Source organism: Sminthopsis crassicaudata, chromosome 2, assembly GCF_048593235.1.
Source record: "Sminthopsis crassicaudata isolate SCR6 chromosome 2, ASM4859323v1, whole genome shotgun sequence".
Lineage (NCBI taxonomy): Eukaryota > Metazoa > Chordata > Mammalia > Dasyuromorphia > Dasyuridae > Sminthopsis > Sminthopsis crassicaudata.
The window spans coordinates 25,627,863-25,699,491 of NC_133618.1; the positions used below are offsets into that span (position 1 = coordinate 25,627,863).

A 71,629-nucleotide genomic window follows, 5' to 3' on the forward strand; every position below is an offset into this window, starting at 1 on the left:
CCCCGACACGTGAAGGCCGCGCCCTCCTCCTCCTCCTCCCGGTCCCCCAGCATCCAAGTGCAGCGCTGGGCCCGGAGCCGGCCCCCGCACATCTGCAGCGGCCGCTGGGGGGGCCCATCCCCCACCGGGCCGGAGCCACGTGGGCCTGCCCCACGCCGGGACAGCGGGTCCCGGGCCGGGGGGGAGGTTCACCCCCTGCTCCCCCTACCCCCGGAGCCCGCGGAGGTTCGAGGCGTCTGGTCATCCCCTCCAAAGCCCCTTCCGCCCTGACTTGTTAGTGCCCATTTCTCCCTCCTCGGCGGGAGGAAACTCCGGCTGGAGCCGGAGCCCGCGGGCTGTACGTGGGGGCTTTGCTCCCCCGGAGGTCCCGGGCCCCCCAGGCTGGGGGGGGGCTCAGGGGCTTGGTCCAGGTGGGCCCGAGGAGGCCGGGCGGGCGTCCCCGGGGAGCTGGGGGGGCCGCATCAGGCCATTTTACAGAGAGGGAAACTGAGGCTGGGGAAGGAGAGCTCTCGCCTGACGGAGCGGCGGGCAGGGCCCCGGCTCCGGAACGGGCGCCCTGGCCCAGGTCTCCCTCACTCGCACCCCCCGGATCCCGGGTCGCGCGGCGGGGGGGGGGGGGGGGGCGGGTGCCGGCCCCACGGCTTGGGCTGCGCCCCTCAGGATGAGTGACAGGACTTCTGTTCCGGCCCCGCCGCGTGCCCAGGGCCAGGCTGGGGTGGGGGGAGAAGGTAGAGGAGACGGCGGAGTGTTTGCCCTCGGGGTAACAAGACAGCGGTTCGGGAACCGGCGGGCTCCAAAGGACTAACGAAGGGTCTCGGTCCGGGGCGGCTCCCGACGGAGCGCGGGCTGGTTGTCAGGGAGACTCCCCGGCCTCCGATCGGCCTCGGCTTCCTTGTTTGGGAAAGCGCTGGAGGAAATGGCAGAGACCCCCGGTCACAGGGCCGGACCAGGGGGCAGAGGAGGGAGGGAGCCGCGGACACCGTTTGGAGGTCTCGCCCGCAGCGGGGGGCAGGGAGGGCCTGGGCCTGGGCAGCCTCTCCCCTCCGCCAGCCTCGGAGGCCTCCCGACTCCCGCAGGCCCCGCGCCTCCACCTCCCCGGGAGCTTCTGTGATCCCGGTCTGGCCGGGGGCGTCCCTCGGGCCCCTCCTGGTTTCGGGCCGCAGAGGGGCCGGGACAGTGGGGGCTGGGGGCAGGAGGTGGGCCCGAGGGCCGGCCCCAGTCATGCTCGGAGTGGGAGGCAAGGATGGGGCTTCTCCAAGCTTAGCGGATCACGGGGGAATGGGGGGGGTCCTGGGACCCCGGGGGAGAGACCGCAGCATCCGTGGGCTCTGGGGAGGGTGTCTCTCCCCCCCCCTCCCCGTGGTCTGAGGGAGAAGAGAACAAACTGTTGTCCAACAACAAGGGCACAATTTGTGTTTTTCTCCCCGGGTTATTTTTACCTTCTTTCTAAATCCGATTTTTCTTGTGCAGCAAGAGAGCCGTCCGAACATGTGCACATATGCTGTATTTAACACGTACTGGACTACCTGCCATCTGGGGGGGGGAGGGGGGGGAGGAGATTGGAACAGAAGGTTCTCGAGGGTCAGTGATGGAGAATTAAGCAGGCGGAGGCTTTGTCAATAAAAAGCTATAATGAAAAAACAAAAGCAAAATCGGGGTCAGCAGAACAGGAAAGCTTGAGAAGCAGGAGGGGGAAAGTGAGAGCAGCGCTGGCCTCCAGGCCACAGGAGCCCGTTCTAATGGCGCTCTCTACATGAAGGCCAGAAAGGCTCTTGCTCGCCTGTGCCTCAGTTTCCTCCTCTGAAATCCAGGAAGTTGCACTGAGAGGCCCTTCCAGCTCCAGATCGATGCTCTCGGGCCCTGGTGCTCAGACACTTGTTAGCCCAAGGGGCTTGGGCACATTTTGCGCGCCCCGTACAACTGTCCTGGGCTGGGGAGAGGGGAATCAGCAGGAAAAGCCGTCCTGCCTCGGTTTCCCCATCTGTAACACGCGGGGTGGGCTTGGGGGCCCACCAGCCCTGAGTCTCCATGAGCTCTGGCCCAGTCCCCGGCTCGGATGTGGGGATGGATGGCTGGACTCCAGCAGAAAATGAGGTCAGAGCCCATTTTGAAAGAACAAAAGGCCTGCCTGCTCAGCTGCTGCCTAACGTGTCTCTTTAAAGGCTGCTTGGGCTCCCACGAGCCCCGGCCACACGTGGCCCCAGCCCTGCCAGGGCCCCCCCCCCCAGGGCTCCGGGCCCACCAACGTGCCAGGCTCCGCCCTCCTGGCCCCGGCTCAGGCTCTCCCCACCCAGGGTGCCTCCCTTCCACCTCCCCAACCACTTCCTCCCTGCCTCCGTCTGTGGAAAAGCATTTCAAACGGGCAGGCGGGAACTTTGAACTGCGGGCAGCCCTCGGGGGCCCTGACAGCTTTCTGGGAAGGGTTTCCAGTTTGACTTTGGGGAAACCATGCGGCCTTTCTAGGGGAGGCTGGGGCAGTGGGGGCTGGAGGACGCCCCATTTTCCACCAACCCTTCTGATTCCTGGTCTCCCTTACTTTTGCCCAGGTGACCCCCCCAGGAGGGGCAGCCCCTGTCCTTGTTAGGGCACTGTGGGAGCCAGCAGGATGTGGATTCAGACCCCATCTCAGGAACTCACGGGCTGGGTGACGCTGGGCATTTACCCCGTTTTCCTCAGGTTCCTCTGCTGTAAAATGCACAGGAGAAGGAAGTGGCCAAATTCAGTGTCTTTACCAAGAAAAGTCACAGAATCAGACAGGAGTAAAAAACGACCCAAATATCCCTCCTGTCTTTAAATCTGCTCCTGCTTTACTATCCAGTACATTATTTCACTCTGCCTCAGTTTGCTCAATGAAAAGGACTGAACTTGCTGGAGTCCAAGGTCTCTCTGCTTTTAAGTCAAGGGACTGAGGCTGTGGGATTAGCCCCCTCACTGACACATAGAAACCAAGACCCGGAAGTTAAATGGTCGCCGGCCATCCCTGAAGGAGGGTCAGGAGTCCAGGCAGGCCCGGGGTCACAGCTCAGAGGGGCCTGAGCTCCATGGTGACCTTAGAACCCCTGAGTTTTAAACGAGAAGGGAGCTTAGAACTCAGTCTGGCCAAGTCAGTCCTGTTCCCCTGTTTTCTCCCCTTTCTTCCTCTCCTTTCTCTTCCCCTTTTTCCTGCTCCTCCTTCTCCCTGGGTCTCTCCTTCTCCCTGGGTCTCTCCTTCTCCCTGGGTCTCTCCTCCCTGCCCCAGCCCCTCCCTTGCTTCATTTCCTGCTTTCCTTTCCCTTTTCCTCCTCCCTCTCCACTTTTCAGACAGTGCAGAGTCGGGAGCCCCGGGCCCAGGTCCTTGAACCCTAGGTCAGACCGGGCCCCAACCTTATGGAGAGCTATGGGATGGAGGCAGGGGCCGACGGTCGCTCCCCACCGAGTTCCCTTTCTCATGGGCTTCCTTCCAGAGAACGCTGACAGATTGTTTTCCATCTCCCAGACAAGTCTCGACAGACTAACTGAGGCCACTGGCATTCTGGGTCTCCACCCATGGGAGCCCAACCTGGGGCCGTGAGGGGGTGAGGACGAAAGAACAAACACTTCATTCAGTGAACGATAGAAACTGCCGGCCCCGCCCAGGGAGCCTCGACTTCCCGCATTTTGCAGCATCTGTGGGGTCTTCTTGCGTGGCGGTCCATCCCCACAACTGGACCTTTCTCCTGGCTGTCCCGCATCTGGAAGCCTCTCCCCATCACTCCCAGCTGCCTTCAAGTCCCAGCTCAGGTCTTCCTTTCACGTTTCCCCCCACTAGAGCCTTCCCTCTGAGAGTCCATCAACATCACCCCGACTTTTGTCCCGCCAACCTTGCCCACGCTTTGGTGACTGGAGGAGAGTGTGAGCCGGGGGGCTCTGTACCCCCCTGCCTCCCCTCAGTCCGGTTCACCTACAAATCAAGATGATGTCCTATGAGATCCCTTCCAGAAAGAAGGACCACCCTAACTTAGGGCGCACATACCCCCCCCACACACATGTGGGATGCTCGTTGTGTATATTGTGCATACATCATCTCCCTCCATTAGAATATGAGCCTTATGGAGGCAGGACCCTTGATTTTGCCTTTCTGTGATTTTTGAACAATTCCTGCACATTCATCGATCGGTTGACTGAAATTCTAGGGAAGGGGAATGATGTTAACATTCTGTTACAGAATGGGACACTGAGGCAGGGGTCTGGATGTAAGTCTCAGCCCTGCACATTTCCAGGCAAGTTGTAGTGAATTCTGGGCCTCCATTTACCCCCCTCTGTGAAATGGGAAGAAATAATCACTTTTCCTTCCTGTGGGTTCGAGAAACCCTTGGAATTTTTGGTTACTAAGGAGTGACTTTGGGCTTTGAATTTATTTAAATATGGATTCAAATTCCAGGAAATGGTAGAAATGGGGGAGACAGAACTGACTGGCTGCTGCTTTTCCTGAGAGAGCCGGGGCCAGAACCAGAGAATTATACATTCCTCGAGGGCGGCCATTCTTTCCATTTTGTCTTTGTATGTGCTGGTATGTCATTGAATGAATGAATGAATGAATGAGGCAGAAAATAACCAAATGCTTAATTCTGGGCTCCTGGCAAGTGTTGTGAGGGAAGTGACTGGATAACATCATTCTACTAAGCCTGAATGAAAGAGCCCTGGGCTGCTCATTAGAATAATTATAACATCTATTAATAATTATATGTAATAATATAATAATTATAATGAATAAAGGTTTTCGGAAGCCTCTATGCCTATAAGCATGCTTGGTTCTCCCAACAACTTTATTTGGTAGGTTCTACAGATATTGCAGTCTCTTATTTAATAAACAGGGAACTGGGGCCAGAGTGGAGGAAGAGGAGGAAGAGAAGGAGGAAAAAGAGGAAGAGGAGGAAGAAGAAGAAAAGGAGGAAGAGGAGGAGGGTTACCTAGCCGTCCATTCGTCCCCTCCTAGGCCAGACTTCTCTGTCTGAGGTCAGAGTGTGGACACACTGCCTCACTTTACAGCTGGGTCTGGGAACTCATTGCAGAGGCTTTTCCTCTGGTTGCCTCACTCTGGAGAGCCCTGCCCCCAGCCTGAGCTGACTTCCCGAAGAAATGTGCCAGTGGAGCAGGGCACGGTGCCAAGGAAGGCGGAATCTCTGCCGGCCTGCTTGGCGGGTTATTTAAAACTCCATTTATTCCTTGCCTGTTCTAATTCTGGGCTTGGCACTGCCCCTGACTAGAGCCCTGTTTGCTGAGGGCGGGTGTCTCAATCAAAAAACTTTCTCCTCCCCAGGAGATGATTCAGGCCTGGGAACCCAGCAGAGGCAGATGGAGGTGGAGCCGCCCTCGGCTCGCTGGAGGCGCCAGGGACTCCACTCTCCGGAGGCCTTCCCGCTGGTCCCCTCCCCTCCCTGCCCATCCCCACCAGCCAGGCCTGGTGCCATGGGCTGGCTTCCCTAAATCCTGGAAGCTCAGGCCTGGCAAGGATCCTAGAGCCCGTGCTGCCCAACCCCCAGTGACCAGGAGTCCCCACCAGGCACCCAACAAGGGGTCGGCCTGAAGAGACCTGGGGAGGTGATCTCTGGAGCCAGCTTGTCCAAAGCGCTCAATTGTTAGGGCGTCTTCCCTTAAACCAGCTGACTCTCTACAACTGCCATCCATTAATGTTAGTTCTTGACTGGTCTTAAAAAAAAGTTTTTTAGGTCTGATTCTTTTTGTGCAGCAAAATAACTGTACGGACATGTATACATATATTGTATTTAACATATACTTTAACATATTTAACATGTATTGCTCAACCTGCCATCTGGGGAAGGGGATAGGGGGAAGAAGGGGAAAAGTTGGAACAGAAGGTTTTGCAAGGGTCAATGCTGAAAAATTACCCATGAGTATATCTTGTAAATAAAAACCTATATAAAAAAATTTACAAAAAAAAAAGAAAAAGTTTTATTGACGCTCTGGAGTCGGAGAGGATGAAATCACTGTTACTTCTCATATAGAGCCCTCCCTTCTAAGAAGAAACAAACAGAAACTCTAGCCTTGTGTATCAAGGTAATACAGTGCTCCAGCTTACAAGTCAGGGAGATACAAATTCAAAACCTCCGTTAATCATTCACTTTTTTTGTGTGATCCAGAACAAAATCATCCATCCTTTCTCAATCTCAGTAACCTATCCATCCCTACATGCATGTATACAGAAAGATGGATCTGATAAAATGGGAAAACTAAGAGCACCTATTTCATAAGGTGGTGAGAATCCAATAAGATAACATATAAAGCTCTTTGCAAAGCTTCAAGTGTTAACATATGCGAGCTATGAGGATGTGATGATGGTATGTGACAACGTATGCAACATTCTGCATCTGGAGTCCACCACTTCTCTATAAAGAATATCATTAAGCATCTCTGGTGTGCCGGGCACTGTGCTAAGTGCTTTACAGATAAGATCTCATTTGATATTCACAACTATCCAATATTTTTCTAGCTGCTCCCCACAGAAGTCCTCAGAGTAGCAATAAATCTAATTCTTCCCCCAAAACACTTCAGCCCTTCAAGACCGAGAAGACAACCATCGTGCTCTCTCAATTTTTTTTCTTCTAAACAAAACCTCTTGTTTCCTTTTCTGTGTATCATGCTTTGAAGACTCTTCACTATCAAAGTTAATAAATTTATCAAAGTTACCTTCCCCAGAACCTCAGTTTTCTCATTTGGAAAAAAGGGAATAATAAAGTCCTGGCCTGTAAGGGATGTTTATCCTGGATGGGTTGGGTAATGCAGATGGGGATTTGTAAGCTTTACAGTAAAATAGAAAAGTCCACTAGAATTTATTATCATACCACTCCCTCAACTATAACCTTTAAGCACTCCCAATTGCCTGTAGGTTAAAGTCTAGATTCTTAACCCCAGATAATATATTTAAAGGCCTCCAAAAGATAGTTTTTACCTGTCCTTCCAATCTCATCTCCTAGTCCTCTTCTCCACATTTTTCTCCACAGTCTTCCACATTTTCATTACCCACCCCCTGAGCAGGAATCTTCTTGACTTCCTCTCCTATGCAAATTCTATCCATCCTTCAAGATCTAGTTCTTTTATTCCCTCAAAATAGTATTTTATTTTTCCAAATATATTTAAAGATAGTTTTCAACATTCATTTTTGTAAGACTGTGTTCCAAATTTTTCTCCTTCTCTCCTTTACCTCTTCCTCTCTAAGACAACAAGCAATCTGATATAGGTTAAATATATGCAACCTTTTAAAATATATTTCCATAGTTGTCATAGTGTGCAAAAAACAATCAGAACAAAAAGGGAAAAACCATGAAAAAGAAAAAACAAACAAGCAAACAAACAAAAGGTGCAAATGCTATGCTTTGATCCACATGGTTCTCTGGATGCAGATGACATTTCCCATTCCAAGTTTATTAGAATTTTCTTGAATCACCACATTACTTAGAAAAGCCACATTCATTACAACTGATCATCACATAATCTTGCTATAACTGTATACGATGTTCTCTTGGTTTTACTCTCTTCACTCAGTATCAGTTCGTGTAAATCTTTCCAAGCCTTTCTAAGATCACTCTGCTGATCATTTCTTACAGAACAATAATATTCTCTAACATTCATATACCACAATTTACCCAGCCATTCCCCAAGTGATGGGCATCCATTCATTTTCCAGTTTCTAGCCACTACAAAAAGGGCTGCTACAAACATTTTCGCACATACAGGTCCCTTCCCCTTTTTAAAGTCTCTTTGGGAAGAGACAGGAGAGACACTTGGATCAAAGGGTATGCTCTTTGGGTTTCAAGGCCTAGTTCAAAACTACTTCCTTTACAAAGTGTCCTTATTAGACACTTAGATCAGAGGAATACATGATCTAGTTCACTTGGATTTTACCAATGTGCTTGATCTAATTTTCTCTTACGTAGAAATATGAGTTAAATGAGAAGGTAGATATTATAAGCTAGCTGAATGACCAGACTCATGGAGTAGTCACTAATGGTTTGATGTTACCTGGGATAGGGGAGTGCCACAGAGATCAGGGTTAGGCTCTATCCAATTTCATGATTTTATTGGTCACTTGAATAAAGGCGATAGATGATATGTTTAGAACCACAGAGATGATACAAAGCTAGGAGGGAGATCTAATACCTGAATTACAAAATTTGGATCCAGAAATATCCTGCCAGTCAAGAACATTGCCCTAAATTGAATAAGATAAATTAATAGGAACATGGATCTCAACTTACAGATAGGTTTTTATTTTTTTTCCTATAGAACATGGGCTTTTTCCCCCTATCTTAGCCTTAGCCATGTGTGTGTGGGGGAAACAAGAAAAAATTTTAAAGTGGAAAAAAATGCTTTAATCTGAACTCGGATATATCAATTCTCTTTCCGGAAGCAGATTAACATTTTTCATCATGAGTCCTTTGGAACTGTCATGGATCATCAACTTGATCAGTTCCTGAGTCTCACAGTTTGTCATTGCTACAATATTGCTGTTGTTATGTACAATGTTCTCCTGGTTCTGCTCCCTTCATTTTGCATCAGTTCAGGTAAATCTTCCCAGGTTTCTCCGAAACCAATCCCTGCATTTCTTCCAGCACGATAGTATTCCAACAATCATATACCACAACTTTTCAGTTATTCCCTGAGAGATGGGCATCCCCTCAATTTGCAATTCTTTGCCATCACAAAAAAGCTGCTATTAATACTTTTGTACAAGTAGGTCCTTGGTTTTTTTTTTTGTTTGTTTGTTTTTGTTTTTTTTTGTTTTGTTTTGTTTTGTTTTGTTTTGTTTTGTTTTTCTTTTACCTCTGTGGAGTACAGATCTAGTAGTGATATTGTGGAGTCAAAGGATTTGTCTTTGACAGTTTTATAGCCTTTTAGGCATAGTTCCAAATTGTTCTCCAGAATGGTTGCAGTCAGTTCAAAGGCACATTTTTAAAAATCCACTTCCTATGAGCAAGATGAGGAAGTATGACAGACAGGCAGTTCGTCTGAAAAAGATCTGGGGATTTTAGTGGATTGTAGGTACAAGATGAGGTAAATAGCATATGGTGGCCAAAAAAGCTGATGCTTTTGTAGAGGGCATTAAGAGAGCCCTCCCATCCAAGGAAAAGTGATATGATGCACTCCTTCTTAGACAGACCAGAGCACTGTGGTCAGTCCTGGGTATCACAAGAAGCTAGAAAGAATCCAGAATGATGAAGCACCTTGGATCTATGCCATGTGAACGTTGGCTAAAGGAACTGGAGACTTTTAATTAGGAGAAAAATCAATTTTTTGATTTTTGGTCATATTGAGTTTAAGATATTGAGGAGACATTTAGTTCAAACTATCCAACAGGTAGGAGATTCAATACTGGAAGATGGGGTAATAAGTAGATTTAAGAATCCTCAGTATTGAGACAATAATTGAATCCAAGGGAATTGAGAACATCATCAAGGAAAATAGTAACGATGGGGAAGGGAAAAAGGACCAGGACAGAGCTCTGTAGAGGACGGGTCCTGTATGAAGATGCAGCAAAGGGGACTCAAAGACACTGGTCAGATTGGTAGGATGACAACATAGGGAGGGAGTGGGGAGCCTAGCAGCATGTTCCAAGCCTTCTACCTTGGTTAGCAAATTGGGAAAATGAGTGAAAGCCAGAACATAGAAAGACTGGGAAAGGAGGTCATTAAGTATAAACGTAAGTTTGTTCAGCAAGATTATGTGATGATCACTTCTGAAGGACATGGCTCTTGTCAGCAATGAGATGATTCAGGCCAGTTCCAATGGCTTGTGATGAAGAAAGCCATCCTCACCCAGAGAGTGAACTGTGGGAACTGAGTGTGGATCACAACATAGTATTTTCACCCTTTTTGTTATTTGCTTGCATTTTGTTTTCTCATATTTTCCCTGTTTGATCTGATTTTTCTTGTGCAGAATGATATTTCTATAAATATACATAGAAGAATTGCACATGTTGAATATATATTGGATCACTTGCTATTTAAGGGAGTCGAGGGGGAAGGGAGGGAAAAATTGGAACACTAGGCTTTGTAAGGGTCAGTGTTGAAAATTATCCATGTATATATTTTGAAAACAAAAAAGCTTTAGTTTAAAAAAAAAGTAAGTTTGTTGCCAATGGAATGGGGATTCTTGAAAACATGGTGGAAGGGGTGAGTAGTTTTAGAGGGAGGCATTAAGGGGAAGGGAATGGGAATAAAAGATGTGCTGGTGGGTGAGTGAATCTGAATCGTGATCACTGAGGTTCAGAATTTTGGGGATGACCATTGAGAAACTTGTGAACTAGTTATTAGATTTTCAATGGCTTCCAAGTGGTATCTTTTTATGGCCTTAAGCAGTTCAGGACAGCTTTTTGGGGCTGATGAAATAGGGTTACCTCTCTTTTCCCAAGGGAGAAGGCCAAGCTAGAGAATGGCTTTCCTCCCCTTCTTTGGAAGGGAGGAGTCTGATGCTAAATGAAATGGTGTGTTCTTCCCTTATCTCAGAGGCAGGAGATTCATGCATGATGGGATGATATTATTCTTCTTCTGACATGAATTACTTTCTTAGCCCCTAGGGACAGAACTTGGAACATGCTCTGGAAATATATTAGCAATGAAACATATTTTCAGACATGGCCAATAGGGAAGTTTAATTATGTCTGACTGTGCATAATTTTTTTTCAGAGTTTTTTGTTTGTTTGTTTTCCCAAGGTGGGTTATGGGATGTCAGGGAGAGAGAGTGATAAGGTTGTCAGGAAAAAAGTGAAGACGAAAAGAAAAAAAGAAAAAAAAAAAGAGTAACCGAAGCATTTTTTAAAATGCACTTAGGAGAATAGGAAGAAGTTCATAAGGGAACAAACCTACAGAACAGCTGAGAAAATCATGTTGAGGTGGTTGTATACTTGGAGGCCAGCCCTGGCTACACATGGTAGAGATTGGACATTCCTCTTCTTCTGTTTTGCTCTTTACATAAAAATGCTCATTTTGCTTGTTGTTGAGTCAGAATGAAAATATATAAATTTTAAAATAATACTGGTTTCTACAAAATGTCCACTTTTCCTCCATCTTTGAAAATTCCTCATTTGACAGCTATCATCCGCTGAAATGCTTGCCCTAGGTCTTTCCTCCATTTCTTAGCCATACTTCCAGGGGCTTATTGGTTGATGATGATGATGGTGATGACCTTCTTATCTGGAATCCTCAGGTCTCCATGAATTTTTGTGGTTCTTATCTTTCTTAGTTCTTCTCCTGTCCTTCTTCTCAGTCTAAACCAGAGGTCCTCAAACTACGGCCCGCGGGCCAGATGCGGCCCACTGAGGACGTTTATGCGGCCACCAGGTTATGGCAAAATCAGACCAGAAATGACATTTGACCTAAACTCTCTGCTGGGCTGAGGCGGCGGAGACAGAGTGTCCGGCCCTCCCACAGTCTGAGGGACAGTGAACTGGCCCCCTATTTAAAAAGTTTGAGAACCACTGGTCTAAACCTTCAGCTACTGAGGTGACAGTTTTTATCTGTCTGAGGATAACGGAGGATTTATCCAAGAGCTCCCTCCTGGGCCATCTTTTTCTTCTTCTGTACCTCTCACAGTGACCTCATCAGCTCCCATGTCAGCTCCCACATTTGCATATCCAGTCCTGAGACACCAGCATCTTCTTGGACATTTAGAAGTGGCTAACCCTTGGGCATCCCGTCTCCTAGATCCTAACCAGAATTCACTATTTTTCCTTCCGAACTCTCCCTTCTTCTGAGCGTCACCAGTTCACCATCCTATCAAGACTCTACCATCCTTCTAGTCATCAAAGTTTGCCTTCCATCTTCCTCAGCTCCCTGCCGCTCTTATCCAACTAGTTCCCAAGTCTTTCTGGGCCACGACATCCCTCAGAATCGTTCCCTTCTTTCCACTGGTTCAGGCCCTCATTACGTCTCACCTGATTATCCAAAAATCATTGTGTAAGCGTCTCCCTGCTCCAATCCAGCCTCCACAAGCTGCCAAAAGCTCCCTCTGAACAAAAAGTCCGCAGGCTTGTCACCTTTACGGATCAGACGCAGACGCCTGTTTGGCGCTTACATTACAATTCCATCACCATCTGACTCTAGTGGACCACTATTCCAAGATGAGTGGATGTTACGTCCCTTCACGCACTTACTTTTCAGCCAAACCAGCTTTACGGCCGTTACCCGAATGCCACATCCCATCTCCTCTCTGGGGCTTTTCCTACATGGCACCATTCCCACCTCATCCTTGAGATCCATCCCTTCTTCCCACATGTCCCTCACATTTATAGAGCGTTTTACAGTTTTCAGAGCTTTGCACATGTATTATTTCATTTGATTCTCCTGAGATGGAAACTGAGGCTGACATAGGATAAGTGTCCAGGACCACAGTGTTGCGAATCAGGGCTTCTTAATTCCAAATCAAGAACTCTATCCACTATGGCGCCCACCTTCTTCCTTCAAAACTCGGCTCAGGGACCACTTCTGGTCCCCCCAGATGTTAGCACCCCCACTGATCCCCCCAAACCTTGCATGTTTTATTTGTGTAAGGGAAGGAGGGGGGAGATCTCTGCTCCATCCACCTTAGCCCATGGAGTCACGGATTTTGTCAGTTTACTCACATGGTGTTAATGAAGTGATAATGAGGCATGGAAGGTGTCTGAGGTGCTTCTACACCTTGAGCACTCTGGGAGAAGTCAGGATGGGGGCGAGGTCCCTGGGAGCTGGAGAGAAGCCTCTATCCGAGGCAGGGAGGGGAGGACGGGGCTTTTCCTCTCCTACCCTTCATCACTTTGAGTTGGAACTGGTTGGCCAGGAGGGATAGGGCACAGAGCAGGAGCCTCCCGTTCCATCCCTGGAAGAGCAAGCAGCTTGGACGTGCGGGAGCCCCGGCAGCAGAGAAGAGAGCCGGCTCAGGGGAGCAGCCCAGAGCCTCGTGGCGATGGTCCCTCAGCAAGGAAGCTTGGACAGGACCGGCCTGGGAAAGACTGGGATGCTGCAGGATCTAGAGCCGCATGTGTCAGTCACTAAGTGCCTACAATCATTATGTTGTGTTGTGTGTAACATTGTACTAAGGGAAATAGAAAGGAAGGTAAGGGAGCATGATGGAGACCGGAGGAGTTCAGCCGGCTGGGAAATGCCCCCTCTTCCTACAGAAACTGCATTTCTAGGAGAATGAACCTGTTTATGGGGCTGGAAATTATATCTCAAACAAAATAGCCAAGTGCGTTGCAAACCTTAAATGTCACTAATATTAAGGCAGCTCCTTAATGTCTGCTTAATAAAGACCTTTGCCAAGAGCTCATTTTTTCTATTGGCCAGACTTGATGGGAAGCACGTCAGTAGGGGCTGGTAGAGGAGCAAACTTAGAATTGACTCCAGAAGCAGAGAGGTGACCTCCTGGGTCTCGATGTGTGTGCAAATGCAAACCCACGCGAGGTGCGCGTGCTCTTCCGAGACAAGGTTTTCACTCTATTCACACCTGTCACATTTAACAAGAAACGTCTAAAGTCGTAAAATCGGGAAAGTCTAAGCCAAGTGAGCCAAAGAAAAGGCCTGGGCTGGAACGGGAGGAGACTCGGAGGACATTTAGTTCACTCACAGAAGTCTCACTACCCGATGCATGGGGGACAAGCTCCCCAACGACACAAATGCCATCTATGGATCATGGAACCTAGTGGTACTTTCCACATCCCACCTCCGGACACCGTACAGCAGGACGCACTCTCCTCCCCAAGGCCGTTTCTTCAAGACCAGATCTTGCATTTCCTCGTTCTCCTTCCACAAACGTGGATTCCCGGCTGTTCTCCCCACTTGGACGCGAGGAACGGCCTCCCTGGGCCTTGTTCGCAGCTGCCCGCCCCCCGCACAGGTGAGCACACAGGACACCAGTGACTGACTTCCAGGCTTTATTGAACAAAAGGAGGTTCACAAGGGGAAGGTGGAAGGCCGTCCAGGTGAGCCCTTCCCCATCCCTGACACTGGGCGGGAGACTTCTTCAGACACGGTAGGAAGTGGCTCTCCAGCCCCGCTCTTGGGTGGGACCACAAGAACATCCAGGTACACACACACTCGCACTGACAGGACCCAGACAGGTGCAGATTAAGTGCTTTTCAGGATGGGGGTGGATACAGACACCGGCAGAGGGATGGCTCCATCCCAGGAAGGCATCTGCTCCCACTACAAGCGGCTCAGCTCCCAGCTCAGGACTCGGGAGAGGGTCACACAAAGTCCAGGGGGAGTTCACAGTAGCACCGGACATCATTCTAACCCAAGTCCCTCCCAGGGCACGATCCCCTTTCCCATAGGGCCTAGCTCTCTATCTCCTCCCAGTTGTCCTGGGAGTCTGTTTAAGGGGGAACCCCCCAGATCCCCTGAGGTAGAGGGCAGACTTCACCTCCACCTCGCCCACAACAGCAGCCCAGGGGGCGAAGGCCCTGCCCCCAATCCCTCCCCTGCGGCAGGTCCTGCAGACTACCACCAAATGGTCGGCAAAAGAAAAAAACTTGATACTGTGCAAGTTTATGAAGTGCTTTTTAAACAAACAAAAAAAGACATTTCCCACCCCTTTTATACCTTTAAAAAATTTTTTTTAAAGACAGGAGTGTACAGGGTGCCCCTTCTGGGCACAGTGGGGGAAAGCACCCCTGGAGCCGTATCCATTTGGCCCTCCTCCTGGGATGGAAAATTTCAGTCAAACAGCAGCAATGGCTCACAGGTGGCTGGGGCGAGAAGCGGGGGTCCAGGGTCTCCCCTCAGAGAATGCTTTCAGAAAATAAATGAAATATCCGCGAAGGCAGTGGGGGGAGAACTCTTCACATGGAGGCCTTCCTCCTGGGCCAGGAGGCTGGGGTTCCCGCTTCCCAGGCCTGGGGGGTCCCCACCCACCAAACGTGCAGAACCAACATGTTTTTTGGATTCAGGACAGCACAAACTCCAAATCCAGGAAAATAAACTTACTGGGGGCGGGAGAGGGAGATCCTAAATGTTCCTTGGAGCTGGATCCCTTTTTCTCTCTCCCCGCCCCCCATCCTGGGCCCACGCTGATTAAAAACCAGCTTCCTCTGGCCTTCCAACCCCAAATAACAAAAACCAGGCCGAGGCCGGAAAGGAGAACACAAAAACCATACAACACATAAAGCCCCAGGAGGGGCGGGGGGCTGGCCACATGGGAGGGAGCCAGCTGAGCACCTTGTAAGATCTAGGATGGCCCCGGCGTCCACGGTCCAGACGCAGAGCAGTGCGGCGGGCACCGGAAGCCCCTGGGACTGGCACGGTGGGCAGCTGCCACCCGCCACCGAGGGGACGCAGCCTTGGTTGGATCCCTCGGTTCAAGTCCAGCAAATAATTAAATAAATGGGTGAGAAGGGAGAGACGGGGCTTTTCTCCAGGAAATGCTGGAACTGGTTAAGAGGGAAAGGCCACATCCAGGAACTAGGCCCCCCACATGGAGAGCGGGGGGACAGTCGAGTGTGGCTGGTCTTCCAGCATGGGAGGAGGAAGGGGCAAGGAGGCACGAGGGAAACGGGTGGGGGAAGTGGTCAAGTCTGCTCCCGGGCCCCTCAGAAGTCCTTCAGGCGGCTGTACATCTCCCGCTTGCTCCGCTCTCCCGACCAGGTCCGGCTCTTCAGGCGAAACCTCTTAAAGTCCTCCTTGAAGTCCTCGTGGTTCATGGGCCGGTAATCCTGGGGCTCGCAGAACGTCTGCAAGGCGGGAGAAGGGGCGGTCAGCCTTCCGTCTGTGTTTGCGGGGTCTCCCCTCCCTCCCACCCTCGGGGAAGGGACGGTCTCCATGGCAACCTCCTCAGAGTGAGAGCAGAACCCCCCGAGAGCTGAATAATTATATCCTGGCTGGGGGTTCGAGGGTCCTCCTTCCCTCCGGCCCGTGTCAGAGCACGCTCCCCCGCAGCCCTTACCGTGAACTGGGGGAAGAAATCCTTGTAGCCCCCTTTGAGGATGTACATCTCGGGGTAGTACAGGTTGGGGTAGTCGTTGCAGGCTCTGTCTCGCTCTCTGATAAAGCGGCACCTGGGAAGGCAAAGGGAGCAGAAGAAGCAGCTTCAGGCGCCAGAGTCAAAAGCGGAGCCGGGTCACCCTGGCAGCCCCCCGTGGTCTCGCTCGGCCTGAATCCGGCCTGTGCCACCATGGAAAGCACCGTACGGCCTGTGGGGGCCTTGGGGGGCGGCAGGGCAGCCAGGAAGAAATCCCGACCGGCTGCGAGACACTGGCCAGAGAAACGGAGGGGCCCGGGGCCTCGTCTATGACCGAGTGCCTGCCACATAGTGGGCGCTTTTTAAATTGCTTATTGACTAATCTGTTTCCCAAATGCCCAAAAAGCAGAGTCCAATATCGCGTAAGTTGGACGGCAGTAACAATCACTGACAACCACCTAAGTGCTTTAGAGTGAACTTGAGTGATGACTCAATCATCTCAACCGGGTCTCTGCTGGAGGGTGTCATTATTGCTCCCCAATGTACAGAGGGAGAAATGAGACTGCAAAGATCCCTCGTCAGCACATAGCACAGCGCCCGGAACACGGTGGGTGCTTATTTATTTTTATATTAAATTTTTTAAATTTTAATTTTATAAAGGTATACAATTATATACATCATATATAAATAAATTCAAAATATAAATTATATGCTTATATAAATTGTAATAATTTTGATTTGTTGTAATTTTTAATTTAGAAACATTTTGTATACTATATGTAATGAGAACATTAATATAAAAATTTACAAGTCTCTTGATTGACTAGAATCGTAGTGGGAATCCCTTTGGCGTATGGGTTGGACCCCCCAAACTGAGGAGATGTCCCCGTGGACAGACCACAGCTGCCCTCCCTTCTCTAAGCTCCCGCTCACAGTGAGGGATGTAAGTGTAACAACACTTACATCCGAGGTCCTCGCTCAGAGGAGAATTCACAGTGGAAAATGAGAATAATTCTCTTGTCTTCGCTGGGGAGGATGGGGTTCACCAGCAGAAAATTCTCGGCATCTTGTTCCAAGGGAAGGTTCACCGCACCCTGAGGAAAGGCCCATTGGGTCAGGGGGCATCCGCGAGTCTTGCCTCCCCCCGGACTGGCCACCTTTTCCCCCGGCTCACAGCCACCTTCCCCCGCAGCAGGGAAGGCCCCATCTCAGGTTCGCCCCGTCTCCCAAGCCCTCTCCCCGGGAACGGCCACGGCCGGCCCGCTTACCTTGATGTGACCCCCCTCAAACTCATAGGGATATCTGCAATCCAGGATGACGCACTTCTCGATAATATTGCTAAACTTCCCCGTTAGGACGGCCACCATCTGCGGAGGGAGCGGAGGCCGGACAGGATGGTCAGGGAGGCCCGAGGCCGTCAGGGGCTCCTCCTCCCCGCCCCGGCCGTCCCCACTCACCGTCTCTGGGGAGATGTACTTAAGGTCCTGGTGGCGTCCGTCGATGGTCTGCAGGAGGAAGGCCTGAGGACAGAAGAAAGCCGGACGGCGTCAGGCCAGGTCAGCACCGGCTCCGTCCAGGCGAGCTCAGCAGGGTCAGCTCCTTCCCAGAGGAGCGGCTCAGCCCGCTCAGAGCCAGCCCTGCTGTTACAGTGGGAAGGGAAGGGGGACAGCCGGGCTCCTGAGCAAAGATTATTTCTAGAAAGCTCAAGGGGAGAAAAGACAATCCGTGCTCCCCAGAGCCACGGTGAGAAGGCAGGAGTTGAGTGGATGAGGAAGGGGAAAGTGGACAAGGGGAGACTCCAAATAACTGCGGGACGGTGGACAGATACAGCGCCGGGCGGAGTCAGAGAGACTCGTCTTCCCGAGTTCAAATCCGGCCTCAGACACCGAGCAGCTGCGTGGCTCTTCACCCCGCTTGCCTCAGTTTCCTCAACTGTAAAATGAGCCGATGGCCGACCGCTCCAGCATCTTTGCCAAGAAAACCCCCAATGGGATCACGAAAGATGGACAGAACATCTTTCCGGGTCTCAGTCCGAGATCCCGTCCCTTCTAAATCTGAGGCTCTTGTAAGAGGCCGTCACTTTGTAGCTGTATCCCCCACACAGCCAGCTCCACAGAAGGGTCCGCCCTAAAGGCTTGCTGACAACCAGGCTTGGAGAGCTCCGTCCCAGCTCAGTTTCCTGAGGAGTCTCAGCTACTAGAGGGGCCCAGTCTACACCCTTCTATTAGTGGGGACCCAGCGAGAAGGGAGCCCCCCAATCTAGGCCTTTCTATTAGCGGAGACCCAACGAGAAGGGAGCCCCCCAATCTAGGCCTTTCTATTAGTGGAGACTCAGTGAGAAGGGAGCCCCCCAATCTAGGCCTTTCTATTAGTGGAGACCCAGCAAGAAGGGAGCCCCCCAATCTAGGCCTTTCTATTAGCGGAGACCCAGCGAGAAGGGAGCCCCCCAATCTAGGCCTTTCTATTAGTGGAGACTCAGTGAGAAGGGAGCCCCCCAATCTAGGCCTTTCTATTAGTGGAGACTCAGTGAGAAGGGAGCCCCCCAATCTAGGCCTTTCTATTAGTGGAGACTCAGTGAGAAGGGAGCCCCCCAATCTAGGCCTTTCTATTAGCGGAGACCCAGCAAGAAGGGAGCCCCCCAATCTAGGCCTTTCTATTAGCGGAGACCCAGCAAGAAGGGAGCCCCCCAATCTAGGCCTTTCTATTAGCGGAGACCCAGCGAGAAGGGAGCCCCCCAATCTAGGCCTTTCTATTAGCGGAGACCCAGCAAGAAGGGAGCCCCCCAATCTAGGCCTTTCTATTAGCGGAGACCCAGCAAGAAGGGAGCCCCCCAATCTAGGCCTTTCTATTAGCGGAGACCCAGCGAGAAGGGACCCCCCCAATCTAGGCCTTCCTATTAGCGGTGATGCGACAAAAGGGAGCCCCCCAAAAGGCCCCTCCTCCAGTGGTACCTTAGAGTAATCCCCGATCAGCTCTCTGGGATCGTTGTCCAAGATGGTCTCAATTTCGTCATGACACAACGACCTGGAACGGAGCAGTCGCGGTTTCTGAGAAGGAAAGGGAAGATGGTGGTTGAGACCAAGGGCATGCGTGGGGGAGGGACGAGGGCCAGGTTCTGTCTGGCACAAACATCTGCGTCCTTCCCGTGGGGCGCCCCGGATGCTTGGGGCCTGGCTGAGGCCGGCAGACCCCCCTCTCAGCTGCAAAGAGATCTCCTGGAAGGGGGGTGGGGTGGGGAAACTCAAATCCTAGAGCAGAGGGATCGGCTGCTTAAAAACAAAACAAAAAAATCTTGTAAAAAACAGATCCGCAAAACCAGCGACTCCTCTCCTCCTGAGGTCCTAAATTCCAGTAAAACGCTGATCAAGCCTGCCTCAGTTCCATGAGCTGTAAAATGGGAACACTCCAGGAACCCAGAAAAACGGGAGCCGGTTCCCCATTACTACCCTCCAGGGCCAGCAGGGAGTGACTGACCGGCACCACACCCGCTTAGACTGGAAGCTCCTCGAGGACAAGGGCCACCTTCTGCCTTTCTTTGCCTGGTATACAGCAGGTGCTTACTAGATGCCGACAGGTTGACCAACCCCCTCCCGGCCTGGCAGCCACTCACCGGCTCCTCTTCCTTCTCCTCCAGGGCAGCGGTGGGGATCGTCACACTCTTCCTGCGCTTGTTCTTGACTGGCGTGTCCTTGTCCCGGGGACGCTCCAGCCGCTTGAGGACGGGCCGGATGGAGGTGTTGGGCATGGAGGGGGAGCGGAACAGCCTCCGGCACTTGCTGTGCATGACTAAGGACTTGGGGGGGACGGGGAGGAGACAGGAGACAAGGCAATGAGGTCCGACAGGGAGCACAGCGTGCAAAACCCACAAATCCTCACCAAAACCCGCCGGAGGGACAGCTGTCCTCCCGACCCTGTCCCCATTTCACAGAGTGGGAAACTGAGGCAGAGAGACAGCAAGTCATCTACTAAGAGCTAAAAATAGTGGCTAGCATCTGGAGAGCCCTTTACACATTTGTCTACCTCAGCAACCCTGAGAAAGAGGTGCCGTCCGATCACCCCCATTTCCCAGAGTGGGAGATGCCAAAGGTGGATAAAAGGGGCCATGGACTAACCCCTTTCTCTCACCCTCAACCTGAGGGGCAAATATAGCTAATGTAGCAGGCGGGATTTGCAGTCAGGAAGCCCAAGTTCGAATTCTGCTTCTGCTGCTGGGTGACTCCAAAGTCACTTATTTTCTTTATTTATAAAATCAGATTGGGACTCGTGGCCTATGACTCGAAGGCTGGTTCCGAGCTATGATCCGTCCCTCCTCCTGCAGCCCAGGCTATGACCTGTCCCTCCTCCTGCAGCCCAGGATATGACCTGTCCCTCTTCCTGCAGCCCAGGCTATGACCTGTCCCTCCTCCTGCAGCCCAAGCTATGACCCGTCCCTCCTCCTGCAGCCCAGGCTATGATCCGTCCCTCTTCCTGCAGCCCAGGCTCCAGGCCCGTCCTTCCCATACCTGTTCACTTTCCTCCTCCTTCCTGACCAAGGGCGCGCTGATGAGGCTTTCCATGCCTGGGGGGACTTCTTCCTCACTCTGCAAGAGATTGAAAAATAAAACAGGTTTTTTAGGTCAAAGACAGAATAAAGCATGGATTTGTATCCTGAAACTTTGCTAAAGTTGTGAATGGTTTCTAGTAGTTTTTAGTTGATTCTCTAGGGTTTTCTAAGTATATCACATCATCTGCAAAGAGTGATCATTTGGTTTCCTCCTTACGCTAATTCCTTTAACCTCTTTTTCTTCTCTTATTGCCAAAGCTAACATTTCTAATATAATACTGAATCGTATTATGAGTGGGACAACCTTGTTTCACCCAGATCTTATGGGAATGGTAGAACAGAATGAAACAAGGAGGGGAAAAAACCATAATTATCAGCCAATGACCCCAGGACTAAGTGCTCCCACCTAGACTTTCAACTTTTGACTTTAAAATCTTGCACGCAGAACGTTCAGTGGAATGTAAAGCACCGAGTGCAGCCAGGAAATGGTTGGTTTGATGGGGGAGGGGCTTCCTGGACCTGAACCCCCTCTCCAAGAAGGCCTGGTGTGTTTCTGGGGAGCACGATGGGGAGAACCAGATCACTGGGACAGCACCAAAATCGAGTCCATGGAGTTCTGCCTTTTCCATCACTTATCTTGACTCAGTTTCCCCAAAGTGAACTATTCCCTATATTAACTTTTTCCAGACTTAATGGAAATAGAGTTTTTCCTTGATGAGGATTTTACCTCCTGTCTCAGATTCTTCTCCGGGCATTGACACAAGCTCAATCTCCTTTCCCCGGCTCCGAGCTCGCCTCCCCCTGCAGGGTCCTTGACCCTGTAGGGCCTTTTACCTTCAGGTCATCTTCCAGGATGTCCATAAACCCGTCATCTCCATCCTCACTGGCGTCATCTCCACTGGCAGAGCTCTGGTTCATGGAAAAGCGACGTAAGGGCAAGGGACCCAAGTTCTCTTCTCTCTCTCCCGGAGAGAAACACTGGACAGATGTGAAGAAAGGTCAGTGATGATCCACAGGACTGGGCAAGCCCTTCCCACCTCCGTGCTGAGTCTCAATCCTAGCCCCCCCACTGGAATATCTACACCCAAGGACTGCACGTGGATTATTTGTCACCTGGAGAGGGGAAGAAGGAGGTGAGAAAAAACTTGGAACCCAAGGGTGAAGGATGAAAACTCTCTCTGCATTGGTTTTGAAAATAAAAGCTATAAAATTGTATCAAGAGGAAAAAGAGTATCTACATTTGTGTGGGAGGGACCCCCAAACCTCTTATATACCATCAGATCAGGGGCCGAGTTCGGCCTCTGGGCAAAAGCCTCCCTCCGGCTGGCCCACTCGGCAGCGGCGGACCGGCTGGGTCCCGCTGGTCGCGAGGGCATCTTGAAGACGAACGCTTCCTGCAGAAGAAGTGGGACCGCGTCAAACCTCCACGGGACGGAACCACGCCGCGATCCCCCCGACCGGACTACGCCGGGCCCCAGCTTACATTCTCCTTGTCTTCCCCGCTACCCTTGTCCAGCTGCGCGTCCCCCTTGCCCTTTCGGGGCCCGTCCAGGGCTCTGGAGTTGGTGATATTCCTCAGGGCAGGGCTGGATCCCAGGAGTTTCAACTGACAGTGGAGGAAGAAGTGGGAGGGAGGGTTAGGGTCCATTCTTAACCCACTTTCTCAAGATTCTGAAACCCAAGTCCCATCCATGCTCAGGATAATGGCTTATGAGGGACCCCTGGGATTTGAGGGGTCCTGTGCCTTAGAAGGGACCCCCAGGCCTTAGGAAAGAGCCCCAGGATTTGAAGGGTCCTATACCTTATGAGGGACCACCAGCATTGTGCCTTAGGATTCAAGGGGTCCTATACTTTAGGAAGGCCCTCCAAGGTTTGAGGGCTGCTATGCCTTAAGAGGGATCCCCGGGCCTGCCCGAGTTCACCCAGCCCTGCTGGCTCACGCATTTGGCTCATGCACATGGTCACTCCCCTTGGTTAGCAAGCCAGGGTGTGGAGCCTCCGGGAGGTCAGGCCTCTGGCCCTTCCACCACGGAAGCCGCCTGACCCCTCCAAGAAAAGCATTGCCCAGGGCTGGGGTGAAACCCTCAGGCTTCCCGCCCCTCACCCCAGGAGGCCCAGACAAGCCTGCAAAAGGGGAGACTTACAGGCAAGGACTGGAAGCGTCTGATGGGGAGTCTCTCTCTGGGGGAGAAAGGGATGGAGAAAGAGGTGAGCAGAGATGGCTGAAACGGAACCCCAGAGCCCCCCCGACCCAATCTGCAGACAAGAGGCTCTTTCCAAGGCCAGAGCCGCTCTCGACTCTCCAGCAGGCCCCTAGCACTGGGAGCAGGGGGGCCCCTCCCGCTCAGGCTGGCGAGGAGACAGCTGGTCTTGGGGGTCCGACCGTGGGGCCCCGAGCAGCCGTCCCTGCGCCGACATCGGCCCTGGGACAGGACACTTACTCTCGAACTTGGCCGGCCTCCCGGATCGCCTCCTGAAACCTGCAAGAATCCAACAGGACTGCGTCATGAGGGAGGAAGGGAAAGCGGAGGATGCCCGGGGACGCCCTCGGATGGGCGGCAAGTGCAGACTCTCGCCCTCCGTCCCTGCCACTCTGTGGCTGAGGCGGCTCCCAGAGACCAGGGGCAATGTCGGGACCCCGGCGAGCTTCCTCGGCCGGGCGGGGTCAGCACCCACCTCCCCAGGCTCCCGTGGGAACCACGAGGCCTTCAGCAAACCCCTGAGAGAGCCTGGTCCAGTGCTGGCAAAAGAGTGGGGGAGGGGGGTGCCCACAGAGGGGCAGGGGGTCAGCTTGATGGTGTGGCCCCCCCCGGGGGACACGGACGGGAGCTGTGAGGTGTCAGGCTTCGTCCTGCCAGGAACACAACGGGCTGCCCCAGCGGGTAGAGAGCCCCCTTCACTTTGGGATAAAGATCCCACCGTGGCATGGGATGGAAAGCAGAGGGGGAGTCGAGCATGGGGTGTGGGACTCAGGCTGCAAGATCCCTTCATTGCTACGATCCTGCTTAGTGACCAGCTGATAGCAGAGACCTGAATTCAAATCCTGCCTTGGACACTAGCTTGTGACCTCTCTCAGACTCAGTTTCCTCATCTGTAAAATCACCAGTTGGAGCCAGGTGGCCCCATGGATAGAGAACAAGTCGGAGACCCAAGTTCAAATCCAGCCTCAGGCAAGCTGTGTGACCCTGACCAAGTCACTTCACCCTGTTGCCTCAGTTTCCTCATTTGTAAAATGGGCTGAAGGAAATGGCCAAGATAGCCCCAAGTGGGTCCCAGAGAGTGGGGCGTGACTGACAGTGAGTGAATAACCAATAGCGGGGCCTTCACTGTGAAGGTCAGATATGATGGGAGGCAGAGGGCACACCTGGCCAGCCCAGGGAGGTGGGGAGAAGCAGGGGGGAGGGGAAGGGGGCACTGCAGGAAATGTGCTGACAAAAGCCTTTCACAAAACTTACAAGGGCTGCGGGCGCCCGTTTGGGAGGGCCAGTGGCCATCTTGGCCCATTTCTGCTCTCCCCCCAACAAACCCCGGACAAGGACTGGGCCGGGCCGGGATAGAACGCGGGGCACGGCCGGGAAACAAAGGGGCCCAGAGAGCCTTAGCCAGCCCAGGGCGGACGGCCCAGTGGTCTGTGCTGGGGGCACTACTGCCCTGGGAGGGGAAGCAGCGAGGGCAATGAGAGAAGAAAAGAATGGCGATTATCAGAGAGAAAGGGAAGGAAAGGAAGGCCGGCCGGAGCCCTCTAAAGGTTGGCCCAGTGGAGGCAGGCAGGGAAGGGAGGCGGGCAGGCTGCGTCACCAGGGCGACAGACCGAGGCCCCAGCCTTCCACCTGTATGCAAATCGGGACAGCTGGGCCCCTGCTACGCAGGGCCATATGGGCCTCCCTGAAAAGGCATCTGGGGCCTGGCCGCTGAATGCCCCCTCCCGGAGGGGGCGGGGCGGCAAGTGTGCCCAGACAATGAGGGGGAGGGGCGGGCCCAGCCCCCCCAGGAACAAAAATGTCCTGGGCTCTGGGATGGCCCCCCCTCCCATGGAATCCCCTCCATCCCTTATTCCCGAGTCCCGCCCCTCGGCAGAGGCTGAAAAATTCTGACAGATGTGCCTTTGGAAGCTCCCGGGGGAAGGAGGCCCTGGGGGAGGACCACCAGCTCCGCGTGGCTGGGAGGGCCACCTGTCCCCGCTGGGCCATTGTGTCTGCCCCAGAGACCCTCACACACAGCCAGCCTGTCTGAGACAGAGCAACTGTCACGGCAGGTGCAGGGATGGGGGCGCCGGCCCGCGGGCTCTGAGGTTACCCAGGCTCCTCGGCTCCGGCCTTGGGCAGGGCCTACAGCTGTCACCGCCCATCTTTCTGCCCCCCAAAAGTCGTAGTTTTTAATAAAAGGGGGGGCCGGTGCTGTTCTCCCTTAGAAAGGTCTTTATTCACTCCCCCACCCATATAATCTCTTCATTCCCCTCCCCCAAGTTTCTGATAAACATGAGAACTTTTTTGGGGGGAGGAGAAGAGCAAACACTTCCTGTTGCCTGTAAAAAAGCCTCCCTCTTCTCCCCACCCTGTTTCCTGTTTTTAAATGAAATCTAAGGTCAGGCTGGGCACATTCCCCCCAAGGCTCTAACAGCGAGGGCATAGCCCACCGAAAACCCCATAGGGCCCAGGGTGTGGGGGAGGGCAGCCTCCCTCTATCTCCCTCCCAGGCCCACAGCTGAGACTGGCTTTCAGGATTCTGCTTCAAGTACTTAGCGGGCAGCTGGCCATCCCCTTCCCCCTCGCCTTCTCCAGGGGATGGACAGACAGACGCTCTTGTTTTGAGGGTCCCTCCCTTCCTCTTCACATGGCACCCCCAAACCCCAATGAGAAGAAACATTCTACTTACACATGGTCCATTGCCTGGGGGTCCATGGGGCTCGGGGAATCCATGGAGAGACCTGGGTTGGACAGAAAATGAAAGCTTAGCCCGGGGTCGCCTCCTCATTGTCCTGTGACCTCCTATTCTCTCCATTCTGGGCCTTGTCAGCCGGGGGAAAGGGGGAAATTCTTTAGTGAGGCAGCCCGGAGTCAGGGGAAGGGCTCTCAGCCACGCAATCATTAACAAGCCTGGGAGCCTCTCAGTCTCCTAATCTGTAAAATGGGAACACTGATACTCTGGAATCAAAGGGCTGTGGGAAGGAGGCCTCAACTGCTATAGTGAGGGTTTGTCCAAGAAATTTTATTTAATATTTGGTTTAAAGGGCTGGGGGTGGGCTGGGAATCTGCTCTGGAGACAGTCAAGCTACCAAAAAAAGAACTGAGCCATAAATAATAAGGGAACAGATAGAAGCTGCTCAGAGACACCAGTTTGGGGGAGAAAGGTGAAGGAAGGAGCAGGGCCTCTAACACCCAGAAGACAAGGTCAATGGCTTCCGCCCTGCTGCCCCTCACCTCGGGAAATTCAAACTGACTAGAGAGGACCACAGTGCTGGTCACGCTGGCCTTGTAGCCAAGACCCCCGTGAGTTCTACCTCATGGGGGTTTTCTAAGCCAGCTACACCCTCTCCTCTTGTAGGATTTCAGAGGCTCCTATGGAATTGGAAGCTTAGATTTCAGAGAATGGACTCCAGAGGCTCTGTCCAAGGTCACAGGACAGCAAGAGCTGGGATTAGAAATCAAGAGCTCAATCCGGCACTCTCCATCTACGGTAGCCCACAAGCCACCTCCCTGGGAATCTCCAGGCCCGTGACCCCCATCCCCCAACATAAATGAATGTTTCCTTCGTTCCAGGATCACTTGCATCTGAGAATTCCCATAATACCCCTCCCCCCCACAAATGTTTCCCTTCTTCCCTGGTCAGTACACTCACCTGCATCTGAGAATTCCGATGAATCCGAGTTCTCAGAAGACAAGGATTCCCGGGACAGTGAAACGATTCTGCTCCGGAAGACCAAGTCTGGCTTTTTTCTCTTGGGGGTCTCACTGTCAAATAAGAGGGAGTACGGTCAGAGGAGGAATCATCCCTGCCCTCGCCTCAGGAGCTGTTCCCTGGTCCTCCTCAGACCAAGGAAATCGCTTTGGATTCAAATCTTACTCCAAGCTTAAATGAGTCACCTCCCTCTCCTGGGATTTCAGCTTCTTCCAAAAAGTAAGGCTAGAACTGGGGGGCTCTCGGGCCTCTGGCGCCTGCGGAAGGCTGGGGGACCCTCCCTTGAATGATTTGGTAACGAATAAAAGAAAGCGCAGGTTCCAGCACCATGCTCCCACAGGGCTGAGCTTATTCTAAGGCTCCTCCTCTCACTGTTAAGACAATTCTAGGACTGGAGCCAGAGGAGCAGGAACCTTAAAGGGGCTTCTGGCAGAGCCAGGTCTGGAGCCCGGAGCTCTATTCCAGTATATAAAAAGATATAAAATAAATAACTAAAAAATAATAAAATAAAATAAATAAATAAATGAAAAGATAAAATTCCAATAAAAATCACCATGGGGAAGGAGGCCCTTCAGTGGCAGTGGAGGATTGGGACTAGAGGCCCTCCTAAAGTGCCTCCAACAGTGACCCTCAGTGGGTTAAAAATAAATTTAACCAAATAAACCCAACAAAAATAAATGTGCTCAAATAGAACATAATGAAGCAGTCAACAAGCACTCATCCATTCATGCAAAGCACTGTGCTCATTCTCTCAGGGGACTCAGAATGTCAACAGTGAAGCCCCAAACCCTCTCCCGTCTCTCCCAGGGACCCCAGACCACCTTCCATCCAGGAGTGGGAAGGGGGGATGTGGAGCCTGGGGGGGGGCCTACCTCCTGCAGACTACTGTGGGGGTTAGATGCTTAAACCCAAAGATCTGAAGGGGGCAGCTCCAGCCTCCCAGTCAGGCTACTCCTGGCTCTAATCAAGCCCCCCCAAATTAACTCAGTTTTTCATGGGCCTGACCCCCCAAAGCCCCGCCGACCCCTTCCTCCAGGAGCTTCTATTTTAGAAAACTGAGACTTCTACGTCTCTACAGAGAGAAGTCCGGTGTCCCGCACACTCCTGCTTGCCAGGGTCCCCATCCTGCCGCGGGGAAATCAGTTCTAGCCTTTAAGAACTTGCTCACAGTAGTCTTTTTAACTGACTGGATGGTCTCGGGAGCTTTCAGATTTGAGGACCGGAGGGAGTGTAGCTAGTTAAAGGGAGCCTCCAGTCTCAAGTTCGCGTGCTCCCTGCGGTGACCCGGGCTTCTCAGCTGTGACAGGAGGGGGCCCTTCCAGCCCTACCTCAAACCCGCCACGGCAGCTGGGTTCCCCAGCCCTCTTCCGAGCCCCCACCCGGGGGTCCCGGCCAAAATGGCTGCGGCCCGGTGGGCTCGCAGCTGAGGCTCAGAGCTCCGGATTAGGGCGGCCCGGCCCGGGCTCAGGAGGGTAATTGCCGGTGCCCTCGGGAAGGCGCTTCCATCTGGGGCCGGGAGGGGCAGGGGGCAGCCCGGCCCGCAGACGCGAGGTCCGGATGGAGACTCGTTGGCCCAACCTCGTGCCTTAATTTACAAGGGAGGGAAAAGGAGGCTCCGGAAGTCTAGCCCCAACCCGCGGGAAGGGCCGAAGTCCCGGACGGGCAGATCGTGGGCTTCTCCCCCTCCGGACGCTCTCCTTTTCTGCCTTCCCTAAAACAGCGGCCGGGGAGCCAAGATCCCCCGGGAGCGACCGGAGCCGGCAGCGCTACCGTCCGGAGAGATGCCCCTCCTAACCCTCCAGGTCCCCCCGAGGGGGCTCACAGGGCCCTGCCCCACGGCAGCCTCGCTCTCCGAGCGCGGGCAAGGGGCCCTGGACCCCCCTCCCCCCGCGCCCCCCCAGAACGCCGCCGGTCCCTACCTCCCCAGGCCGGCGAGGTCGCTCATGGTCCGCGCGAGGGTGGTGACGGGGGAGGAGGCGGCCACGGGGTCCGGGGAGCAGAAGAGCCCGCGGGCCGTGGGCTGCAGCAGCCCGGCGCAGAGCCGGCTCGGCCGCGGGGCCCCGAGCCGCTCCCGGCGCCCGGGGCTGCGCTCCGCCTCGGAGGGGGCGTCCCAGGGGCCCGGCTGCCGCTCCATCACCGGGCGCGGGGGACGCAGGAGGAGGAAAGTGGAAAGCGACGGGCCGGGCAGGCGCGCGAGACGGATCCAGATGCTCCAGAGGTGGGAACGCGGCCCAGGCGCCTCCCCCGCGCGCAGCGGAGCCGGAACGGCGAGTGCGCAACGCGGGACAATGAGGCGGCCGGCCCGCGGGAGCAGGGGGGCTGGCGAGGCTGGATGCCCGAGCCCCGCAGGGCACACGGAGGCAGAGGGGCTGCAGGGAAGGGGCGGAGGGAGAGGAGAGGAAGAGGAGGAGGAGAGAGGGGAGAGGGAGGAGGAGAGAAAGAAGGAAAGAGAGGAGGACAGGGAGGAGGAGGAGGAGGAGGAGGGGCGGAGGGGCAGAGGGGCAGAGGGAGCAGAAGACGTCAGGACGCCGGGCTCCCACAAGCCGCGCGGCGCTGTGCGGGCCCCCAGCCCGGCCTCCTACTATTTATATTCGAAAAATAACAGCGGCCCCGCTGCGGAGCGGCAACCAATGGGCGCCGGGGGCGGGGGCTGACCTTCCCGGGAAGGCGGGGAGGGGGCGGGAGGGCACCCGTAGTGGGAGGGCTGTCGCGGAGTGCCAACCCCGCCTGCCCATCCCGGGAGATGGGGGAGCGGCGCGGTCTCCCCCGTGGACGGGGGCCAGCCGGACGCCCCGCACCCTGAGGAGAAGGTGCGCTGGGAGCGGGGGGGAGTGGATGCTCGCCTCGCCACGTGTGCGGGTCCCTGCCCTCCCCCGGCCCCGCGTCCTGGGCACCCGGCGGGTCTCCACGTTGGCAAGCCGCGGCCGGCCCCTGCGGGGCGCCCACGGGAGGGCGGGAGGAGGCTGGTTTTTAAAAGCCCCCCCTTCCTCTTCCTCCTCCTCTTCCTCCTCCACTTTCTCAAAAGGGGAAAGGAGGTGGAGCCGCGAGCAGAGGCGCAGGAGAAGGGGCACCCGCGCGCGGAAGCTCGGGGTCCCGGCCGGCCTTCGCTTGCTACAGTGACATCACCCGTTCTAGAAGCCCCCCTCCCCCTGCCCGGGACTGGGGGGCGCACCCCAAAATGGAAGGCCGGAACGCCCCCTCTCTCTCCCCCCTCCCCCCTGCCAACGACTGCGGACTTAATTATACCGATAATATGAACACTAACATAGTTCTGCGCTCCAGTCCGAGCCGGACCCCAGCCGGTCACCGCTCTCCTTCACCTAGTTTTGTGAAAGAAAACACCCAAGCCCGTCAGGAACTCCGTCCCGTCCCAGAAGCGGCCGGGGCTGGGGCTGGAGAAAGAGGAGTGGGAATCTCTTCTGTTTGGATTTAAAATGATCCGGTCGGAATCGCCTTGGCTTAGGGCTAGACAGCAAATAAAGGGAGCTTTTCTAATGAGCGCTTCTGCACTCCTCTTAATTATTTCAAAGTGAGCTGGGTGGTTTTTTGAGTGGGGGAGGGGGGGTTGGTATGATTTTTGCATAAATTATTCAGTTAATAGGGCTCCCTAGGACGAGTGGATCATTCAGGGAAAGATAAATGACTACTTGGGAATCATGGGAACCGCAGATTTGGGATTTAAGGATCTTGCAATCTTTTACTGCCGGATAAACAAAGGTTCAGAGGGATTCTTCTTGTTAATAATAGTGATAAGCAGTTAAACAGTCTCATTTGATCCTCAAAACAACCCCGTAAAGGGGGGGATGTTCTTGTTTCTGCCATCATATAAAAGAGAAAACTTGTTCAAGGTTAATAAATAAAAAATAAATAAAGCTAATAAATATCAGAGGCAGGCAATAAACATTTATTAAGCGCTTACTGCATGCCAGGCACTGACATCTGAATCCAGCTTAGCTTCTCCAAGAGGGGAGCCGCCGTATTTTCCTCGAAAGAGGCACAGACGTGGCAGACCTGGATTTGCACTTGCCAGTCTTGTTCTTGAATTCCTTATTGTCTGATGGAGGGCACAGGAGGCCAGGCAGGAAGCCTGCCAGGTCCCCAGGGAGCAGGGCCTTTGCGCTTCCACGGCTGGCCAGGCCCAGAGGGTGATGAGCTCCTAGAATTTGGAGATTTACAGCTCAGGGAGAGGAAGGCATTGTTAATGTCACCAGACTGACGTTTCTGCTGCGCCCCACACCATTCCTCGCATCCCTACCAAGTGTTTCCACAATACAGCGTACCTGAATGCTCCGCCTTCCACCTCCTTCTCTTAGTGTTCTGGTCAAGCAGACCCCTGCCTGGAGTCAGCGCCCCGAGTTCAAATATGACTTCAGATACTTAGTAACTGTTTGGATTTGGGCAAGTCACCTGACTTCCCTTTTTGGCTTCAGTTTCCTTATCTGTAAAATGGGGTTAATAATAATAACAGTACCTACTTCCTATGGTAATTGTGAGGATCAAATGAGAACCTCTTGGCTTAAAGTAAGTACCATATCAATGTCAGCTATTGTTATTATTCTTATTCTTGTTACAAATTCCTTTGAAACTACTCAAAGTGTCTTTCCTGGTCTCCCCTACTTGTTATTGCCTGCTCTCCCTGTTGTCTCGTCCCAACCTACCAAAAAAATCATTTTTTTTTTTTGTTTATACTTATATGTACATGTTTCCTCCATAATAATGGAAGCTCCTTGAGCAACTAGGGGCTATAACTTGATAGTACCCTAGTCCTGGAGGGAGGAAGACCTCAGATCCAGACTCAGACACTTACTGGCTGTGTGAATCCAACCAAAATATTTAATATCCCTCTGCCTCACTTTCCACATCTGAAACATGGGTATTCTAATAGGACCTACCTCCTAGGACTATTGAGAGGAGATCGTATCAAATTAGATTTGGGAAGCACTTTCTAGCCATGGCAATGTGCACTGTTATTATTCATTGACTTTTTCTCTTTGTACCCCTATCATCTGGAATAGATGTTTATGTTTATCGATTGAATATACTACTCGATCATACTGGGGGCTGTTCCCAGAGCTAGAAAGGGACTGGCTGTATTTTGCTATCTCTGATTCTATTTCTTTGCCAAGAAAATTCCAAATGGTGTCATAAAGTCAGAAATGATCAAAAAATAATTTTATATATATATATATATATATATATATATATATATATATATATATATATATATATATATATAAAATATCCACATAATTATTTAAATATATATACAATAATTAAATATTATGTATATGTATACATAATATTTAATTATTGTATATATATTTAAATCATTAAATCATATCATATATATGCACACTATATATTATGGTATATATACTATATGTAGCATGATATATACATGCTATGAATGTTTATGTGTATATAGACACATACACATATAGTGTATATATACTATATACACCATATGTATATGTGTATAAACACTATATCTGTATCTATATCTATAGCTATGCATATATATATATTTAAGTCATTATGTAGATATATAATTTTGTTATCTTTTAGTCATTTCTGACTCTTTGGGACAACATTTGGAGTTTTCTTGGCAAAGAAATTGAAGTAATTTATCATTTCCTTCTTCAGCTCATTTTTCAGATGAGAAAACTGAGGCAAATAGGATAATGTGATTTGCCTAGGGGTCACACAACTGGTCTGAAGCCAAATTTGAACTTGGGAAAAGTCTTTCTGACTCAGGCCTGGCACACTACCCACTGTATTCCCTATACACAGATACACAAATATACAAATGTGTGAGTCTGTGTATATATGTGTATAGATTTATACATTATATACACTGTATATATGTCCATGTATACATACACATGCACACACAAATGTATACATGTATAGGTATAATGTATGTGTGTGTATGTATATATAAAACATATCCATATGTATATGTGTATAGGTATATACATTACATACCTATGTATATATGTATATGTGTCCATGTATATACACACAAATGTATGCATGTATAGGTATAGTATATATATGTGTGTGTATATACATACACACATATACATATATAACATACCCATATGTGTTTGTGTGTATATATATATGCACACAGATATAAAAATATATAACACACACATATATAAAATCCACTTTGGAGAGTTTTTCCTTTTCCCTACATACTTGCCTCCCATAGAACATTTGACTTGGCTCTGACCCTCATGGATCTCTTTAATATTCTGTCACGCTTCCAAGAGGCAGCCCTTGGCCTTGGGGTCAGTACTTGTATAGATTTGAACTTCACCTTGTAGCTTCATTCTCCATAGAGAGATCTCTAGGTTGGACTCAAAAGGTCTGGAGTAAAAAACTGGTTCTGCTACTTACTAAATTGTGTAACCCGGAGCACATTTTACTTCTTCCCCTCGTTTGCGAAATGAGCAGTGTGGAATCAATGGCCTCTGGGGTCTTTTCCAGCTTGAGTCTATGATCTTGGATCTGAGTGACATATATAAAGTTTTCTGAAAGTGAGACTTGGGCAGGGCTTAGAATTAGAGGGCGAGGCTCCTTTTGGGGCTGTTTTAACCAATTTCTCCAATGCCCTCTTAAGATGCAATGTTAAATTCTGGGAAGGGTACATATGGTAGTAGATTGAGATATGCACCAGAGCCTAGATGTACACTGGCCGCATGGCCCTGGACACACTTCTGCCTCATTTTCCTGTTTGTAAAGTGAGTCCCCGTTGGGCTAAGACTCTTTCTAGCTGGAAAATGAGAACAAAGAGACTTGGAGGGGTTGACACTTTACAGAAGGAGGAACTCAGATCGTTAGAGGCCGAGGAAAATACTAGGGAGAGATCACACCTGGATTGAGTCAGCAAAAGCCATCCCGTCCTTGCCCTATTTCTTTTCTCTCCTTCCCTCATTGTCCTATACACCCTGACCAAGTTAGAGGTTAATTTGTCAATTTGTTAAATTTTTTTTTAAATTTCAAAAAAGCTCATTATAAAAAAGGGGTCATAAAATTCCAAGCTAGAAGGCATCACTATAAAGACTTCATGTGAAAGAGGAGGAAACTGAGGTCCACTGAGGAGACATCCAAAAGTCACCCAGCTAGTTACAGTTAGTAGAGCCAGAATTTCAATTCGAGTTTTCAGTCTCGGGCTCCTGTTCTTTCTCATAACATTGTCTCACATTCCTATGTGAGCTCTGAGATTTACAGGGAAGTAGTGAATATATATAAAAGATATATAGAGATATACACACACGCACATGTACTTATATACACAGATATATGCATATATCTACATCTTTTATATACACAGATTTATATATATATGTATATATATATATATATATATATATATATTAGTATGCCTATGTAATATATAATATATATGAAATCTCCCTATTTCAAAGATGAGCACATTGAGGCCCTGAAAGTTAAATGATTTGCCCAGGATTACAGGATTAGGAAATTCCTCAGACAGTATTAGGGCCCAGTTTCTCTCTGATTGAAATTTTGATTCTGACTCCTCTCTTTCAAACCAAACTTGTAACAAGTTAATTCCCAGAAGAGCCTTATTAAGGCAGCACTTAATTACATTTAAGGAAGATCTTGACTTTTCCCCCTCTCAAGCCTTTGTTTGATCAGCTTTAATAGAAGAAGGTAGAGTTTGATGACCTTTGAGCATCTTTCACACCTTACAGACACAGAGGGAACCGGTTAGAGTTAACTGGGTGGAGGCAGAAAGCCCTAAATTCAGATCCTCCCTTTGGGCTAACTAGCTGTTTAATGCTGGACAATCCTTTAATTTCTATAAGCATCAATTTTCCTCCCCCAGGAAAAGGGACAAGGCTAGCCTACTTCAGGAAGCAGGGGAGGTGATTTGTTGGACATCACCCAGATAAGTTAGCAGAGTCCCAGCCCTGTGTGGTGCTCAAATGGAATAATATTGAAAAGTGCTCTGCAAACCTTGAAGCCCTCCCTCTATCATAGTCAGCTGTTGTGGTTATGATTGGAAATGTAGGCTTTGAACCTGGTGGATTTATTTGACCTGGATTCCATTTCAGCTAAGTAAAACTATGTTATTTACTTCTTTTTAAAAAGTAATTTTAATAGTATTTTATTTTTTTCAATTACACATAAAGATAATTTTCAATTTCTATTTTTGTAGTTATTGACTTCTAAAGGAAAATTTAAATAAAAAACTAAGGATGAAATGGACTGGTGAGTTGCTCATAGGGGTTTTGAGACTGGATTTCCAGGTTTGATAACTCATCTGAGGCTTTATTATTGAAAATCTTTTCCATCTCATGAGACATCCTGGCTTTGTGGGCAGAGATGGTCTCAGAACCAAGATGAACTGAGTTTGAATCTTACTTCTGAACCATCCTGGTAGTGTGATCTTGGTCAAGTCACTTATAACTTCTCAGGCTTCTAGGAAACTTGCCAAGACTATAAGTTGCAGAGAAAGTATTCACCTGTATTGCTAAAAGAAGTTACCTCATCTGAGAGTTCTTTATAATAATGAAACCACAGTTCCAGGCCCTATCCTTAAATAGGATGATCACTTTGGAGTTAGAAGAGGCTTTTATAGATCATCAACTCTAATCTCCTCCTGGAATCAATCAATAGTCATTCAGCACCTTCTAAGCAATGGGGATCCAGGAACCTAGACTCGTTCCCTCTCTTCAAAATCAAGTTAGAGAGAAAAACAGCAGCCCTGTAGAAGTCCAGGATGTCCTGGAAGTCTTAGTGTGGTATGCAACATTATTAAAGGCTTAAGATAACACTAAGACTTCGGATACTTTGTATCTTGACAAGGGAAAGATGTGAGGGGAGATAGCAAATGCGGGGGATCAGAGAAGAGCTTTACAAGGGAAATAGCTCTTAAACCGAGCTTTGAGGGAAGATGGGGATTCTAAGAAGAGGAGGTGAGAAGAGAGGGCATTTTATGCATATAGAACTGCCTGGGCAAAGATATGGAGATGGGAATAATAAATAATAGTAACTATAGAAAGCAACTTAAACTTTGCAAAGTGCTTTACAGTATTATCTCATTTGATTTTCATAATGGGAGGTAGATGGTCTTATTATTCCCATTTTAGAGATGAGGAGACTGAGACAGATAGAAATTAAGTGACTTGCCCAGAGTCACACAGCCAGTAAATATCTGAGATCAAATTTGAAGTCCCTGATCTATCTTATATTATGAATGCTAAACAAGGGGAGGCTACATGGTCTGGTTGCTCGCTGTTGTGATTGCCAGCATTTGAAATTGGGTCCTTTGGCTTTAGATAGAGTTCATTTTCTACTTACCCAATCAATTCGGGAATGGCTGAATAAGTGATGATATATGAATGTAATGAAATATTATTGTGCTATAAAAAAAAATGATGAGCAAGCTGCTTTCAGAAAAGCCTAGAAAGACTTACATAAACTGATGCTGAGTGAAGTGAGCAGAACCAAGAGAATATTGTACATGGTAACAGCAAGATGATGTGATGATCAAGATGGAAAACAGCGCTTCTCAGCAATGGGATGATCCAAGATAATTCCAATAGACTTGGGATGGGAAATGCCATAGGCATCCAGAAAGAGAATTAGGGAGACTGAGTGTGGATTGAAGCATAATTATATATATATATATATATATATATTTATATTTATATTTATATTTATTATTATTATTTTTTGGCCGTTGTTTGCTTTTTTTTTCTCATGGTTTTTCCCTTTTGGTCTGATTTTTCTTGCACAATGTGACAAACATGGAAATATTTTTAAAAGTGTTCTCTTTAAACATATTTATGTCTTTTAAACGTATCTCCATATTTGCCATGTTGCACATACATAACCTATATCAGATTGCTTGCTGTCTTAGGAAGGGGGAGAGGTAAAGGTAGGAGGGAGGAAAATTTTGGAACATAAAACCTTACAAGGATGAATGTTGAAAACTATCTTTATATGTATTTGGAAAAATAAAATACTATTGAAGAAAATAAACAAATAAAAAAATGACAATGGGGTGGAATTCAGAAAAACCTGGGAAGACTTGTATGAACTGATACAATTCATAAAGTGAAGTGAGCCGAACCACAAGATCATTGATAGGGTAAAAGTGATATTGTAATAACTATCAACTGTGAAAGACTTAGCCACTCTGATCAAGACAATGATACAAGACAATTCCAAAGGATTCAAGATGAAATATGCTATCCACCTCCAGAGACAGAACTGGTAGACTCTTAGTCAGACTGAATCATACTTTTTCCACCATATTTATTTTTCTTTGTGTGTGTATGTGTATTTTATTTTGTATTATGGATAATATGGACATATATTTTTATGTTACTTTACATGTATAATTGTATATGTACAATATAATATAATGTGTATTATAATATATATTATAATAATATAATAAATGTATAATAATAATAACATTGCTTGCTTTCTCGATGGGTGGACGAGGGGCAGGAAGGAGAGAGAGAATTAAAAAATATTTTTAAATGAATTTAAATTTTAAAAAATATAATTGGGAAATAGCTAACAAAATAAATGAAAATGTATGTGATGGAAAAAGCCCCCAGGACTATTCTATCTTTTTTATACACTCTAACTTGTTCATCCATTCCCTCTTATTCCTATGCTCCAATACATCAAAAAAATACCTCCTTAGAGTTGGTTTTATTTAAAACTAATTCCTCCCTTAATCTAATTTCCCTCTAGTTCCTCCCTCCCCTTCTTTCCTTTCCTTCCTATTTCTCTGTTGAGTGAAATATATTTCTGTACCCAACTCTGCTGCATGTATGTATGTGTGTGTGTGTATATATATATTCTTCCTTTTGATCAGTTCAGAGGAATGAGATTTAAATGTTCACTGCTTTCTCACCTTTCCTTCTTGTTTCTATATGTCTGCTTATATATCTTGATAATTTGAGATAATTTCCCCTAAACTTTTTTCCCCTTCTCCATCAATATATCTCTTCCTCTCTCTTTCCAGTCTTTTGTAAGATCATCAAGACATAATAGAACCACTCCCAAGCCTTGTTTAACTGGACTCCCTCTATAAATACTGATGATGCTAGTGATATATTATCTCCCTATATTCAAATGTAAACATTTTATTCCTCTTTACTGCTTTATCATTGTTCGTCCATGTTGACCTTTTTTTGTTTTTCCTCACTCCTGTTGTTTGAATTTTATTTTCATTAGAGATGTTTGAGAGTCCTCTATTTCAAAGTTTCTTAAACTGTGCTTCATGACTCTATAGGGGTCTTGTAACTGAATGGTTGTGAAATTATGATTTATTATCAGTAAATGTTTGATTTGTATACATATTTTATATACTTATGTGCCCAGGGTCACATAAAAATTTTCTGGTGAAAAGGGGTCATGACTGAAAGAAAGTTTAAGAAACCGTGTTCTATTTCGTTTAAGATTTTTTTTTTGCCAAAATTTTGCTGCTTGATGGTATGTCTATGTCTTTTGCCTTTGTCATATTCTAAGTTATCTGCTTTAAACTGATGGCTGCTAAATTGTGTGTGATCCTGACTGTGGCTCCTCAATATTTAAATTTTTTCTATCTGGCTGTTTGAAGTATTTTTTCCTTAACCTGAAAGTTGTGGATTTGGACCATAATATTCCTGGGAGTTTCCATTTTGGAGTTTCTCTTAGGGTGATTGTGGTTTCTCTCTGTCTCCATTTTGCCTTTGGTTCTAGGGGATCTAAAATTTCTTAAAATAGGATGATGTCTAGGGTCTTTTCTTCTCTTTTTTGGTCATGGCATTCATAAAGTCCAATGATTCTCAATTTTTTTCTCCTTGACATATTTTTCAGTTTATTGTTTTTGCTATGAGAAAACTTACATTTTCTCCTATTTGTTCAGCCTTTTGACTTTGTTTTAATATTTCTTGTTGTCTTATGGCATCATTGACTTCTTTCTGGTCCTGTCTAATTTTCAGGGAGTTGTTGCTTGGGCACTTTGTTTTGACCTTTTGTGCCAAGTTCTTAATTCTCTTTCCAATTCTTTCTCTCATAGCTCTCATTTATTTCCCTTTTATTTATTTATTTTTAAACTTTGAGTACCCTCATTCCATCTATAAAAACATTTTAAACTTTTGCTTCATCTCCACAGGAATTCTACTTGAATTTTCCCAAGCTGTGCTTTTCTTTGAGGATTTGTTTGTTGATATTTTAGAGCTGTTCTCTTTTTCTAGGTTTGTGTCTTGCACATCCTTTCCATCATAACAATTCCTAATGGTGGATTCTTGTTTTTGTTTGCTCATGCTTCCAGCCTGTTTCCTGACTTTGTATTTGATGTTAAATTTGAATTCTATTTCATTTCTGGAGGGAAATTCTGGGCAAATCTGCCTGCTGCTTCTTTGGGATATTAAGTGTTGTGTTATTCCAGGCACTCAAGGGGCTCGCAAGCTTTCAGTATTTCCAAAGGAGTCTGACCCAGGGCAGAGTTTGATGGCTTCCCCTTTGTCTTAGTTCTGCAATTTTCTGACCTGACTTTGGGTCTGAACAACTGTGCACCATGGCTGGACTATGTCTCTATCATTCAGGTAGACAGACTCCTCTTTGATGTGGAATTTCTGCCTTGGTTGTTCCACTGCAGTCTGGGTTAGATGCTGGAACTAAGACCCTATCTGGGAACAACACTTCTCTGTTGAGGTTCCCTTCTCAGCCCCCGACTGGATCTGTGACCTGAAACTGGTCTAGGATCTGAGTTAGTCTGATCTATGAGGTTGGGTTAGCCTGGTCTATGGGTCTAGAATACCCTGGTTTATGGGTCTAGGTTACCTGGTCTATGGGTCCGGATTAACATGATCTATGGCTCTGGGGTAATATGATCTATGGGACTAGGTTAGCCTAGTCTATGGGTCTGGGTTAGCCTGGTCTAGGGTTTGGGTTATACTGGTCTAGGGTCTAGGTTAGCCTGGTCTATGGGTCTAGGTTAACCTAGTCTATGGGTCTGGATTAACATGATCTATGGGTCTGGGGTAACATGATCTATAGGTCTAGGTTAGCCTAGTCTATGGGTCTCGGTTAACCTGGTCTAGGGTTTGGGTTAGCCTGGTCTAGGGTCTAGGTTAGGCCTGGTCTATGGGTCTAGGTTAGCTTGATCTATGGATCTGGATTAACATGATCTATGTGTCTAGGTTAGCCTAGTCTACGGGTCTTGGTTAACCTGGTCTAGGGTTTGGGTTAGCCTGGTCTAGGTTCTGGATTAGTCTGGTCTATGGGTCTGGGTTAGCCTGGTCTATGGATCTAGGTTAGCCTGGTCTATGGATCTGGGTTAGACTGCTCTATGGTTCTAGGTTAGTCTGGTCTATGGGTCTGGATTAACATGATCTATGGGTCTGGGTTAACATGATCTATGGGTCTAGGTTAGCATAGTCTATGGGTCTGGGTTAGCCTGGTCTAGGGTCTGGGTTAATCTGGTTTATGGGTCTAAGTTAGCCTGGTCTATGGGTCTAGGTTAGCCTGGTCTAGGGTCTAGGTTAGCCTGTTCTATGGGTCTGGGTTAGTCTGGTCTATGGGTCTGGGTTAACCTGGTCTAGGGTTTAGGTTAGCCTGGTCTAGGGTCTAGGTTAGGCCTGGTCTATGGGTCTAGGTTAGCTTGATCTATGGATCTGGATTAACATGATCTATGGGTCTGGGGTAACATGATCTATGGGTCTAGGTTAGCCTAGTCTACGGGTCTTGGTTAACCTGGTCTAGGGTCTGGGTTAGCCTGGTCTAGGGTCTGGGTTAGCCTGTTCTATGGGTCTGGGTTAGCCTGGTCTATGGGTCTGGGTTAGCCTGGTCTATGGGTCTGGGTTAGCCTGGTCTAGGGTCTGGGTTAGCCTGGTCTAGGGTCTAGGTTAGGCCTGGTCTATGGGTCTAGGTTAGCTTGATCTATGGATCTGGATTAACATGATCTATGGGTCTGGGGTAACATGATCTATGGGTCTAGGTTAGCCTAATCTACGGGTCTTGGTTAACCTGGTCTAGGGTTTGGGTTAGCCTGGTCTAGGGTCTGGGTTAGCCTGTTCTATGGGTCTGGGTTAGCCTGGTCTATGGGTCTAGGTTAGCCTGGTCTATGGGTCTAGGTTAGCCTGGTCTATGGGTCTAGGTTAGCCTGGTCTAGGGTCTGGGTTAGCCTGTTCTATGGGTCTGGGTTAGCCTGGTCTAGGGTCTGGGTTAGCCTGGTCTAGGGTCTAGGTTAGCCTGGTCTAGGGTCTGGGTTAGTCTGGTCTAGTCTTTGGGTTAGTCTGGTCTATGGGTCTGGGTTAGCCTGGTCTAGGGTCTGGGTTAGCCTGGTCTAGGGTCTAGGTTAGGCCTGGTATATGGGTCTAGGTTAGCTTGATCTATGGATCTGGATTAACATGATCTATGGGTCTGGGGTAACATGATCTATGTGTCTAGGTTAGCCTAGTCTACGGGTCTCGGTTAACCTGGTCTAGGGTCTGGGTTAGCCTGTTCTATGGGTCTGGGTTAGCCTGGTCTCTGGGTCTAGGTTAGCCTGGTCTAATGGGTCTAGGTTAACCTGGTCTATGGGTCTGGGTTAGCCTGGTCTATGGGTCTGGGTTAGCCTGGTCGATGGGTCTATGTTAGCCTGGTCTATTGATCTGGGTTAGACTGCTCTATGGGTCTAGGTTACCTGGTCTAATGGGTCTAGGTTAAACTGGTTTATGGGTCTAGATTAGCCTGATCGATGGATCTGGATTGACATGATCTATGGGTCTGGGTTAACATGATCTATGGGTCTAGGTTAGCCTAATCTATGGATCTGGATTAACATGATCTATGGGTCTGGGGTAACATGATCTATGGGTCTAGGTTAGCCTAGTTTATGGGTCTCGGTTAACCTAGTCCAGGGTTTGGGTTAGCCTGGTCTAGGGTCTGGGTTAGACTGGTCTAGGCTTTGGGCTAGCCTGGTTTAGGGTCTGGGTTAGCCTGGTCAATGGGTCTAGGTTAGCCTAGTCTATGGGTCTGGGTTAGCCTGGTCTAGGGTCTGGGTTAATCTGATTTATGGGTCTAAGTTAGCCTGGTCTATGGGTCTAGGTTAGCCTGGTCTATGGGTCTGGGTTAGCCTGGTCTAGGGTCTGAGTTAGCCTGTTCTATGGGTCTGGGTTAGTCTGGTCTATGGTTCTGGGTTAGCCTGGTCTAGAGTCTGGGTTAGCCTGGTCTAGGGTTTAGGTTAGCCTGGTCTAGGGTCTACGTTAGCCTGGTCTATGGGTCTAGGTTAGACTGCTCTATGGGTCTAGGTTAGACTGGTCTATGGCTCTGAGTTAGACTGCTCTATGGGTCTAGGTTAGACTGCTCTATGGGTCTAGGTTAGCCTGGTCTATGGATCTATGTTACCTGGTCTAATGGGTCTAGGTTAGCCTGATCTATGGATCTGGATTAACATGATCTATGGGTCTGGGTTAGCCTAGTCTATGGGTCTGGGTTAGCCTGGTCTAGGGTCTGAGTTAACCTGGTCTATGGGTCTGGATTAACATGATCTATGCGTCTGGGGTAACATGATCTATGGGTCTAGGTTAGCCTAGTCTATGGGTCTCGGTTAGCCTGGTCTAGAGTCTGGGTTAACCTTGTCTAGGGTCTGGCTTAAGCTAGTCTATAGGTCTGGGTTAGTCTGGTCTATGGGTCTGGGTTAGCCTGGTCTAGGGTCTGAGTTAGCCCGGTCTATGGGTCTGGATTAACATGATCTATGCGTCTGGGGTAACATAATCTATTGGTCTAGGTTATCCTAGTCTATGGGTCTAGGTTAGCCTGGTCTGTGGATCTGGGTTAGACTGCTCTATGGGTCTAGGTTATCCTGGTCTACTGTTTGGGTTCGTCTGGTTTATGAATCTAGGTTAACCTGGTCTATGGGTCTAGGTTAGCCTGGTCTGTGGATCTGGGTTAGACTGCTCTATGGGTCTAGGTTAGCCTGGTCTACTGTTTGGGTTCGTCTGGTTTATGAATCTAGGTTAACCTGGTCTATGGGTCTAGGTTAGCCTGGTCTATGAGTCTACATTAGCCTAGTCTATGGGTCTGGGTTAACATAATCTATGAGTCTAGGTTAGCCTAGTGTATGGGTCTTGGTTAGCCTCGTCCAGGGTTTGGGTTAGCCTGGTCTAGGGTCTGGGTTAGCCTGGTCTATGGGTGTAAGTTAGCCTGGTCTATAGATCTGGGTTAGACTGATCTATAGGTCTAGGTTAGCCTGGTCTATGGATCTGGGTTAGATTGCTCTATGGGTCTAGGTTAGACTGGTCTATTGGTCTAGGTTAGCCTGGTCTAATGAGTCTAGGTTAACCTTTTCTACGTATCTAGGACCTCTTCCTATGCTGGGACCCAGTCTCTCTCTGGGTACTCAGTGTGTTCCTGGTCATCACCTGTTTTCTGTGTCTATCGTCTTCCTTGTCTATGGCTGGACAAATGCCTCCCTGTGACTTTTTCTGGATTTTCTCATCAGGATTCAGTTTAGTGCATTTTCCATATCTCTTGGGAGGAACTTATGGAGGTAGCTCACCTCATGACTTCCTCACTTTCCCTTATCTGGGTTCTGCTTTCCAGTTCCCTATGACTGTTGAGGTATCCAGGCCTTCCAGGCTTACAGCTTCAGCCTCACTCTCAATTCTTTTTTCTCTTTCACCCTATGTATAATCAGTTGCCAAATCTTGCCTTTTTACCTCTATAACACATGTCCTTGGGTTCCTTTCTTTCTACTCACATGAAGAAGCCCTTTTGGGTTTGGGTTCCCATCATGCCCACATTAATTAATGTCTATTGCCCCAAGCCTCTCTTCCATCTTTCTCTCTTATCACCTGCATGGCTCCCAAAGCGATTTTCCTATAGAACAGTTATGATCTGGGGCAGCTAGTGGTGCAATGGTTAGAGTAGCAGCTCTGAAGTCAGCAGGACCTGAGTTCAAATCTGGTCTCAGACACTTAATACTTCCTGGCTGTGTGATCCTGGGCAAGTCACTTAACCCCAATTGCCTCAGGGGAAAAAAAAAGTGAATGTGAGCTTATTACAATACATCCCTGCCACTTTCTATGCCTCTATTCAAGTCTTTGATATTTCAACAGCACAAGGGCAAGCTCAGATTCCTGTCAAAGACAAAAACTCCCAGACAGCTCTAACTCTCCAGAAAGTTATATCCTACTGTGATAGACTCAACCTCAGAGAGGTAAAATCACTTACCCAGGGTCATATGGGTAATAAATGGTAGAGGCAATTCTATAGCTAATTCCTAATTTTCCTCTTCCTTCTATTATATCCTGGTTGCAAAAGATCAATGGAGTGAAATTTAGAAAATGTGACTTGACTATATACTGGGTATAAAATAATGGGGAAATTGCTTTCCCTTTCTGAGCCTCAGTTTATCCATGTGTAAAATTAAAATGTCAGACTCACTTAAAGCCTGGTATATTCCTAAAGTATATTCCAATTCTTAATCTATAAATCTAAGATCCTAACTCTTTTTCCTTCTGTGGATATCAGTTCCTGTCCAAATCAGTAGAATGGGATGATGATGATGGTGATGCATCCAGAGAGAGGAATATGGCGACTGAATGTGGATCACAGCATAGGATTTTCACCTTTTTTGTTATTGTTTCCTTGCTTGTTTTTTTTTTTCTCTCATTTTTTTTTTTCTTTTTGATCTGATTTCTCTTGCGCAGCATGATAAATGTGGAAAATAGGTTTGGATGAATTGCACATGTTTGACCTATATGGAATTGCTTGCTGTCTGGAGGGGAGAGATGGGGGGAAGGGAGGGAGAAAAATTTGAAACACAAGGGTGTTTGCAAGAAAATGCTGAAAATCACCTTTGCATGTATTTTGAAAAATAAAAACCCCTATTATTATCATTATTATTTTAAAGATCTTATTTACCCCAACTTTCAATTTGAAAAATCAGATAAATTGAGCAGAAATCATGAACAGACCCATTTTTCTAATTTGTAATGTATCATTGAGCATCTACCATGTGTACAACTTCATCTGAATTTTTTGGAGACCCTTTCCCTTTATTTTTGCTCATTCTACTTCCCCCATTCAGGGCCTGTTTCCCATCCCAGCTCCCTCAGGAAGTCTTCTCCTCCTTTCTTTGACTATGCTAGCCTATAGTGATCTCTACTTTCCTCTGTCCTGCTCTGTATTTACAATCTTCCATACCCAGGTGAGCCTTTGTTACAGTATATCAGTACTGCTCCTGACTGTGATCTTGGGCAGATTGTTGAACTTCCCTGCTTCTGTTTCCTCATCCATAATTAAGGACTTTATCCAATATACTTTCTAAGGATTTTTCAATCTGCATCCTTATCTATGATTCCATGTGAGTGGGTGAAGTCAGATATCTTAGATTTGGGACTTGGTCCTGTTCTCTATTGGGGGTAAGTTCTAACCTCTGTGAACCTCTGTCTCCTCTTCTTTCAAGCAGAGTAATCCTTTCCCCCTAGTTTCTTGGGGAAGCATCAAACTAAGTTCATGAATATAAAGTGGATGGGCTCATTTTTTGCAGAGAAATGACACAGGTGTGTGAGCTCTTAGGATGATTTTCAGGGTTGGGGGGGCCCAGGTATAGTCAGTGTTGAAGAGGTAAATCTTGAGTTGGGAGGGACCTTGGGGGTCATTAAGTCCAATTCCCTCATTTAACAGTGGAGGAAACTTGAGTCCCAATGTGTCTTGCCCAAGATCACACATTAACATGCACCAGAGGCAGAATCCAAACTCAGGTCCTTTGCCTCCATCCGATCCATTCCCGTGTTTTTGCCTCCAAATCCATCTGATCCATCCCCGTGTCTTTGGTCCATACTTTTCTTTCACAACTCTTGTTCAGGTGTGAGCACTGGTGTCTTGCATCCGCCTGTGTGTTTCGGAGTTTGTGACTTCTCTCCCATCACCAGGGTCTCTCCTGAGGCGCAGCCTTTGTGTCAGGGGCCCCATAAGGACAGGGACTACGAATCCCCTCCATCTCAGGGTGAGAATTGGGTCTCTCCCATGAGACCAGAGGCCTGAGAGCAGGGTCTCTCCTCCTTCCAATATCTTCCTTTAACCTCCATTATCATCATAATACAGCATGTAAAGCATCGCCTTTGAGCCTTACAACCCTGTTTTACCAGGTTCTACCCAGACATTTGGAGGGTACTGTAGAGGACTGGAACTCTGAAAAGATGTACTTGAATCCAGAAAAGCAGAACACTTAAGATTACTGACTTAATGGTTCTATAAACATATACTTAGATGAGATGGTGATGTGATGACTCTCCTCAGGATTGGCACCTGCTGAATGTGTTGTGGTGAGGTCATTGTAGGGAGATTGGAGAGCTGAGGGAGAGGGTCAGGGTTTCTCTGACACAGCACACTGAGGAGAAAGGACTTCAGGCTCCAGACTCTAGAATCCAGGATCCATCTTTGACGAGCCACGTGGCAGCTTGCCTGCCTCCTTCACTTCTCCCCCTAAAGACCAAAGACTTTGACTGATCTTGACTCTGACTGATCCTGAGGCCCTCTAGAGAGCTAGCCTAGACATTACTGGGTACTAGATGGGGAAGAAGAATTTACTAAGTACCTACTATGTGTCAAGCACTATGCTGAGGACTTCACAAATATTAGTTCTCATCACTTCTAATAATGGTAGTGGGACCTTTGTCTACATCTTTTCTTCTTTCTTCTCCTCTCCTTCTTCCCTCTTCCCTCCATCTCACAACCTTACAAGTACTTTACTGATATTATCCTGTTGAGCCTCCCAACAATCCTGTAAAGTAGGAGCTATAAGGGAATTAAGGAAGGCACTGGATGAGAAAACAATAACATTTCTTTTTTTATATATAGTTTTTTTTTAATTAACCAGATATATGCATGGGTAATTTTTCAGCATTGACAAATTCATTTCAGCCAAACCTTTGGTTTCAGTTTTTCCCCTCCTTCCCCTGCCCCCTCCCCCAGATGTCAGGTTGACCAATACATGTTACATATGTTAAAGTATAAATTAAATACAATATATATAATATACTTATCCAAACAGTTATTTTGCTGTACAAAAAGAATCGGACTTTGAAATAGTGGATAATTAGCTTGTGAAGAAAATAAAAAATGCAGGTGGAAAAAAATAGAGGGATTGGGAATTCTATGTAGTGGTTCACAGCCATCTCCCAGAGTTCTTTTGCTGGATGTAGCTGGTTCAGTTCATTACTGCTCTACTGGAACTGATCTGGTTCATCTCATATTGAAGAGGGCCACGTCCATCAGAATTAGTCATCAATTCGTTGTTGAAGTGTATAATGATCTCCTGGTCTTGCTCATTTCACTCAGCATCAGTTCCTGTAAGTCACTCCAGGCCTTTCTGTAATCTGCCTGTTGGTTATTTCTTACAGAACAATAATATTACATAATATTCATATACCACAATTTATTCAGCCATTCTCCAATTGATGGGCATCCACTCAATTTCCAGTTTCTGGCCACCACAAAAAGGGCTGCCACAAGCATTCTTGCAATACAGGTCCCTTTCCCTTCTTTAATATCTCTTTGGGATATAAGCGTAGGAGAAATACTGTTGGATCAAAGGATATTCACAGTTTGATAACTCTTTGAGCATAGTTTCAAATTGCTCTCCAGAATGGCTGGATGTGTTCACAATTCCACCAACAATGCATTAGTGTCCCAGTTTTCCCACATTCCCTCCAACATTCTGCATTATCTTTCCCTGTCATTCTAGCCAATCTGAGAGGTATGTAGTGGTATCTCAGAATTGTCTTAATTTGCATTTCTCTGATTAATAATGACTTGGAGCATATTTTCATATGGCTAGAAATAGTTTCAATTTCTTCATCTGAGAATTATCTGTTCATATCCTTTGACCATTTATCAATTGGAAATTGGCTTGATTTCTTATAAATTAGAGTCAATTCTCTATATATTTTGGAAATGAGGCTTTTATCGGAATCTTTGACTGTAAAAATGTTTTCCCAAAATAACATTTCCCAAAAATAATAATAATAGTGAGAACAATGAAAAAATAATGAATCAATAAACAAGCACCAATGAAATACTTACTATATACTGCACTCTGGGGTTACAAATAGAAAGAATGAAACAATTTCTACTCTGTCTATTTACATTCTATTTAAATGTATATTGTATACTGTATACAATCTTATGTATTCTATAGAATATCCCAAGATTCCTGATGGGAAAATGGCTTGTGCCAAGAAGGAATTGCATAAAAGAATGAGACTTTAATAATAATAAATGATAATAATTAAATGATAATAGTAACAACAATTATAGTGGCAGCAGGAAATCCCATTTATAGAGTGCTTTAAGCTTTCTAAATCTCTTTGCCCACAATATCCATCTCAATGAGAAGTTAGAAACAAGGGTTTATTACACCTACTATGTGCCAATCGCTCCACTAAGCCCTAGGGATACAAGAAAAAACAAGACCCATGGCTACCCTTAAGGAGCTGCCATTTTAATAGCCGGTTAGAATTGTTTCCATGGGGCAGAGGGGAAATTAAGACTTACAAAGGCTGTGATTCTCCCAGGCTTACACAGTCTGGCTAATAAGTGCCAGAGCATTCCCGCATCCCACTGCAGCCTGACCCTGGCTGCTCTGGGCTCGTGTCATTCTTCCAGAAAGAATGGAATGTAGCAGGAGGGGCCAGGGACCCTCCTCCTCATCCTGTGGCCTTTTCCCAGGCCAAGGGAGACTGAAAGAAGCACAATCCCTCCTCCAGACTCCAAACTCTCTCTGTGTGTGTCTCTTTGTGTCTCTCTCTGTCTTTATCTCTCTTTGACTCTTCTGTCTCTCTCTTTTTCTTTCCCTTTCTCTATTTCTGTCATCTCTCTGTCTTTATTTCTCTTTGTCTCTTCTGTCTCTCTGTTTGTCTATCTCTCTCTGTTTCTCTCTCTGTCATTTCTCTGTGTCTATCTCTCTTTGTTATCTCTCATCTGTCTCTCTGCTGTCTCTGTCTCTTTTGTTTCTCTCTATCTCCTGTCTCTCTGTTGTCTCTGTCTCTCTCTGTTTCTCTTTGTCTCTCTCTGTCGTCTCTCTGTGTCTATCTCTCTGTCTCTTCTATCTCTTTGTTGTCTCTGTCTCTGTCTCTTACACACACACACACACACACACACACACACACACACACCACATACATATCTGTACAGCCGATAGACAAGGAACTCAAAACTTGGCCCATCTCCTTTCAGTTACTTGCTAGGATGCATGGGTGGGGAACTCCTGGTAAAAACAGGTGCCTTCTAGTAAGATCCAGAGAAGCTCTGTGCTGCTCAATCACCCCACCCTTTCCTTTCTCTCTTCAAAATAAGAGGTGTGAGATTGGGGTTGGAGAGACTCTCAGAAATGACTATGAATATTGGCTCAGTATAGGGCCCAGTTGGGGTGGAGGTTAAAGGCCGAGTTTTGGATGTAGGGAGTGGGATTAGGGATCAGTCTGGTAACAGGAAACTCCTGGGGGATGGTGTTTATTTCATTGTTGGCTTTGCCACCCTGCTGTTTGAATAGGAAGAGCAGTGTAAGAGTCTAGAGAGCCAGCCTGAAGCTTGAAGGCTGGGCTCAAGTCTCATCTATGACACCTCCTGTCTGTAACTTAAGGTGGCTCCTGGCTACTTTATAAGACTGTTAGTTGCCAAGAAGGTGGCAATCTGCACTGGTGAAGGGAGTTTTCTCATCTGGGAGTTCCCTATGTCAATGGAATCACAAGTCTAGTCCTTATCTTTTAACATTTACACAGGAAGGAAGGAAGAAAAGGAGAGAGGAAGGGAGGGAGGAAAGAAGAAAGGAAGAGAGGGAGGGAGGGAGGAAGGAAAGAAGGAAGGAAGGAAGGAAGGAAGGAAGGAAGGAAGGAAGGAAGGAAGGAAGGAAGGAAGGAAGGAAGGAAGGAAGGAAGGAAGTCAAAAATTTTAATTTTAATTTTACAAATGAAGACTGAGTCTTTGAGAAACATTCAATTTGCCAGTGGTTCCACAGAACGTCTCAAATCCTGTGCCAATGAAATTGCTTTTACAACGAAATCCTAGGCCCAACCTCTCCAAAAATCTAGGGAGAGATAGTAGGCACTTTAAAAAATCTTTGTTGAGTGACTGATTGGGAGTCTGCTTTGCTCAGGCTTAGAGGTCAGTCTGGCAGTGAATATACATTTATCAAGCCCTTGCTGTGTACCAGGCACTGTGCCAATGACTAGGGATGGAATAAAGGGCAAAAGACAGTACCAGCTCTCCTAATGGGGGGAACGACAGAAAAACCCCTCTATGAAGCAGCATAAATTGGAGATAACTGATTCCAAAACCCTGGAATTGAGGGAGATCTGAAGGAGGTGGAATTCTGGCTAGAATTTGGAGGAAGCCAGGTCAGCCAGGAGATGAGGGCGGACAGCATTCTAGGCAGAGAGGCTAGCCAGTGGGAACGCTCCGAGTCAGGAGCAGAGATGGACTTATAGGCTGTGGGCAGATCCCCAAAAGGAGGCTGGAAAAGGGCTCAGGGCCGGAGAGAAGATCCCCACCCAGACGCTGAACCTTCTCTCTCAGCCCTTTTCTAGCCAGGGTATGACGGACAGGTGCACCTCCAACTCAGGTCTCTTGACTTCAGGCTGTGCTCTTAGCACAGGGCCTGGCGCATAGTAGGTACTTAATCGATATTGAGTGACTGAATGAATTTCTACACTAGCCTAGTGGATTTTCTTTGTCAGCTGCTATGATCCTGATGGACAGCAACCAGATGGGTGACCTCTCTCACTTTAGGCCAGCTCTCAGAGGGCAGACATCGAATGCAGAGTTTGTCCTTTACTTCCAAATTGATGGGTCTTTCTCCTTATACTGGGAAAAATTAAGCCATCTTTGGAATAAGAAGACAAATTTGAAACCGTTCTTGGCCTCAGGAAACTTCCATTCTGTGAAGGGAAAATTTATTCCTGGGAAAGTCCAACAAAATAAATAAGTATAGTTAGAAAAGAGAGAGCTGTGTGAAACACAGAGAAGGATCAGGAAGGGCCTCCTGTGAGAGGTCAAAGCTTATCTGACTGCTGTAGGGATCTGGGAGGCAGAGAGATGGAAATCAGGGAGAGGCTGGGCAGAGGCAGAGAATGGAGGTTATCTGTCAGGAGCAGGGCCCAGCTCCTGGGCTGCAGTGTGGAGGCTGTGAGGAGAAGGAAGTGGGGAACCTGCAGGAGTGCATGGTGCGGGACTTTGGTTTTGGCTGCTCATGCTGTCTCCTTTGTGCATTCAGGGAAATGCAAGTGTCACATAATTTAAAGTGCAGATGAGGGGTTTGGAGTAAATGAGGACGACTTCTGGTCCAGCCACCAGCATCAATGGACTCCCTCCTTGTGGGAAGCCTGAGGGGAGGCATTCAGCAGGTTGTTGTGTCCTTTGTGACAAGTGAGAGGAGAATCACCTCCCGGGGTCCAGAAGAAACCAGCTAGAGAGGAAGAACGGTTCTTCCGTTCTCCTGGGGCCTCTTTTAGCATGCAGGTATGTGGGAGGGGTTGGGATTCTCTCTCTTCCTTTCAGGCTTCTTTGGCAATGCTGTCTGAGACTGAGGAGCTTGGCCAGTGGGAGATTCCACGCCTGGGCTAGGAATAGTCAAGGAACCAGCGCAACCCATAGAGACACAGTCAAAGATATAGACATAGACAAACTCATAGAGACACAGTCACAGACATAGACATAGACATAGACAAGCTCATAGAGACACAGACAAAGACATAGACATAGACAAACTCATAGAGACACAGTCACAGACATAGACATAGACAAGCTCATAGAGACACAGACAAAGACATAGACAGAGATATAGACAAAGACAAAGATAGATATAGACATAAAGACATAGACAAAGACATAGCAGAGACACAGGCATAGATATAAACATAGAAATAGACATTGGCTTAGATATCTACATCTATATCCACATTCACATTTACACACACACACATATACATATACAATACACACAGACAAAGCACATGTATATATGTATGTATACATATGGGTACATGCATGATACATCCAAAGAAGAGAAAAGAAGGAGGGAGGGAAGGAGGAAGGAAAGGAAGGAAGGAAAGGAAGGAAGGAAGGAAGGAAGGAAGGAAGGAAGGAAGGAAGGAAGGAAGGAAGGAAGGAAGGAAGGAAGGAAGGAAGGAAGGAAGGAAGGAAGGAAGGAAGGAAGGAAAGGAAGGAAGGAAGGAAGGAAGGAAGGAGGGAACAAAGGAAGGTAGGAAGGAAGGAAAGAAGGAAGGAAGGAAGGAAGGAAGGAAGGAAGGAAGGAAGGAAGGAAGGAAAGAGGAAAGAAAGGAAGGAGGGAAGGAAGGAAGGAGGGAAGGAAGTAGTTATCCTTTCCACATTGGGAGGGGTAGAGGCAAGGTACTCCTTGTGATATGGAAAATACATGTAAATTTTTTTGGCTCTCCCTTCATATCAGAGAAGAAGTGTGAATTTATTACCTTTTCTTTTATGGGGTGTTTTCAGTATTTTATTGTAAAATTAGGTTAAGTATTTGGCCATAGGCTCTGTGTTGTCTTCTGATGTCAATTGTGACTTCTGTAAAACTCCCTAAAAGTTCCCATTTAATTTCTTATGCTGTGACTTGACCAGAGTCATACAGATATTAAATATCTGATGCTACTTTTCAACTCAGGTCCAGACCCAGGGCTCTATCTGCCATTCCACTGAAAGCTGCGAAATCAAACAGGACTTTATATTTGATTCTGGAGGTAGAAGGGGACCCCGTGGATTTATTGAATATCAACCCTTTAAGAAGATGACTTTGGCAGCCAGATGGAGTCTTGTAGAAAGGAGGCCATATTTGAATTAATCCAAGTGAGAAGTGACAAGGGCTTGAATGAAAATGGTGAGTGACTATATGAACCAAGAAGGGGTCAGATATTATAAATCTTAAGGATGTAGAAATAGGCAGATTGAAGCTCCTGGCAGGATTAGTGAGAGGTCAAGAATAACGCTGAGGTTATAGACCTAGTGACTGGAGGAATAGAGTTGCCCTTGCCAGAAACAGGAAAGTTTGGTGAAAGTATTTTGGGAAGAAAGCGAAGGAATTCTGTCATGTTGAGTTAGGGCAAGGTCTGCCTTGCCATTTACTTTCTGAGTATTTTATCATCCATCCCCCCTAAACTTCCTGGGAACTTTTTTGTTTCTGTTGCTGTGATTGTCTGAGTGATTAGGATTTCTCCTTTGACTCCTAGTCCGTTCTCATGTTCAGTCATTATCTAAGTTCTTTCATCCACTTTTTCTGCCTCCTTCTCTTTGTCTGTTCTAGGCCATTGCCCCCCTCAATGGAATTATGGTCAAGCCCACTGAACTGCTTTCCCTGTTTACAGTCTCTCTAAACCATCCCACACACACATAGCTGTCAAAACAACCTAACTATAGTTCAGATCTGACCATGTCATTTCTATGCTCCAAAATGCTTCTAGGATAAAATAGAAAAGCTTTCAATTTGGTGTTCTAGACTCTCTACAATCTGGCTCTCCAATCTGCCTTTCTAGTTAGTCTGAGGGTGCCAGGCCTGCAGTCAAGAAGACCCAATTTAAATCCAGTTTCAGATCCTTACCAGCTGCATGACACTAGGCACTTAATCTAGGTTTCCTCAAAAGGGGAGTAGTTTTCATGTAACATGGAGATCATGATGGCACTTACTTCTAGGGTTGTTGTGAGGATCAAATGAGATATATATATATATTTTTTATTGAAGTTTTTTATTTTCAAAACATATTCAAGTGGACCCACACTTAATACCGTACACCAAGATAAGATCAAAATGGGTCCATGATTTAGGCATAAAGGACAAGATCATAAATAAATTAGAGGAACATAGGATAGTTTACCTCTCAGGCTTGTGGAAGAGGAAGGAATTTGTGACCAAAGGAGAACTAGAGATCATTACTGATCACAAAATAGAAAATTTTGATTACACCAAATTAAACAGTTTCTGCACAAACAAAACTAATGCAAACAAGATTAGAAGGGAAGTAACAAATTGGGAAAACATTTTTACAGTTTAAGGTTCTGATAAAGGCCTCATCTCCAAAATATACAGAGAATTGACTTTAATTTATAATAAAGCAAGCCATTCCCCAATTGATAAATGGTCAAAAGATATGAACAATTTTCAGATGATGAAATTGAAACTATTTCCACTCATATGAAAGAGTGTTCCAAATCACTACTGATCAGAGAAATGCAAATTAAGACAACTCTGAGATATCATTACACACCTGTCAGATTGGCTAAGATGACAGGAAAAATAAGGATGAATGTTGGAGGGGATGTGGGAAAACTGGGATATTGTTGGTGGAGTTGTGAAAGAATCCAACCATTCTGGAGAGCAATTTGAAACTATGCCCAAAAAGTTATCAAAATGTGCATATCCTTTGATCCAGCAGTGCTACTACTGGGCTTATATCCCAAGAAATACTAAAGATGAGAAAGGGACCTGTATGTGCCAAAATGTTTGTGGCAGCCCTTTTTATAAATGAATGGATGTCCATCAATTGGAAAATGGTTGGGTAAATTGTGGTATATGAAGGTTATGGAATATTATTGCTCTGTAAGAAATGGCCAGCAGGAGGAATAAAGAGAGGCTTAGAGAGACTTACATCAACTGATGCTGAGTGAAACGAGCAGAACCAGAAGATCATTATACACTTCAACAACAATACTGTATGAGGATATATTCTGATGGAAGTGGATATTTTCAACATAGAGAAGATCTAATTCAATTCCAATTGATCAGTGATGGACAGAATCAGCTACACCCAGAAAAGGAACACTGGGAAATGAGTATAAACTTTGCATTTTTGTCTTTCTTCCCAGGTTATTTTTATCTTCTGAATCCAATTCTTCCTGTGCAACAAGAAATTTGGTTCTGCAAAATATATTGTATCTAGGATATACTATAACATATTTAACATGTATGGGTCTGCCTGCCATTTAGATGAGGGGGTGGAGGAAAGGAAGGGAAAAGTTGGAACAGAAATGAGTGCAAGGGATAATGTCGTAAAAAATTACCTAAGCATATGTTCTGTCAATAAAAAGTTATTAAAAAAAATATGCAGGGATAATTTTTTTCTTCCCCCCCCCCAGGCTAGGGGTAAGTGACTTGCCCAGGGTCACACAGCTAGGAAGTGTTAAGTGTCTGAGACCATATTTGAACTCGGGTCCTCCTGAATTGAAGACTGGTGCTCTATCCACTGCGCCACCTAGCTGCCCCGCAGGGATAATTTTTTCAACACTGACCCTTGCAAAACCTTTTGTTCCTAATTTCCCCCTCCCCTAGATGGCATATAATCCAATCAAATGAGATAATATGTAATTGATATTATGTTAATATTATGTATATATTATGTTAATGAGATAATATGTAGTAAAGCACTTAGCACAGTGCCTAGCATAGAGTAGGTGCTTAATAAATGCTTATTTCTTCCTTTTGGGCCCTTTTCACACACTCTACATTCCAAGCAAAGCAGCCTACTGACAGTCCATAGATTTGGCATTCCTCATTGTTCATGTCAGACTCCCTCTTAGCGAGATAGAGAGATAGACACCCACTTCTGGGGGATGTACGGACTCTCCCCATTATCTGGAGGGCACACCTTTCCATTTTGGTACCTCCTCAAGTTTACTCAAGGCTCAATTCTGGCGCCAGCCCCTGTGTCAGCTCTTGTAAATCCCAGGATTAAAGACTTAGCATTGGAAAGGGCCTTATCAGTCATTTGGTCTAACCTCCCCATTTTACAGACAAGGAAACTGAGACCCAGAAAGGTTAAGCCAGTGGCCTATAGTCATGAAACTAATAAGTATTAGGGGCAGAATTTGAATTCACATTTTCCCATTTTTAGTCCTGCACACTATCCATAATGCCAATCTGCTTTTTAACGTACTTTTCCTCTTCAAATGACCTTGTGCTGAGATGAGATTTCTGACCAACGCAATGACAATCACATTTGTGGAGGGCTAATCCTGATGCACTCTGACCACTTCCTAACCGAGCACCCATGGATACAAGATGCAGAATGCTTCATGACTGCTTGCTAAATGAATAAATGAATAATTAAAACTACCCTCTTTTCTTTGTGGTCTCTCTTTTTTTAAAATATTAATTTATTCTGTTTGTCTTTGCTTATCTATGGGACCGTTGTCTTCCTCCAGTAGAATGTAAGGTCCTTGAGGATGGACAATTCCTTTTTGTCTTATATACCCAGAATCCAGTGGCTGCCACATGGTAGGTCCTCTATCATTGCTGGTTGACTTTACTTGAATGCCCTCAAACCAGGGTGTGGTGGCTAGTTCCTGCATACCTGAGAATTCTGGGCTGGCTTTCTCAACAGGAAGTGGGTGGACTGTGCCCTCTACCGGGGTGGGGGAAGAGTGGGAGGAAGAGGAGGACAGCCTCAGAGGCTTCTTAGTCAGCTCAGGCTCAATGCCAAGGTCCATAAAGGCAGAGACTCTTTCCTTCCCAGCCTGAGACAGGCCATGGGTCCCTCTGCCCTCTCCTCCCCCACATATCTCTCCACTTCTATTAGAGGGACCTTCCACCAGCCTCTCTGCTTCTTCAGTGACTTTATTTGCAAACATTAAGAGCCTGCTGTATACAGAGCAGTGTGGTTGGTACTATAGGAGACAGAAAGCTGAGCTAAGACTCCCAGAACTTCTAAGTGATTAAAACCAAACACAGGGCAGCTGGGTGGCTCAGTGGGAAGAACCCCAGCCCTGAAATCAGGAGGACCTGAGTTCAAATCTGCCTTGGATATTTCTTAGCTGTGTGACCTTGGGCAAGTCACTTAACCCCAATTGCCTCAACCAAATAAAACAAAAACAAAGAAAAAACACAGATAGTCATCGTGTACAATATTGTGTGCTATGTGCATGAAAGAGGAACAAAGTTCTTAAACAAAATGAGGATGGGGGAATAGAAGGGGAGGAAGCCATTATTACAAAGGGATCAATCTGGGAAGATCTCATTGTGGAGATGCTATTCCAAGATGGAGGTGACTTGTGGAGTTCAGGGAATACCCAACCAGCCCATTTAGCTATCTGGAAGAGTCCCAGAAAGCCGTTAATATAAAATACAACTTTAAGCTAGGAGAAAGCCAGGTTGTGGCGGGAAAGGTGGAGAGAGGACATAGGAATACATAATAGCATGGGCAAAAGCATGAAGGATGGGCATGAGGATTAGAGACAATCAGTCAACAAGCATTTATTAAGCACTTCCTGTGTGCCAGGCACATAAAACATCGGGAGAGAGGATGTTTCAGGAATACATATTGGCATGGACAAAAAAGCATGAAGACTGGACATGAGGATCGGAGACAATCAGTCAACAAGCATTTATTAAGTACTTATTGTTTGCCAGGCATATAAAACATTGGAATTACAAAGAAAAGTTAAAAAAAAAAAAAAAAAGCCCAAGCTTTTTATTTTCAAAATATATGCATGGATAATTTTCAACAGTCACCCTTGCAAAACCTTGCATTGCCCCTAACTGGCAAGCAATCCAATATATGTTCAACATGTACAGTTCTTATTTCCACAATGATCATGCTGCACAAGAAAAATCAGATCAAAAAGGGATAAAAATGAGAAAGAAAACAAAAGCAAGCAAACAACAAAAAAAGGTGAAAATGCCACATTGTGGTCCACACTCGGTTCGAACAGACCTCTCTCTGGGTGAAGATGGCTGGTTTCATCACTTGACCATTGGAACGGGCCTGAATCATCTCATTGTTGAAGAGAGAAGAGGTCTAGTTCTCATGGGGAAGACACTAACAATGAGCAATGGGATTCTGAAGTTAGGCCCCTGGCCTTCTTGGGTTTGGGGGAGTTTGTATTTTAATAGTTTCCTTTGCAATCCTATGATTTTGTGCTTTTAAAATGATGATTCTTAGAAGGGGTCTAAGGGCTTCCATAGACAGCCAGAGGAATGTGTCCCCCAAAATTAAAGAAACCCCGCCCCAGCCGTTGGGGGACCAATAAAGGCCCCTTATGGAAAGTGGAATTTGAGTGGGGTCTTGAAGAAAGCCAAGAGGTAGAGATAAGAAAGGAGGGCACTCTATAGTCCCGAGGGACAGCAAGTGCAAAGGCAGGGAGGTAGTAAATAGTGTGGCTGGTTTGAGGGACAGCAAGAAGACCAGTATGGTGGGATCGTAGAAGGTAGAGAGTATAGTATAAAAGGACTGGAAGATGTCAGGTTAGGAAAAGCTTTAAATGTTCAAGAAAGGACTTTGTAGTTGACCCTCCACTTTGGGAAGCCCATTTTGGCCACTTTGTGGAGAGATTGGTAGGGGGAGACTTGAGGGAGAGGTCAAGAAAAAGGTATTACAACAGTACAGGGAGGAATGACCAGGTCTGGAGCAGGGAGAGGCTTGTGTGTCTGTAGGAGAGCTGCTGTGAAGGAAAAATAAATGACAAGAATGGGCAACTGATGGTCTGCGTAGGGTAAGTGAGAGCGGGCATCCAGGCTGGCAGCCCAGCCTTGGAGGATGTGCTGAGAGGAGGAAGACGGAACCAGACTTTGCCCTTCAAGAAGAGGAATCTGAATTGTATATGGGGCTAATCAGAAGGAAGGTGGCCTTGGAGTTCAGACTGACCCCAACCACTGCCGAGCTGTGGGATCTCAAGCAAACCACTGCACCTCTTTCTGCCTCAGTTTACTTATCTGCAAAATGAGAATAATAACAGCACCTGTTGCCCAGGGTTGTTGAGAGAACTGAATGAGATGTAAAGCACACTATATGTCCTTCCTATAGGGAGAGAGAACCGTTGATGACTTTTGAACCGAGGAGTGACCTGGCAAATCAATAGGAAAGATTATTCTGGAAGGGACCGGACTAATTGACCTCTAAGGTTCTTTCCAGCCCCAGAGCAGTGATGCTGTTACTCTGACTGAATGGGCTAGAGATAGGGAGCCATAAACATACACTCGGTAACTATTGCAAATATACCAAACATCTGGTAATGTGGCCACTCCTAAGGGGATGGCAGTGGAGGAATGGAGGGAGGAGGAGGAGAGGGAAGGAAAGCATTGTTCCCTCTGGTGCTCCTGTAGGACAAGGTCTGATTGAGATACAAACAGCAGCTGGACTCTGGCCAAAAGAGGAAGGAGAAAAAGAAGACTGCTGATCGGGGGTGGGGAAGGACATTTGCAGGGCGGGAGAAGATGGAGAGAGAAGGAATCTCTTCTCACATCCCTCTCTCCGCTCTGCTTTGGTGTTTCCATCCCCTCCCCGTGATTGGTGCCATCTCTGTGAAGGGGACCCCAAATCCTCACAGCTAGCTCGGCTTGCTCTCCTGAGCTCCGGACCCCCATCACTATACACTTTCCATCGCATGTCCCATAGACATATCACATTGGACATTGCAAAATAGATCCACTCACTTTCTCCTGAAAACTGCAGCAGCTAGGAAATGCAGTGGACAGAATGCTCTCTGGAATCAAGAGGACCTGAGTTCAAATCCAGACCCCATGGGAACCCTGTGGAACCCTGACTAAGTATACTGAACAGTATTTTTTCCCTTTATTATCTATTTATTGACCACTGATTGTATACAGAGTTATTAGTAATTTGGTGAAAGAATGTTAGAATGAAAAATGAAAATATGATTACTGCCCTTAAGTTTTAATTAAGGAGTCAACAGAAACATGAGATAACGTAATAACACAAAACATATTAACAAGTGAAAAAATACCATAACAGAAAATGAATCAGGGAGGAACACAGGATTCACTTAACCACATTTGCCTCAGTTTCCTCACCTGTCACATGAGCTGGAGAAGTAAATGGCAAACTGCTCCAGTATATTTCCCAAGAAAACCCCAAATGGGGTCACAAAGAGCCGGACATGGCTGAAATAACTGACCAAAAAGCTTTTATATGTTCTTCCTTCTAGGGTGAAACAGAATTAAACAAACCCTTCTTCCCCATACTTCACATACTTGAATCTAGCTATCTTCTCTTCTCTGGGCTAACCATCCCCCGTTTCCATTGCCCAATCCTCATGTGACATGGACTTAAAGCCTTTCCCACTCAAGTGGCTCTTCTCAAGAATGAGTTCAGTTTATCAATATCCTTTCTAAACTGTGACATATGGACTAGGGTGGAACTCAATGGGATTATCATCTTATCCCTGGAAGCACTCTTCCCTTAACACAGCCCGGAGCTGACCCAGTGAGTTTGTGGTCCACTGAAATGCTCAGATCTCTTTTGATCAAAGCCAGCCCCCCAACCCTGTGCTTGAGAAATCGCTTTTTAGAATAGAAGAGTTTATCCCGATTATGTTTCATTGCCTTCGAGTTGGCCCACGTGTTGGCCTGTCCGGATCATTTGGGATCCTCGCCATCATTTGGGACGCTGGCCGTCTTTCTCATTTTTGTTTCATTGGGATGAATATGCCATCTGTGAATCTCTCCAAGCCACTGATAAAGATATTAAATAACGCAGGGCCCAGCAGAGATCCCTGGGGGGCTTTCCATTGGTGACATTGAACTGTTTACTGCTCTTTTGAGTTTAGCTCATTCAATCAGCCTTAATCTTAAGTGTAGGCCATGGGGTTTTCAAAGTGATTGGCCATTTTCCTCTCCAGTGGATTAAGGCAAACAGGGATAAGTGACTTGTACAGGGTCAGGCAGCTAGTGGATAAGAACGTGGGTTTTCCCAGCCCTAGCCAATGAACCGCCTTGCTGCTCTCAGACAGTGACAGCCAGATCTGGGAGGGGGCTGAGGGGAAGCCAGGGAAGAACTTGTGCAGAAGGTACAGTTTGGGCTTGGATGAAGGAAGCCAAGGAAGGAGGCAGCTCCTCCAGTTGGCCAGGGCAAAGGGGAATTCTCAGGAGGCCAGAGGGAGGCTGTAGAATGCCTGAGGGAGCAGCAGACAGCAAAGGCCCAACAGAGGCAGCTGGGGGATTGATTAGCCCTAAGGTCTTTCTTGAGCTCCAGGCTCATCTGGGAATCCTCTGCCTAAATCACATAATTGAGCCCATGGAGTCTAATAAGATTATGAGGCGATCTGGACAGAGTGTTGGGGGTAGCCAAGATTAGCGGGCGGGACCCAATGAAGCATTATCAGAGGGAACAAGCCAGACCCTGAGCTAAGCACCTTATAAGTAGTATCCCATTTGAGCCTTACAGCAACCCTGGGAAGGAGGGACTGTTATTGTCCCCTTTTTTGCAAAAATCTGAGGTAGACAGAGGTCCAGGGATGCATGTAGAGGGCTTCCCATTGACAAAGAGATGAGAGACTCCTCCTGAGAGATGAGGGGAAGGAAGAGATCGTGGAGGAGGGTGTGTGAGGGAGAGGAGATGGGGAACCCATTCAGGATTCAGCTCTTGTATTATTTCTCCAGGATAGAATGTGATATTTCAGCAAATGCTTTGTGAAAATCTACATAAGATACAGGTATACATGTGTATGTGTGAATATTATGTTTTATATATATTACATATGTGTGTGAAAAAAATACACATAGTATAAAAATTTTGTTTTTATTCTTATTGCTGAGGCAATTGGAGTTAAGTGACTTGTCCAGGGTCACACAGTTAGGAAGTGTTAAGTGTCTGAGGTCAAATTTGAACTCAAATCCTCCTGACTTCAAGGCTGGTGCTTTATCCACTGCGCCACCTAGCTGTCCTTAAAATTTTTATTTTATACACAAACATGTCTGTTATTGTTCATGACTCTCATTAGGAGTCTTTATGGCAAAGATATATTTTATATATATATATATATAAAATTTTGCTGAGGCTATTGGAGTTAAGTGATTTTCCCAGAACCACACAGCTAGGAAGTATTAAGTGTCTGAGACCATATTTGAACTCAGGTCTTCTTGATTCCAGGCCTGGCAATATATCCATTGTACCATCTAGCTGTCCATACACACACACACACACACACACATACACACACACACACACACACACACATATATATATATATACAATAATATGTATATATGTCTATTTATTATAATATATTATATATGCATATATATTTTTATATATATACACATATATGCACATATGTCTTAGATGAATAGAGAGGTAATTCCCCTGAACAACTAGTTTAGTTACCCAAACAAAAAGGGGCATAGGGCAAATTTGGTACGGCCTGTTCTTCCTGAGGTTATACAGGTCATGGCTTCCTTTTCTAGACATATGTGAACTATCTCGTAAAAGAGCCGTTCCCAAATTTCCCCAGGAACCAAAACCAAGCTCACTGAAAGGTAGTTTCCAGGCTCTCTCCTCTTTCCTTTGAGGAAAACTGGAACATTTGCCCTCGTCCAGTTCAACTCCTCTCCCATTCTCCCCCAATACTCGAGTATCACCGCTAGTGGCTCGCCCAACTGCCGGCTCTTTGAGACCCCCAAGGATATAGCTCATCTGGGCCGCTTGAATTCCCCAAGGACAACTAGGTGGTCTCTCACCAGTGCCTGGAATTACCTTTGATATCGACTGTGTGGAACCATTTCCCCCCTGGTTATTTCCAGTGTAAAGGTCATTCTTCCTACCAAAGAAAACAGAAGGAACACAAGGATTTATCGGTGCTGTCTTCTGCTATCAATTATCATTGTCTCTTCCACCTCAAGCAAAAGGTCCTAACCTTGCTTTGACCCTACTCTCTTTCCCCCAGTATAACTTTCAAAATCCCTTTTTGACTTCCCTTTCTGGCTTGGTTCATTATCTGCCTTAATACTCCGGTGCCTATTTGGACAATATGTCATGACCTTAATTCAGCCTGTTATCTGGTCTGGCTCCCAGCTGTAGGAAACAGCAATTAGAAGCCCAATACTCCCGTTGGTCTGGAGCCCAGAGTTCATGAGGGGAAGTCATTCATAATCCGGCTGGCTTCCCCGGGTGAGACTGGACTTTGCCTTATCTGTCAGATGGCAACTTCCAAGGAGGGAGCTCTTTTATGGTCTGGAGTATGTCCTGGGTGAATATGGGAAAACAGGAGTGTGCAGGATGAAGGCAGGGGTTTTCAGCAGGAATATAGATGTGGCAAAAGGGCAAAAGGGCAAAAGAGCTAAGGCTAAAATGTTGCTGGCTGAAGCTTGGTCGAACTGGGCCTTAGATGCTAGGATAATCATCTATTATTTTATCTTATGGGCAACAAAGAGCCATAGAAGATTCTTGAGCTGTGGAGGAATGTAATCTGACCTGCCTTAAGATGATTATTTTGGTGTCTGTGTGAATGCATTGGAGAAGGGAGAGGCTAAATGCAAAGGGACTACTTAGAATAACATGAGGTGATTTAGGACAGTGGTTCTGTGAGTGTAAAGAAAGGAGATAGGGTCAGCTAGGTGATTCAATGGATAGAGCACTGGCCCTGAAGTCTGGAGGACCCGAGTTCAAATCCGATCTCATATACTTAACAGTTCCTGGCTGTGTGACCCTGGCAAGTCACTTAACCCCAACTGTCTCAGCAAAAAAAAAAAAAAAGAGAGAGAGAGAGAGAGAGAGAGAGAGAGAGAGAGAGAGAGAGAGAGAGAGAGAGAGAGAGAGAGAGAGAGAGAGAGAGAGAGAGAGAGAAGGAGACAAATGGTGAACTGGTGGGATGTTGGAAAGATATCAGGGAAATTCGTAAGAGTGAAAGAACTAGAAGAACTACAAGTATGAAGCGAGGAAGGAGGACCAGGGGCAGCAGAGGGAGTTGGGACATTCCCAGTTGGATCTGCCCCGCAGCCAGCTGGATGTATTGGACTGAAACGGTGGACAGGGATCTGGGAATTCTCTGCAGAGGTTATCACTGAAGCAGAAAAGATCATCAAAGGTCAGCATCATCCATCAAGGATGGCTCAGGTGAACACCTAGGCCTGGGGAATGGGAGAAGGAAAGAAAGAGAAGAAATGGGGAGAAGCAGGGGAAAGAAGGAGAGAACAGAGCCAAAAAAAACCAAATGAGGAGAGTACCCAGGAGGGCAAGGCCTAGAATCTAAGGCTCTAGATTCTCTCCCCTCAGGCTAAAAGGTCCTCTTGTCTATTTAATGAATTTGACATATCATCTCTCACCTTCACACCCTTTCCCAGGAACGCCTGGAATTCAGTTTCTTTCAAGATTCAGCTCAGGTGTGATCTCCTGTTCAGAGCCTTCTCCTTCTCAAATTACCTTTCCTTTCCTTAGACATGCAGGAGTTAGAAACATGAAGTATAATTTGAGCTCCTTGGGAGCAAATACTGTTTACTTTTTTTTTTTTTTTTAAGCACCAATAGCAAGATCAAGCTTAAAACAGTTAGGTGGCAAAAGTCAGGGAGAGCTGAGTTCCAATGCAGCTGTGTGACTTGTGCCTCAGTTTCCTCATCTGTAACAAGAAATATCTGGAGAAGGGAATGGCAAACCAGTCCTGTATCTCTGACAAGAAAACTCCAAATAGGGTCACAATTGGAAACAACTGAATAACCATTAAAAGATAGAACTTGGTTTGTTTTTGAATCATGATTTTGTTTGTTTGTTTATTTGTTTTTGTGGTGGTGGTTGTTTTTTTCCCCCTCTGTCATGTCACTGAAAAAAAAAAAAAAACTTTGAAGGATTGGAGATTCTTGTACTCTAATCAATGCAATGACTGAGCCTTCTGCAGAGGCCCTACAGTGAGACATGTTTCTCTCCTGCTAAAGATGTACAAGACTTATCATTTTCAAACACAAGCAATGTGTGAATTTGTTTTGCTTGATAATATTCACTTGTAAAAAAAGAAGGGCTTTTTGTTTGGGGCGGAGAAGCAGGAAAGAGTTCTGTGGAGGAGGGAGACTGGGGAAAATGATATAAAGGGTTAAGATAAAAAGAAAAGAAAAATTTCAGGAGACATAGGAGATCCTTTTAAAAAGCTGTACACAAAGATTTCTATTTCAAATACAACTTTCTGTTCATTTCTTTGCATGTGGAGAGGTTTGTGTTCAATTCAGACTAAAACATTTTAGATTAAAAACGTTTTTTAATAAAAACAGAGTCATCAGATGACCTTTGAGAGCAGCCCCAAGCTGGACTACAAGATGTTAAGAAGAGAATGGATAATGGGGAACTGGCTGGTAAGGAGGTAGAGAGCTATTTCTAAGGAGTTTAACAATGAATGGGAGGAGAGATAAGATAGTGGGTTGAGGGGATGTCAGAATACAAGGCAAGGTTTTTTTTTTTTTGTTTTTTTTTTGAGGATAGGATAACTTTAAAGTATTTGTAAGGAGACAGTCCTATATCCCATTGACAAATCCCTCCTGGAACCTCCACAAGATAAAAGGGTCCAGAAGAGCCATCTCTCCTTCAGACTTGGCTACCATGCTGGTCCATGGGCATCCCCTTATCTCTCCCCCCAGCCCGGTTTTTCAGCTCCTCCTTTGTAGGTAGTCTTCTTTCTAAAGAATGTAAACTCCTGGAGGGCAAGCACTATCTTTTTTTTCCCCTTATTTATTTATTTGTAGCTCCAGCACTTAGCAGAGTGCCTGCCAAGTAGTCAGTGTTCAATAAATTAGCTGACTGATTAACAATAGGGAGGGAGTCAGTAGATGGGAGAAATTGAAGGTGAGAGAAAAAATAAAGAAAGCAGGAGAAAGGAGAAAGAAGAGGAAGAAGGAAAGAAAGAAGAGGAAAAAAAAAGGAGGGGAAAGGAAAGGAGAAGTGAGGAGTGGGGAGGAAAAGGGAGGAAAGGGATAACCTTTGACATAGCATCTCATGTCCTGAGACTGGAAAAAGGGAGGAGAGTTGGGTGAGAATAAGATAAGCTTTGAAGTATGCAGAATGAATGGATTAGAAAGTTGAGAAAGGATATTCTAAATTTTCTTAATAAAAGATAGAAGGATTGTCATTTCTGGGTGGGAGAAAGGAGGGTGGGAGGATGAAATGTCCTGGCTTGAAATGTGTTTGGGAATTAATCAGATAAATGAAAGGATTGCCCTGCTGAGATGGAGGCCCATTTGGGGAATTCCCTCCCATCTCTCCTCATCTTCATGATCTAATTCTTTGAAATGAGGGGTTCTCAAGCTAGGGTCCCTGAACTTTATAGTTTAAACATTGTCTTATTATAGTTGATTTAGTTTGTATTCAGATGTTTTTTTTTTTTATTTTATGTGTTTAAAAACATTTTTTCTGAGAAGTCCGGAGGCTTCACCAGATTGCCAAAGGATGCAGAACACACAAAAAGTTAAGAACATCTGGTTTGAAGTCTTGCCAGAGAGTTGGCTGGCATTGTGGACAGAGAACTGGGCCTGGAGACAGAAAGAACTGAATTCAAATCCAGCTTCAGACCACCTGTGTGACCCTGGACAAGTTATTTGACCTCAGTTTTGACCAATGTTTGCTCAGTTTCCTCAATTGTAAAATGAGGATAATAATATTTACCTTGAAGTACTGTTGTTAAGGATCAAATGCACAGTACTAATTCTAATTCTGCAATGGCCCACAAAGTAGGTGCTTAATTAATGCTTATTCCATTCCTTTGCTTAGACAAAGTAGGTGCTTAATAAATGCATATTCCTTTCCCTTGCAGAGGACCTACTTTCTTCATGCTTTCTCTAACCAGAAGCAATGGTTAGACTTAGCTTTGGGATGAGGAGGCTTCCAATCTAGCTACTCACACTCCCTGATAAGTAATAAAGCTCTAGTTTCCTCGCGTACATATAAATATATATACATGAATAACAATAGCAATCACGTTTATAACACTTAAAATCTGCAAAGTACTCTAGAAGTTATCTCATTTGCTAGGCTCAACTACACTGTCAGGTAGATGTTATCATTATGCCCATTTTATAGATAAGGAAATTGAGGGTAAAATACTTGCTCCCAATCACATAGCTGGTAAGTATTTATGGAGGAATTTGAACTCAGATCTTCTGGAGATTCCATATATGCATACATACATATCTACATTCATAGAAATACATACACATGTAAAACACATGCACATATACATAGGAACACACATCTACTTATATATATATATATATATATATATAGGAAGTCAAAAAACCCTGAATTCAAATTCCTCCTGTGACATTATTATTTTAATAGATTCTCTTTTCTCCATTATGATACTATCTCCAGATGAGAAAACAAGCATACACATATGTGTATGTGTGTGTGTGTGTGTGTGTATATGGATTCAGGAATATATTTCTATATATTATATGTATGCATTTTAACATTAAATGTTTTTACATTTAAATTTTAAATTAAATTTTCTATTGTTCCAGCAATTTTTTTATTAATAGTTTTTATTTACCAGATATATGCATGAATAATTTTACAGCACTGGCAATTGCGAAACCTTTTGTTCTAATTTTTCCCCTCCTTCCCCCCCCTCCCAGATAGCAGATTGACCCATACATGTTAAATATGTTAAAGTATAAATTAAGTACAATATATGTATACTTGTCCAGACAGTTGTTTTGCTGTACAAAAAGAATAGGATTTTGAAATAGTGTACATTATCCTGTGAAGGAAATGCAGGCAGACAAAATTAGAGGGATTGGGGATTCTATGTAGTGGTTCACAGTCATCTCCCAGAGTTCTTCGCTGGGTGTAGCTGGTTCAGTTCATTACTGCTCTATTGGAATTGATTTGGTTCATCTCATTGTTGAAGAGGGCCACGTCCATCAAAATTGATCATTGTATAGTATTGTTGTTGAAGTATACAACAATCTCCTGGTCCCAGCAGTTTTTTTTTTTTTGTTTTTTTTTTTGTTTTTTTTTTTACATCTAAAGAATACATTGTCGGGCTAGCTAGATGGCACAGTAGGTAGAGCACTAGCCCTGAAGTCAAGAGGACCTGAGTTTAAATCTCATCTCAGACACTTAACACTTCCCAGCTGTGTGACCCTGGGCAAGTCAGTAAGAAAAAAAAAGTATATTTCAGAATATATTATATTCTAATTCCTACCTGAATATTCCCCAACCTCTGTACTCTGTACACTTGACCCTGTCTTGATGGCCTGATAGAAACTCGGAGCTTGAGAGGAGAAAGACACAGGAAGGAGAAGGGGAAGGCACTGTTTCATATATGTTTAAAAGAATTGCATATATTTAATTTATATTAGAGTACTTGCTGTCTTGGGGAGGGGGAGTTAAGGGAGAAATGGAGAAAAATTTGGAAAATAGTCTTACAAAAATGAATATTGAAAACTATCTTTACATGGATTTGAAAAAATAAAATACTATTGGAAATTTTTTTTAAAAGAATTCATTTCAGGGGCAGCTAGGTGGCGCAGTGGATAGAGCACCAGCCTTGAATTCAGGAGGACCCCAGTTCAAATCTGGTCTCAGACACTTAACACTTCCTAGCTGTGTGACCCTGGGCAAGTTACTTAACCCCAGCCTGGGGGGGGAGCAGTTCATTTCTTAAATTTTTAGGTTTGTGGCATCATAAATGTAGTTCTGGAAATGATCTCATTGACCATATGGTCCAAGCTTACTGTTTTTTCTAAAATTGAGGAAGCAGGCCCACCTCAGTGAGCTGACTGGCCAAGGTTCCACAGGTATAAACAGAAGTTTGGGTTACAGAATTCTCCCAGTGGACTTTAGTTCCTTTTTAAAAAAGATTCCACATCAAGGTTGTTCTTGTTCTCTGGGTCTATGGCTCCTTGGAGTGTCCTGGAAATAGATCACCCCTTCCTAATGACCTAATGATCTCAAATGGCTTCATAGAAAATCATGGGCTCTGTCTGCCCTGGAAATACAATGTGCTATTCCCTTTGACGCCAGCAATGTTACTACTAAGTCTGTGTCCTAACGAGATCAAAGAAAAGGGGAAAGGACTATTTGAACAAAAATATTGATAGCAGCTCTTTTTGGGGTGGCAAAGAAGTGGAAATGGGGGGATTTCAATCAATGAGGAATGAGTAAATAAGTTGTGGTTTATAATTGTGGCAGAGTACTACTATGCTAAAGGAAATTATGAACAAGGTGGTTCTGGGAAAACCTGGGAAGATTTAACATGAACTGAAGCAAAGTGAAATGAGCAGAATCAGGAGAACATTGTACACGGTAACAGCAACAATTGTAATAACCTAGCTACTTTTAAAACATGGATCTAAGACTATTTCAATTTTTCCCCTTTTTCTTTTTTTTTAAAGAAAGCTTCTTTTTTATTTATTTATTTATTTTTTCCCACAGTATTTCAGTATATATTCAGAGTTCATCAGTTCTCACTCTAACAGTGAATAGCATTTTTCATGATGGGTCCTTTGAAGTTGTATTAGATCTAATGGACTCATAAAAAATGCTAGCCAGACAGAGGGAACTGATGAACTCTGAGTGCAGACTTATAAGTAGACTTAAAAAAAAAAACCTTTAAAAATGTTTTTTGGTTTTATTTTTATTTATTTTGCAGCACGGCTAATATGGAAATGTTTTGTGTGACTCCACATATCATTGATATATTGCTTGTCTTTTCAATAGGTTAGGAGAAGGCCAGACAGAAGCTAATTTAGGACTCAAAACATTTTTAATGCATGTTATAATTTAAAAAAGAGCTAGTGCTTGGCACATAGTGGGTGCTTAATTAAGTGTTTGCTCCCTTCCCTTCCTTCTTTCATAGCTATTCCAATAGAGAACAAGCTCTGGCAGGCTCCTTGAAAATGAAAAGGCTGTGAGTAAACCAGAGAGTGTCTCTCTTGGGAAAATCTTAATGTGGAATCTTTTTAAAAAAAGGAACTAAAGTCCACTGGGAGAATTTTGTAACTCAAACTTCTGTTTACACCTGTGGGACCTAGGCCAGTCAGCTCACTGAGCTAAATCCATGAATATAAAACCCCAATTTGGGCTCAGGCTGGTGAACATTTTAGGCTCAGCCCTGTAAAATTCCTTTTCATAAGTTACATCAATAAACGTTAAATGCTGACTATACTCAGAACTGATCAGGACTCTGAGGGGATAACCCCTCCCCCAAAAGCCTAGAAAAGGCTGTGAAGGGAATATTCACAAGGGAAAAATCAGAGCCTTGAAGAATTGTTGGAGAATGAAAAAAATGATCAATCTTTTAGTAGACCTTGAATGGCATTGATTTAGGTGTTGGCTGTTCTCTCTTACCTCTCACACATAAAGAATATTCTCCTCTACAATATACCTGACCACAAGTCCTTCAGGTTAGATACATAAAAATGAAAGAAAAAAGAAATTAAAAGAGTGAAAAGTAGGAAGGAAGGAAGGAAGGAAGGAGGAAAAAAGGAAAGACACATTATTTTTTCAGTCCTTTTTCAGTTATGTTTGACATAATTCGGCAAAGATATGGAGTGGTTTGCCATTGTCTTCTGCTTATTTTACAGATGGGGAAGTTGAGGCAAACAGGGTTAAATGACTTGTTTGGGGTCACATAGTTTAGTGTCTGAAGCCAATTTTGAACTAAGAAGATGAATCTTTCTGTGTCCAGGACTGGTGCTCTGTCCATTCATCACCTAGCTGCCTTATACTGGGGTCTACTACAGATTTAAGTCGATTACCTCAGTTGGGCTCTCAATGCTGCAAGGCAATCTCTATATAGCTTCTTAATTAATTTACTTTCCCATTCACTTCAGCAGCTCTTCCAAAACTTTTATCCCTCCTCAAATCTCTCTCTCATGGTTCTCCCTCCTACCCACCCTTTCATCTGAAATCCCTGCCTTACATATTATAGGAAAAAAATGAGGCCATTTGTCAAAATTTTTCTTCTCCTTTTCTCATCTCACATCTCCCCAATGCCTTCTACTAGGATCGCCTTTGGTCCCCTTTCATCCCATCTCCTCCAACAGATTGCCTCCTTGGTCATCCCCTTTCTCACTTATCAGTCTACTTGCTCCTCTCACCCTGCCTCACTATTTCCTGTTATATCTCTTTCCTTTTATGCTTAAGCTTCAGAAGACTGTCTACACTGGGTACCTCCAGTTTCTCTGCTCTATCTTAATTTCCAACAACCTGGTTTTGGATCTCATTCCACCAAAACTGCTTTCTTCAAAGACACTATTTCCCAATGACCTAAACCAATGGCTTTTTCACAAGCCTCATCCTTCTTAATGTCTCCGAAGTCCTTCCCTGAGTCCTCTCCTCCTTTCCTCTAGGTCATGACATTGCCTTCTGTCCCAATGTATCTGACTGCCCTTCTCAAATTCTTCTGCTGGATCTTTATCCAGGTCATGTCCACTAACTGTGGGTACACCATAGGGTTCTATCCAGAGCCCTCTTCTCTTCTCCGTCTACATGATTTCATTTGGTGATCTCATCAGCTCCCGTGGTCCAACTATCTTTTTGTTAGTGACTCTCAGATCTCTTTATCTAGTTCTCACTGCTGTACTACGACTTTCATCTCCAACTGGTTGTCCTACAGAAACATCCCAAATGGAATCCATTCTCTTTCCTCTTCTTGACATCCTTTTCCTGCTTGACATCCTTGACTTATATCCAATTTGTTGCCAAGTCCTGTTGATTTCATCCTGGTCAGATCTCACACACATGCTTTTTCACCCCTGACACTTCAATGAGACTGGTATAGACCTTTATCACCTCCTGCCTGGACAATTCCAATAGACTGCTGGTGGGTCTGCTTGCCACACACAGATCCTTCTTTTCTCTAGCCAATCATCCATTTGGCTATCAAAGGGATCTTCCTCAAATGCAGATCTGACCATGTCCCTCCCACCCCCACCCCTCTATAAACTTCAGTAGTTCCCTAGTACCTTTAGGATCAAATATAAAATCCTTTGTTTAGAGTAGGAGGCCTTTTATAACCTAACCCCTTCCCCCCTACCTTTCTAATAATTATCCCTTCTACATTGAGACTTTGCCCATGTGGTTTTGATATATCACCAGTTGGCATGAGAAATGAAATGGGGATTTGGGGGGAGTTTTACAGAAGCAGCATGTTGCACTCAAAGGCCAGGAGATGAAACAGAGTCTATGATTAAAGACTTAACCCACATTTTAAAATAAGATACTATAAACACCTCATGAAAGAAAATGAAAAGTCAGACTTCTTCTCTCTTATAGAGAGGCAAAAAATTTTACATAGATTTTCCAGATCCAGATTGTGTGTGTTTGTATTTAGCCACCTCGCCCCTAACCCCCTAGGTGTGGAAGGGATAACTGTGTTCTTATACCCCATACTTTCCTTTTCCCCCACACCTTTTTTTTAGTATTCTTGCACCTTATACTTTCCCCTCCTCCCAACATTCTTCAATCTACTCGCTGTTCCTCAAACAAGAAACTCTATCTTCTGACTCTGGGTATTTTTTTCTGGCTGTACTCCAAGTACAGAATGCTTTCCCTCCTTTTTCCAGCTCCTGGCTTCCTTCAGCTTCCAGCTAAA

The 71,629-nt window shown here is 46.2% G+C and overlaps 1 protein-coding gene across 1 annotated transcript; it reads right to left on the minus strand.

Moving 5' to 3' along the window:
• Window positions 1–13,869: 13,869 nt before the first annotated feature.
• CDC25B (cell division cycle 25B) lies at window positions 13,870–28,623 on the minus strand. The gene is made up of 16 exons (XM_074285497.1): window positions 28,264–28,623; window positions 26,285–26,397; window positions 25,322–25,373; window positions 22,888–22,926; window positions 22,591–22,627; window positions 21,930–22,052; window positions 21,721–21,840; window positions 21,281–21,424; window positions 20,406–20,483; window positions 19,514–19,696; window positions 18,855–18,950; window positions 17,361–17,423; window positions 17,172–17,270; window positions 16,867–16,997; window positions 15,889–16,000; window positions 13,870–15,676 (listed from the first exon to the last, which is right to left on the minus strand). The coding sequence occupies exons 1-16, from the start codon at window positions 28,476–28,478 to the stop codon at window positions 15,536–15,538; spliced, it is 1,746 nt and encodes a 581-aa protein (XP_074141598.1). The 5' UTR covers window positions 28,479–28,623; the 3' UTR covers window positions 13,870–15,535.
• Between the last annotated feature and the right edge of the window lie 43,006 nt (window positions 28,624–71,629).

Excerpts from the sequence above, each read along its gene's own strand:
- CDC25B (XM_074285497.1), bottom strand. The coding sequence starts at position 28,478 with ATGGAGCGGCAGCCGGGCCCCTGGGACGCCCCCTCCGAGGCGGAGCGC. Across the intron at positions 25,374-26,284 it reads ATCGGAATTCTCAGATGCAG|GTCTCTCCATGGATTCCCCG; the intron begins GTGAGTGTACTG and ends TGTCCAACCCAG. Across the intron at positions 22,628-22,887 it reads GAGGCCGGCCAAGTTCGAGA|AGAGAGACTCCCCATCAGAC; the intron begins GTAAGTGTCCTG and ends TTTCTCCCCCAG.